Raw genomic sequence first — 66,958 nt, 5'->3', positions numbered from 1 at the left:
CAACGGTCTCATGAGTTTTATATCTTCTAACTTGATTGATCCAAATCATATGCCATTTTAACTAATAGATTGAGATTTAAAAAAAAAAAATTTATATACGAGTTGACCTCAACATAAATAGCTTGGATTGTAAATTATAAAAATTAAAACATCTTTTTTTTATTAGATTGTGACTAAATAAATCTTATCTAAGTGTTGATATTATAATATAATTATGCGATCGATCGATTATTAATATTATATTATAATATCAATTATCCAATAAATCATTAAGATCATAATACTTTTTTTCTATCAATTCACAACATTGATCGATACTTTGGTATGTTCTATACCATAGGAATATAATTCACCATATTTTCCTATTAAAAGTGAAAAATAATACCATGTATAATTTCCTTCCTCCTATAATATATTAAGTTTTTTCTTTATCCTATATAAACTTGACTGAATCGTCATTTGCTTCTCAACCATTCTCTTCTCTCTCTTCTTCTCCCCCCTTATAAACTTGACTTCAATCACCATTTGCTTCTCTCTCTCTTTCTCTCTCTCTCAAAATTCTCTTTGATATTCTTTGTTCTCAACTCAAAACAAAGAATGATCTTAACAAGAGACAAGTTTTTACGTAACTTTGATATTGGATCAATGATTTACCATAAGAGATCTTCCCATCGTATTGACATGGAAGAATTTCATTACAATAATGACGCAAACCATAAGGGTGCATCATTATTTTGAATTGGGTTGTTTATCATATTGTTGCTGATTTCTCTTGGCAATCTTGAAGTGTTTCCGTCATCATATATAAAGTAGAAGAGATCGAAGGTCACTGAGTCTGATGTAAACGATGGAGATGCAAATAGAGATATACATAGTGCATAGAAGAACCCCCAAACGCCAATTGAGATTGAATCATTTATTTCAAGTCCTTAATGTATAGTCTTAGTGAGGGAGAAATGAGAATATGATTATTTACTTTATTTATTTTTTGGGAGTGTGGATATTTTTCTAGTTTTTTTGGTTCAATATTTGCTTTTCTTCGTAATTCAACATAATTTTTGTAACAATCTCCCAATTTGATCACGTTAAGCTCTTTATTTTTTTGTTCACATCAGCACATGGAAGAAAATTTTCAGATTGAATAAAATTTCTTAGAATTTATATTCATATTTCCCATTGCAACATAATTTCTAACTATATATTTTCTCATTTCTTTATTGTATGATCCCAATAAAGTCCTAGGATTCCAGCATTGAAATGGATTAAAAATGGATTACTTTTTAAGTTAAAACATCAAAGAGTTTATGTTTATAAATTTGAGATTATTTCATTCTTTTTAATCAAATAATTCCAGCATTGAGATTATTTTTAACCTATAACAAATAATAAAAAAAACATTTTTCAACAAAATAAGTTATAAAAATTATAATATTTATTTATTTTTAATATAACTAAAATTTTAAAAAATTAAATGGGACTGGATGGGAATGTATGGCCCCATTTAAAATTTTTATTAGGGTATGAATGAAAATTAATTTATATTAATGGAACAAGATTAGGATGAGAATCAATTGGTGTGAAAATTAATCACTCCATTGTATTCTAAAGAAAAGGATAATTAATATTGAATTAAATTTATTAAATTGAAGCAAATGCAGGATTATTGTAAGATAATAGTGAAAAGTTTAAAGCAAATATGGATTAATCAATATAAAGGAAAAAATCTAAAATATTTGATATCCACCTTAATCTAGAAAAGAAATATAAATTATTTGGTATTAACATTAATTTTCATTTATAGTTATTGCCTACAAGGGTAATGATTCCCTGCAATGGTCTCATGAGTGGTATATCTTCTACCATAAGATTATTGTGAACACGTTTTTACACAAATTTGGTATTGGATCAGTGATTTACCATAAGATATCTTCCTAACATATTGACATGGAAGAATTTCATAATAATATGGTGCAAACCATGGGGAGACATCATCCTTTTGAATGGGGTTTCCGATCATATTATTGTTGATTTCTCTTATTGATCCGGAAGTATTCCTATCATCATAAAGCATAAGAGAGCAAAGATCATTGAGTCTCTAATCCAAAAGATGGAGATGTAAATAAAGATGTCTATAGTGCATGGAGAAACGAGAAAATTTTTAAATTGGATAAAATTTCTTAGAATTTACATTCTTATTTCCCATTCCAACTTGATTTTTAACTACACATTTTCTCTTTTCCTCGTTTTATGATCCCAATTATAAAGCCTTAGATTTCCATCACTGAATTTCATACTACAAAGGATAAATATGCACTCACCTCATATATCAGCAAAAAGGAATATCAATGTACTTCAATGAAAAATTAACACTTCTGTTGAAGTCATAACATATGGAGTTTACTGGTGATTGATGATTTGGAAAGTGATTGCCACTGTATGGTTCATACGATAATAAGGGTGAGGCTTTTCCGATATTCACATTGCTCAATCATCTCCTCAATGGAATTAGTTTGGAATTAAAATAAACAAGTTATAGGTGAGTTTGAGAATTTTTTATTTTTTATTTTGAACTCATAAGGAATTTGATTGAGTATTTTATATATATATATATATATATATTATAAGAGTACTATTTTCATTCAAAAGGGACAAAAAAAATTATTTGAATATTAAAGGACATTTATATAAAAATGAGTTATTTTTTGAATTCAAATATGAAAGGTGTTACTTTCACAAATTTGATATTATTTCATACATTTTAATCAAATATTCTATTAAAAAATAATTCAATTTACATTTTTATTTTCTCATTTTTAATATATATAAAATGCTGAAAATAAAAAATTATTTTTTTATCAAAATAAGTTATTGAAATCCAGAAACTGCTCATTGTAACAACATCTTTTTTACGTAAAAACATTTCCATCTTGATTCTAAATATGTATTTGGGTGGAGTGGGCTAGGATTTTCATACCTACTCCATTAAAAAATAAAAAAATTATTATTTTTTCAAAATTCTTAATTATACTAAAATAAATATAATTTGTAAATAAATAAATATTCATAATTTTTATTTATTTAAGAGTAGTTCCAATTCAGTAGGCTTAATTATGAAAATTTCACCAAAGACCTTTCCTTTAATTAGCTTGGTGCATTTCACCAATAGGCGTGCTTTTCATTTATGAATATGGATAAATTCCAAATTTAGTAGGTATAGGGTTGTAACCAAGCTCACCTCGATATAATGTAATTTTTCTATAATTCCTACCCTTATATTTATGATTACTTATGTCTACCATTATATATAATTAGTAGAAAATGAAGAGTAGAATCAAGTTTTATTCTCTTGCATATCCTCAACATAGTACTTCGAACAACTCAATAGATTGTCTCAACCTCATGTTGAGGCCATGGATCGATGCACCACCTTATTCTTCTATTGAAAGAACTTTCAAAACTTGTTCTTGAAAAGGTATGAGAGAGTTTGAAGCATGGGTGCACTATATGCTAATTATGAGCGTAATACAAAACTGTTTTAATCTTTATATCTATAGGAAAAATCCTAAGATTTTAGGTTGGAATGAAATTGTAAAGTATTATTTTACCAAAATGACTATTTAGATGAAGATAAAAATTAGTATATTAATTGAAGTCCATTCTAGGGGATATTTTAACTCCCCTCAAAGCATTTGAATTGCTATTGGAAGGGTGTTTGAATCATGGGGAGACGTTGAAATGTCCCATGCAAGGCATTTAAACATCCTTTCCTACTTTCAATTATTTTTTTTTTGTCACTTTTTCAATAATTTTATCTTGAGTTAAATACTATCATTACTCTATTGAACTTCATACATGGGTTCCATGCTTGAGTGGAACTTGGTCCGAACAAGTAGTCCCATGGATGGAAGTAAGCGAGATAAAACATACGCATAATTGAAATAAAGTTGTGTCAACCTAATCTAGCTAGCCTAGAACACTAATGTAAATTCATTGGGTCGTCATTCTCAACATTAGTCTTGATATTCATTTGACGAAAAACACAAATTAACTTCCTCGAAACTAGTTTTACCAACCTAAAACAATAATATTTGAGAATGCATGATACACCATAGCCTTCAGCCGTATCAAAATAGATACATGAAATGCATACAAAGCATGCATGAAAAGAAAATTTACAATAATTTAAGTTGCTTCTAACTAATTTTGTAAGGCCAGTCCAGTTGACTTGAAAGCTTTAAGAAAGGTTCTTCAAACTTATACTTTCCATTGGTGATTGTCAAACAAGCAAGAGCTCTTGCTCATACTTGGTCTTAAATTATTCAATAAATCAATTGTAATTTTATCATAAGGATAATATCTATTATATGAATCGATTGAATATGCAAATAAGTTCAATAGTTTTTCCAAAATAGAATGGTTGATTAATTGTAAGGCCTCATTTCTATTTTAGTTCAAGTTAGAAATTTTAGGGTGATCACAACATCTAACCTAATCATTGGAGAGAAGCAAATAAAGGAATGATGAAAAAAAACTCATTGGGGTAGAGACAAGGAGTAATAATCAAGGTTTGTTGAAGTAGAGGAGGGGAAATTTTAAAAACCTGAATTGAGGACGAGATTCCTATTTTCCACCTTGAACCCACCCCATCGATCCCTATGTTGGTTATATTATTATTATTATGAATTCTAAAAAATAATATTATATATAATATAAATATTTATTTTAATTATTTAAATATTAAATGTATTAGTTTATAAATTATTTTAGTTAATTTTTTTTAAAAAATTTAATGTAAAATTATGAAAGTAAAAAAAAAAAGAAAAAACAAAACAAAAAAAAAAAAACAAAAACAAAAACAAAAACTATGAGGATTCCCCATCAAGGATGGGGAAATTATTGCCCCTCAAGGGATTCCCCGTCTTCACCCTACTTAGTTTAAGATCACGAATATGGCAAAGATAAAAAATAAATTTGCAAATAAATACATAAATGAGAAATCTTTCTTGACTACACCCACCTTATTTACATTCCTAAGCAAATATAACATTATTTTAAGATAAAAAATTTAGAATATTAGATATTAACTTTAGTATTAAAAGGTCTAAATCAAATATAGAGAAGTTCATATAAAGTAAAACATCTAAAATATTTGGTATTAACTTTAAAACACATACAAAAATATCTAGAATATTTGGTATCAATTTTAAACTTCATAAACTTAATTACTTTCTATAGCACCAATGATTCCACACAACATTTTCATTATAGATGACCATATCATTTATTATGTCTAACTTGATGAATAAGACAAATATACAATCACAACAATTAATAAGGATTACAAATTTGTTAGGTGTCAATATCTTATCTTCTATATATTCCACCTAAATTATAAAAGGTAAAAAGAAAAAAGAAAAAAAATCCTCTCAAAAAATGGTTTTGATTAAATGTTGTCAAGTGCATATATATGATAATGCTAATAACTTGATCCATGGTTAAGATCATGATATTTGCTTTGTTCATTTGATCAAATAACAATCATAGGATGTTTACCTAGCACTTTGTAATGCTAGACCATAGGAACATGGCTCACCATTTTCCATCACAACTAGACAGTCTATTACTATATTTACTTTCTTTCCTTCTATAATGTAATAAGATTTTCTCTCTCTCTCTCATATATATATTTATATATATGTGTGTGTGAGTTCAATGGTCATTTCCTACTGGATTATCAGTCTCTCAAATATCTCTCTTGACTCTTATTTCATAACTTCTCATGATGATCTCCTTTGTTTTCAAACTCAAAAGAAAGGCCCAGGATATGGTGGCTTACCAAGGGCACTGGCTATCCTCATCAAGATTCAAGATTGTTAGTAAGAGAAACAAGTTTTTAACAACTTTTCTATTGGATTAGTGACTTACCATGAGAAATCTTCCTATCATGTTGATGTGAAAGAATTCCATTGCATCTATAAGGTGCAAAATATGAAGGATGTCTTCAATTTGGATTGGGTAGTGATCCTTCCCGTTGATGTCTACTCGGGTTATGGAGTCCTCCCGAGCCCGGCCCCAAGCACAATAACTTTTGTTGAAAAGTGTATTATTCCCTTTGGATTAGTTTCTAAGTGTTTGATATTTTTCTATTTAAGATAATTCTTGTAAAGGACTTTTACTATTCTTATAAAATAAATTAAGTATTTTCTATTTGGAATAATTCTTAGAAGATAGCTTTTACATTTTTATATATTTTGTTATATAAGATGTTTCTTACCATGTTGAAATACCCTTATGTAATAAAAAAAAAATAGAGGAAAAGAATTTGCAATTAGATATAAAATCACTCTAATGAAGTAATATATAACGTAAACTTAATAAAATAATAACCAAAAACCTCTAAAATAGTTTGAAGCAATTGTATTTGATAAAAAACTTGTCAAACAAATTATATACCAAGAACTAGACACCTTTTACCACAAATATCCATTGATGAACTAAAATTTCTTCTACAAAAATTATTTTTCCCAATGATATCTTAAATATTGTTGTCAATTTCAAATTTCACATTGTTTTTCTACACGAAATTGTAAATTTTGCATCCAAAATCCATGGCATGAAAATTTTAATGTCTTTTTAGTGTAAACAGTTTTACCAAGCAAGGTAAGTATTTGTCTAGAAAATGTTCATCACTAAGTAAACACTTCTTCAAGGAATTGAGAGATTGTTGGTAAAATTGAAATAAAACAAAATTTGTTTTTTAAAAATTATAATAATTCTTGACTTAGAAATTGATCAAATTGCCTAAAATTTTTGACATTTAATTAAGAAATGAATTTACTATAAATTGAAAAAAAAAATTGTAATTAGGAAGAATTGATCAATATAATTGAGAATATCAGTTTTTTTAACCATTTTCTCTTTAATTTCTATACACCGTTCTAATGCGATCTCCAACACCGACCATTTTAGGTGTTTCATCTTATAACATCCTTCACTCTTGATTAGTTTTCTTCTTATCCAAGCTTTCATTTATTCCTTATTATTATCTTAGGAATGAAGGAATTGGTAATTGTTTTCATTTTTTAGAAAATATGTTTTGGGCTTAAGATTTTTTTTTTTTTAGTTTTTGTTTCAGAAAATATATTTTTAAATTATTTAATTTTCATATAGAATAGTTAAAATAAGTAAAATAAGTTTGAAATTAATAACATGTAAAAATAATTTATTGACTTTAAATTTAAATTTTTATTTTTTTTCACTTTTTCTTTCATTCTATTTTTCCTTCTTATTTTCTTTTTCATACATTTTCCCCTAAATTTTCCATAAACCAAACATAACCATAATTTTTGGTATATACACTATATTCAATTACTTTATTACTATTAAATATTCAAGCTTTGTTTAAGTTTTCTTATAAACATAATTCATTAGATTTATAATCTTTTTATTATTTTTTTATAAGGGAAAATGAGACTACTTTAACCTTGTTCGATTCTTGAGAACATCTCTCTTAAATTAATAGGCCTGACATTTTTTTTTATAACTTTTTGAGACTTTTTTCCTTGTTGATTTTCTCAAGAAACAAACAAGGTTGAGTACAAAATTATTATTGTTTTTATTTACCCACCAACCTGATCTACCATGCCCCTAAGTCAAACAGGAATGTATAACCAATGTTTTTATGTATTCCATTATGGTTGATAATTATAACTTTTATACATGTTCATTTTGGACAGCTCCTGAATTATTTTTTTTATTTTAAAATAGACAATACAAGAGTCAAAGAAATCATCTTATATCCCCACCACTCCCATGGAGCCCTAGCTTCAAAAGTTAGAGATTAAGAATTAAGATATTTGAATTCTCAACGAGGGAAAGATGAAGGAAATTATAGTATCTCAAATTCATCTTAATATCATCCCTAATGTAGTTTAAAAATCCATTTTTTTTATTTAAATAAAGTTTAACCCACCTTAACTTTCTAGTTGGATCCCCTTAAAAGGATAATGGAAAAAAATGTGATATGATACAAGTTTAGGTCAGTTTATGACTATATAGAAAAATGTACTATCGCATCCACATATATATGGATGTGACACCATGACTATATAATATAATTTAAATAAACATGATATAATTAAGTTGGTATGTGAACTTATATTGTGAAATTGAAGCAAATATAGTATGATTTTAAAAGGTAGAAGATACGGGATACTTGATATTGACTTTGATATTCACAATTTTTTTTTAAAAAAAAAATTAGCTTAATTAATATAAAGTAAGAATATAAAATGTATCTTATGGATTTTAACATACCAAGAGAAAATCTAAACTATTTGGAAACAACTTTAATCTTCATAATTTTATTTCTTCAAAAGTTACATTTTCCACATCAATCTCTCTACTCATGAAACATGTATCCTCTAAGGCTACCATTCTCGCATCAATCTCATTACTCATGAAACAAGTGTAGTTGATCGTAACTTCTATATCATAATACTAATATACATTTATGACCACTTGATTGAGATTAGAAACTTGTTACAAATTATATTTAATTTTTGACATATGATATTGAAAAAAGTCATTAACTCGGTAACCGTTCAAATTATTTTTTATTGATTGGATATAGTATGAAATAGGATAAGACATTAGATAATCTATCTCATCTCATATTTTGGTTGGCAATGAAAAGATATTATATATGTATATATATATATATATATATATATATGAATATCAATAACAAATAAAAAAATTACCTACTAAATTTTAAATTTTAAAACAATTTCCAAATGATAATAAACGTAAAAGAAATTTCATTTTTTAATTTTTTTTTATAAATGAAATATAAGCACAAGATAACATATGTAATTGGTTCGAGAATAATATATCCTACTAAAATGATATTTTAGTATACATCAGCGAACCAAATATAACCAAAGATTATATATCAATCATTTCATCATAAATATTAGGTAACACTTTGGTGATGTTACAACATATGAGAAAGAGCTCAGAGATATGAAGAGAAGAAGAGGATATGCAGAGCATCTGTTTGAGAGAAAACCAGAGAGATGAAACTGAAAATGAGCTGCAACTAACAGCCCATTAATAAGTCCTCTGTTTCTTATATACAGAAATTCAAAAATCGGTTACAGATGACTAACAACTTTCTAATTAGTTACAAAAACACCAAACAGCCTGTTAATAGCCTGTTAACTACTAGGATGAACTCTACTTGACAATATGAACATAGCTCACCATTTTTTTCCCCATAAAAAATAGTCAATCTCATACCATATATATCACTTCTTTCCTACTATAATGAAGATTATTTTCTCTCTCAATCTCTTTATATATGCCTTTGAGTTGAATGGCCACTTCCTTCTCAAGAATCTCATCATGCTTCTATGCAAAAAAGAAACTGGTTTTTATAGCATTTGGATCAAATTGGATCAGTAATTTACCATAGCAAAGCTTCCTACCATGTTGACATGATCGAGCTTCATTACACCGCCCATGGTGCAAAACCATGCTGATAAGAATCAAAGTGAAGCTTTCCTAGTATCTACATTGCAGATGGGGCTTGAAGAAGTACTCCAGTCATCATCAACCTCAAGCAAAGACTGCTGAATTTTCCATCAATGCAAATGGAGACTACGATGGAACATGGAAGAGGAGGCCCCAGAAACCAGTGAAGACTAGACCGTTAGTATCATGTCTCTAATGGAAATTGTAGAGATGGAATGTGTATGAGAATTTGATTTTTTTTTTTTTTTTCGATGCGTGATATTTTCCTTGATTTTCTATCTCAAGTTTCTAATGTAGAGAGTGTAATGATCATGGAAAACGAATGAAAATATGATTTTCTAAAATTGAGGGTTCGTTTGGAGAACATGAGATGATTTTTTAACTTAAAAGATTGTTTGACAAATTTTTAAAGATTTTATTTTAAAATAAAATATGATAATTTTTAAGAACAAATTTAACGCATTTCTAAGTAACATTCGTAAGAAGTTCTAAAAAATTGTGGGGATATGGAAATCCCTTACCATATGACAAGGCTAGAAGGGTGGTGCCCCACGTCACAAACTATTTGGTCATGACATCATTATGGAACCCATCACAATGCAATACAATAAATATGATTAGACCATTACCATCATCTATCATCACTCCGTAGACAAGGGTCGATCCCATCTAAGAGATGACCCTATCAACAACCATCGCCTATAAAATTTGACCTCTTATAAAGGATATTGCTTAATCACAAAAAGGCCAAAGCCTTGAAAGCAGTCCCACATCAATTACATGATGGTCAATACCTTAAAAGTGATTTTTTTTAATCACCTAACAATCGCATAATGGTCGTAATTGAAATCATTCAAAGCAGCTGAATTCTCTGAAGTTGCTAATTGTAATCCCACTCATATTGTATATCTATGGAAGAAAAGTTCCAAACCCTACATCAATATGTATAATTTTTGTTAATATTTTCTAACAGGACTAAGTAAGAAAAACTGACTTTTCTTCTTCCAAGCAGGATTCCCAGCCAAGAAGACTAGGAGAGGTGGCCTCCTATCCCATCCCAGGTTCCGACAGCTTGGAAGATTCTACAAGAATAGGAAGTATGCCATCAGACGATGAAAGCACTCATATATGGAAGAAAAATTTCAAACCTTACATCAACATGTATAATTTTTGTTCATATTTTCCATCAGGACTAGGTAAGGAAAACTGACATCTCTTCTATTGTCCAAGGAGTCCCAGTCAAGCCCATAAAGATTCTGAATCATTCACCACACACATATATGTACAGAATTCACCACAAAAAACTATGTATAATTGTAGTATTATTGGAACAGAAATGCACATGTATACAGAGAAGTGTTGCCTTTTCTAGTTCTATGAGCATACAAAAAAATAAATAAATAAATAAATTAAAAAAAAAAAAACCCTCTATGGCTACAGTTTTCTTTTTCTTATACTGTTGTCACCTCCATGATGTTTTTTCTGTTTCCGTATGTTCAGACGTGATAGACCATGCCCACTTCAACCAGGGAGGTGTGTGGAATCCCAAGAGCAATGGCAGGTAGGCGGCAATTACGTCGGAGAAAGCCATAGACAACGTTGATGACAAACTTCTTCACTGGGGATGACACCTCATTAGCAATTATAGATGGATTTCCAATCATGTATGCCACACCAGATTCCCTTGCCTCCATGAGTTCCTTCACTTCCTCATTCAATTCCACACATTGGAACTGCACCTTTCTCCTCTTGCCAGAACCAACACCAGCCCCATTTCCCGTTGCCACTGCTTTCTCCATCGGCTGCTCCATGACTACCAGTTCTTCACCTTGCAAGAATGCTGCCACTTTCTCGATCAGCTTAGTCTCAAAGTCATAGCTGTCCCTCACATCCTTGTATCCGTATCTGAACACCAGGACAGAGTTAAGGTCAGGAGATTGAATACAGCAGTGAATTAGTATTAGATGATTCGAGACTTGAAAAAATGTACCTCACAACACAGCGATACAAGTAGAACTCTGATGAGCCAATCCGGCTAACAAGGAAACGCTCACTAGGTGGAACTTTTGGAAACATCAATGACTGGAGCGTCACAAAGATGAGGATCCGGTGGAAAGCAGGAAAGTTTGTGACAAAATGGGTAAACATGGGAGGGACCCCTGACTCTAGATTGGTATAAATTAGGCCTATTCCAGGAACTCTACTTATGCCTAGGCTTGGACCAAGGCTGAAGAGGCTCTTCAAGCATACCTTGTTCTCTAGCTCAAATTGGTGTTTCTTTGAAGTCCCATACTGCCAGATAGACATCAGAGACATGAAGACTAAAGAGAAGAGGATGGGAAGCCAGCCTCCTCTTTGCACTTTAGCAATGCATGCCGAGAAATATAGTAGCTCCACAGATCCAAATATGACTATAAACATGGATGCTGCCATAATGTTTTGCTTCCAAACCGTACTAATAATGAGAAACATCAAACAAGTTGTGACAAACATTACAGTGATCACAGCAAGACCTGCAGATCAAACAACAATGAAACCAAGAAACTGGAAGAGAAGCGCATACAATGAGAAGGGAGAGTAGTAAACACAAACCATATGCATGGCCAATCATGGAAATGTCTCTAAAACCGATAGCAACAGCAATACACAATCCCATCAAAATCCAGTTCACCTCTGGTATGTAAATTTGTCCGTGCACTTGGCTTGAAGTGTGAACTATTTTCACCCGTGGGAAGCATCTCAGTGCCCTACACTGGCTAATAATCGAGAAGGTAGCTGAAATTATTGCTTGGCTTCCCACAACAGTTGCAAGAGTTGCTATGATAAATACTGGCCAAAACATCAGCTCTGAGCAAAAAAGAAGAAAATGAGCAAAGAAAGGGAAATTATAATTTTTCCAAAAATAAAACAAACGTAAGTTAATTGCTTCATGGACCATTAAGCACACAAAATTACAGCATATTATAGTATGCAGCAATTAACCAAACAATAGCATATGGAATGAAAGTTGAAACAGACTGCTAATTAAAGTAGTGGAAGCATATCTACATGCAGGCTCAAAACAAGGTTTCAGTTATTGAAACAGGGTTCCAAAGAATCTACATTCCAGATATTTGAACAGGGTTCCCAAGAATCCAAATTCTTTGATATTCCACACAAATTGGCAGATCTGAAACTAAAAAATAATGTACTAGGGTTTGTTTCTCCTTGGGGTTGAGATTGTAGAAAGCTCTGGTGTCATCCTGAATCAATTAGCAATTGATGCCTTTCCTTTCTGCTAGCTTAAAGACAGAAGCCAGATACAATACCCTTTCAATGACAATTATTTCTATAGCATACAACATTACATGCCGTCAATAACCTGCCAATTATTTTGTAAGAAAACTTTTAAAAACACTAGATGATTGAACTACAAATGTCAAAGTGATGGAACCAACCAAATTGATGTATTTGATAATATAATCCTACACCAAACAAAATTGCTGTTACCATAAATCTTACTAGGGATAGCCTTGTGGAAGCTATGTTCAACATCCTTGTGGTTTTGGGACAAGTAAGCAGCTTCACCCATGTATGCCAGAATTAAGCAAGGATAAACAATGGCTGTAAATGCAATCTGCAATATACATGGACATGACAAAAACAATACCTTAAATGTATATTTCTTTAACATTCAAAAAATTTGCAATATTAGCAGCTAAAATAGGAGGGCCATTCATATTTGCCCTTTCCTGATGATTCCTTTTCTAATGGCTTCTAAAGAAGTGAAATGTTCAGGAAAATTACCCTGACTGAGAGTTTGGAGAAATGGCCTAGATCAGCAAACATAGCTTCAGCACCTGATTATAGAAAATAGTTTTCCATTGTTACCAAAGGGATTATTGTTTGCAATAGGTGGGACATTTCATGGGGTTTTCCTAATCAACTGACCTGTAATGCAAAGAACAATGGCACCAAGCGAACTCCACCCAACTTTTCCAGTTTCCCTAAAAAAGTTATAGATATAGTGTGGTGATATAGCACGGATAACATGAGGATTCCAGTGAATAATGTTGTAGATGCCTATGCCACTGATGCAGAGCAGCCAAGCTATCAGAATTGGAGCGAAAAGAAACCCAACTTTGTGTGTCCCAAAATGCTGAAGAGCAAAAAGTCCCACCAAGATCACGCAGGCAATAATGACAGCATGATCTGGCATATTAGAGTAATTTAGTTTCTACTCTTCGAAACAAACTAAACCATATCATTAGAAAGGAGTCCCAGGAAAATTCACACTATTTTTCCCTTAAGAAATGGTAGCTGCTAAATCATACTTACCCTCATGCAACTCCTTAACCTGCACTTTAATTCCAATAACTGCAGAGAGGACTAAACGAAAAGAATAAACAAAATATAAGTCATGAACCATTGCAGAAAAAGGAAGACAGTTTGGTTGATTTTATCATGATTAGAACTAAATACCCGACATTGTTGGGGTGAGGATTCCATCACCAATAACCATGCTTGTGCCAAGGAGAACGACTAGCAGCAGCACAATACGTGAACTTCGATGCTTCTGAAAAAATTCCTTTAGAAGTAAACTAGTTCTTGTCTCCTCTGTTGAAATTTGAGAGTCACAAGAAGAAATATTTTCTCGTGCAGCATAGGAAGCGTTCAGTAGGCCCATCTTTGAGTGTCGACATAGCAGTGAATATAATGCAAAGGTTCCACCTGCAAGGATGCCGCTCTGGTTGTTACATCCAACAAAAAATTACAGCAAAACTTATTTGTACCAATAATTTGGGAAGTTGTGAGCACCTTCACCATTGTCATCAGCTCCTAATACAAATATAACATATTTGAAGAGAGGGATAATAGTCAAAGTCCAGATAACCAAAGAGAGTACCCCGAGAATCTCATGGTTGTTTTCATAAAGTCTCATCCCCCCTGAGAATGTGGTCTGGTAGACGTATATTGGGGAAATGCTCAAGTCCCCATAAACAACCCCGAGGCTCTGATAGGCTAGACATAGAGTTGTCTTGTAGAATTTCTGCAGATGAAACAAAGAAAATTGAAAAGGTAGGAATAATTTTGACTATGAATATCCCTAAAAATATATGATGGCCTATTCTTTATATATGAAAATTCAAACAGAACATAACTAAGTAGATCTTTTTTGTATAATCGGGTCCTATTAGGACTTTAAACTGTATTTTCTTTTACTTTCCTATATTTTATCAGAAGCAAAACAGAACATAAATCCGAAAAATGATGTCTGAAGTGGAATACGAAAACCAAATATCAAAAAAGAGAACAAAGCTGAAGGCCAAACAAAATTTTAAGCCCTGTTTGGTAGTTTTCATCTTTTTTATTCCCTATTTCCATAATCATCTTTTCTTTTTGTTCTGCAAACTACTGATACTCCTTATGATAATTCGAAGGCGCAACCTCCTTTTCTGTTACCTTTCCTATCATTTCCCAACATTTTACAATAACCAAACACAGCCTCAAATGTGGTAGTTTGATTCTTTCTAGTTGATGGTAACATGTGATCACAATGTAAAGCTTGTATAATAGGAAAACCCGAAATAACTTAAGAATGTAAAATGAATCAAACTACTCTATAAGCTGAAGCACGAAAAGGAGTGTCTTTGAAATATAAACAAAAGAAGACCAAGCATCATAAAACCCTCGAGATTCAGTGGACATAACTCCTGAAATCTCAAAACTATCATCTCAAGGTTCTGTTTGGTAGCTAAAATATGGAGTAGATCAACCTTTTATTCAAAGTTCTTTATTTGCTAAATATAATTTTTTGTATTTTGGAAGACCAAAACAATAGAGTGTGCATACTTCAAAGATATTTTCCACAATTTTCTTGGATAACAAGGAGGAGTCCATAAGCCTCTGTTTGGTTGCTGAGAATTTGGAGTTGAAAAGGATAGAGAGAAAAAAAAATGAAATTAGGAGCCTTATATTCAAATTCTTTGCCGCTAAGTACTATTATTCCGTTTCTATCACTAAAGCCCCACAAAATGTATAAACTTCCAACTAATTTTCACATCATCTTCAGGAACCAAACAAATTTCTTTGTACTAAAACAATAGAATATGTGTGCACGTCAGAGCATGTTTTCCACAGCTTTCTCGGGAACCAAACAAAGCACAAATAAAGACCAAACCAGCACAAAGAACCTCAAAATTCAATGAAATAACTCACAAAGTTCCATAAGAATTTGTTTGGTTGCCCAAAAAAATAGAGTAAAAATGAAGAAAAAGAACTCTGAATCCACAAGTCTCATAGTCAAATTCTTTGGTCGCTAAGTACCATCTTTCTATTTCTTCCAAAAATACTAAAACAACAGAAAAGAAATGCATTTAACACATATTTTCCGCAGCTTTCTCAGGAACCAAACAGATACTTTGACTAGAGAAACTCCATACGTCTCTGTTTCGCTGCTGAAAATTGGAATAAAACAAGAAAAACGGCAAAACTACCGGCCACATATTCGAATTCTCTGGATGCAACTATCATGTTCTACTGCTTATAGAAAACAACAAACTTAAACAACAGAAAATTTACCACCTTCCGACATAAGTCCCACACTTTCTTGGGAACCAAACAGACTTCCTTTCACTAAAGCAGCACAAGAAGTATGCAATTGAAAAAAAAAAACGCTTTCCACAGATTTCTCAGGAACCAAACAGATAAAAAAAATATCAAACCAACAAAAAGAACTTTAAATTCAACTAAGGCCACATACCAATGAACTACAAACCACAACTTCACATTCTTTGGTTGTTCAGTACCCTCTTTCTATTTCCTTATTAAAAAAAAATCTAAAACAATGGAAAAACAGACGAACTGAAAACACATTTTCCACTCCTTTCTCAGGAGCCAAACAGAGAGTGAACCACTGACTCACCAGTCGAGACTCCTGGTTAACAGAACCCATTTCAGTATCCATTCTTTTCTCTAGCAAGAAACCAACAGCCTGAAGTGCAGTAACGGGGTTGCACTCTTAAGTACAAGGCCCTCCCGGCACTGACATTGATGGGAGGAAACTCCGAAACTGTATTTTTAGAGAGAGAAAGTAGAGAGAGAAAAAGGTCGTTGAGTGGACGTGGAGAAGGAGAAGCAAATCAGGGGCAGCAGTTATAGAAGAACTCTGTGAACTTTTCAGTTTACGAAACTACCCCCTGATTGACACGTGTTTATCATAGAGGGGTGTCTGTCACTCACCAGCCGTTGGTTTTGCAATGAGTTAGAAAGGACTCCTAATTAAAAAAAAAAAAAAAAATTATTTGGTGGCATTAACATTGTTTTAGATGTGGACTATTTTCTTTTATTTTCTTTTTACAATTTTTTTTCTTATTAATATGAAAAAAAATCTAATTTTTATTTTATTTTTGAGCTACATTTTATCATTTGATAGATTTATTTAACACTAAAATTATATATTTATATTTTAATTTACCTTCAAATTATGAATGATAAAATTCGACATATAATTTTCTTTCTCGTTATCTTTCAATGATGTTATTTATACTGAACACCAACGGTAAAAGCAACCATTTTTTCTTAGCATCATTTAAATTATTTTATTTATTTATAATTATAAATAAAATAAAACATAACTAACAATAATATCATTTTCTTATCACTTTCCTCATTTAAACGGGTTTATAAAAACTTTTCTATCTTTATAATAATTTTTTTAATTTATTATATTATGATATAAGTAGGTATATTTTGGGATCTTAGGTTAAAACTATAGTATATATACTTTAAAATATTTTGACAAGTGAGGTTTTGGAGGGTTTTTCCTATGGACGGGGAACTCTACATTGAAGGGAAAATGAAAGGGTGGATTCCAAGGAAGAAAACGAAAGGGGAGTTATTTTCGTGGAATTTGTTTTCATTCAAATATTCGATATTTTTGTTGATGTTTTGGCCTAGCTTTTGGTGTTACGGTGATTCTCATGCATGTTTATAGTGTCATTTAATAGTAAAAATTAAATTATAATTAATTTTTAGTCTAAATATGATTAAATAATAGACTTTAGTCCCACCCTCCCTTCCTGGTTATGGGGCATTGTGTATTTACATGCTATATGATATACAATAAGCAAGTGAATGAGATCATCTAACCATATTTTTCGTCTTTTTCTTTTTCTCTTTTTTAAAAGGTATGGCCTAGTCCACTTCCACAATCTTTAAAAAATAAGAAAAATGTATTTTGTATTAATTTTTTTAATAGATGGTTTGGGAATAAGGATGACAATAAGGTAGACTAGGTCACTCTCATTTCAATCCCATCATGTTTATTCAAAACGATTTTCATCTTTGTCTCATTAAAAAAAATTAAATGAGATGAGGCGAGGCAGGGTGGATATGCAAATTTCTCATACCCATCCAACCCTGCCTTGTTTAATTTTTTTTTTAAATTATTTTAATTTTTTTAAATTATATTAAAATAAATATATTTATAAATAATTAAAATATTATAATTTTTTATAACTTATTTTATTGAAATGTATTCTATTATTATTATTATTATTATTATTTATATATTAAAAATAGAAAAATAAAAATTAAATTAAATTATTTTTTAAAATTAATTTTATATATAATGGGGACGAGACGGGATAAGGCGAGACAAGACAATACTCAAACATACTTCGAACCCATTCCAGGTTTTAAAAAAAATCTTAAATCTGCCTTTAAATCGATTATTTAAATTTCAAATCCGTCTCATTAAGGATAGGACGGGGCATTTATCCCAAAAAACTTGTCCTATTGTCATCCCTACCTGGGAAATGGATTGAACAAATATAACTCAAGGTCAAAAATGTAACCATGAATTATGAAAATTTAAATTACTTCTTAACTTAAGGTAAAAAAAAATGTAAAATAATTAGTCAAGGAAATTTGTAAATTTTGCCGATCAAAGTACAAAATTTAAGAAATTGCAAATGAGGCATAAATAAACTCGACTTTCTCACAAATTCTTATTTAGTACCTTTGAAAAGAAAAAGTGGAAAGGGCAAAGAGAAGAAAGAAACAAAAAGGATAAGCATCTTTGGTAAGCTTGTATGCTAACTAAATTTGATTGTTAAAGAATGGAGTCATTATCATCATCATTATAATAATAAAAATATTATTATTATTATAAACTAGACCTAATATTAACTCACTTAGTCAAGCCATTCCATTTGATTGGATCCATGTTGAATAAACACAATTTGATGATAAACCAAATGCATGAAACAATTGCAAAATCAAATCCAAAATTTATAAAAATAAAATAAAATAATTATGCAACAGTATTTCCCCATAGAAAATCATTTTAGATGAATATTGTTAACTTGAATTGAAGTGGGTACACCCATCCCTTTCCATTGACATTTTGGGAAATGAAAGAGTTGCAAGATTCTCCACTCATCTCACCTTATACTAAATTATGAATGTTATTTTCATTCTTTGTTTTTTTTTTTTTTTTTTGAATCTTCAAATAGTACAATTGCAATAAATGAATGGGAATAATTTTCTATTGCCCAAGATATTTGTGGGCTTTGCTGAATTTGGAAACTCACATCAAAGAATGACTTCAACTTCACACAAATGTAGAGAAATTATATTTGGAATTGGGTTCTTTTTCCTTTTGGTCATGGCAACTACTATCATTAGAGTAAAGGAAATAATACTTGAACAAGAAAAAAAATATTGATAGATAAATTGGCCAAACTTTAGGTTTGGATTACTAAGAACAAATTGATAGGCAAATGAATGAACTTTGGTTATTTGCCAAACTTTGGCCAAAAATATGGCAATTTAGGGTTGAAGGGTTAGCCAAGCTTCTTTCTTTTTGTCATCACCCCAACTATAGAAACTACTTATACAACTACAAAAACAAGCATCTTAGTCTAACGATTATAACATGCATGTCCAGCATTATCACCCATAACTTCCCTTTTCTTTTTTTTCTTTTTCTATTTTCTCTTTTGTTTGTTGTAAAGCATTAAAATTTAACTTTTTCTCTGTCACTATTCTTTAATTTTGGATTTTTATGCTATAGTCAGCTTGAATGACTATGACCAAAATTCTTGATTTTTTTTCCTCTTATTAACTTTCATTCTCTCATAACCTCAATCCCAACTATGTAGAAACTACTTAATATTATAAAATCAAGCATCTTAGACTAAGGGTTATAATATGGCCACCATGACCTCCCATAAGAGCCATAACCACTTTTTTCTCTAACTCTATTATTCATTTTCTATATAGGCAGTAATGGATTATATAATGAAGTATATATGTGATATCTTATATCTAATAAGGGAAAATTTTATGTATACGCACACATACATTTTAATATCGTGAGGGTCATTAGGGTCAGAGAACAATATCTATACAGTTGGGAGTCAGTTGTTACAAATAGTATTAAAATCGATCTTTAACTTCATGTAAACATTCGTTTAGTTGGGTCTATAAGAGGTGTTTGACTGTTTTGCACTACAATCTCATGGGACACAATAAAGATGTTGTGTCTATATGAGGGGTGATTATGATATCTCACATCAAATAGGGGAAAAAGTTCTTGACATTTTATATGTATAAGTTCAACTTAATCTTGTAAACACGTTTTAAACTATAAGGATCCATTGGGTCAAAGCAAACAATGTCTAGGTTGAGAGCGGATCATTATAGTATATTCTTAATCTTACTTAGCTATGCAAATATTTAAGTTTTCAATTCATAAGATTATGGATAAAAATGAAAGAGACATTTTAATTTATAATAATGGAAGACAAAATTCTACAACGTTCTAGATTTATCTATGATTTGGTTTGAGAGCCTATGTTGATGGAGAAGAGAGAACTTAAATCAACAATGAAAAAACAATAAAAACTCACAACTATCATTCAACTCCATAAATTTTTTAATATAATCTATTTGTTGGAAGAGTGTGTGAGTGTGTATTTGAGTGGAAAGAAAAAACAAAACAAAAACTAAAGGTGTTAATCCCACATTGGAAATGATAATAATCTTTTTGGGTTTATATTGCTTCTAACTTCCTTAACCTCATGGGCTTGTGGAGAAGAAAGTGAGAACCTCATGCGCCCAAGAAGCCCAAGCCTAATTGAGTGGGATTTCAGGTGGCTCAGCCCAAAAAACCTTAACACATGTCATCCATTCCCCTGTGTATGTCTGGGATTCCAACAACTTTTACAAATTATTTTTATTTAATTTTTTTAACTCTAATCCTATTTTACTTGATCATTCTAAGTTGGGTTAAGTCTACTTGATTAGAGGAGAGATTGGGTCAAGGGAGGTTGGATGAGAAATTTAGAACATGCTTTTATTAAATCAAATTAATCAATTTATTTTATTTTATTCTATTGTGGTCGTTCAACCTTTATAGAAGAGTCTCATTGGACTCTGCCTATAAAAGGTCTTACATCCCTCAAATTTTATTAGGCAATCCTTGAGACATTTTGCTATCCTCCCTACATCCCTTATTTGTTGCACCCTGCATCCCTTCCAAGGTGCAAATAAGGTTGATTCAGTCAATTTTTATACATAAATTCAATCAAACTGACATAATTAGTTTACATGTAGTTAAAAACCAAAACCAACCATAATTTAATTGAAAAACCAAACCCCTTATGATTAGAGCTAAAATATGTGCTCCAATTGCACAACTATGACATAATTTATACAATATAAAAAGCTCAAATCATCCAACTTAACTCAATTTGATTCTAAGTCTCTAACTATGGATCTAATTTCTATTTTGAGTCTAATTTCAGGTTTAAGGGATGAAAATAATATTAAGTGCAAAAGTCATTCTCAACCAAGGAAGTAGAAAGGGTTAAGTATGCATTATGAGAGAAATATAGAAAAACAAAGGATAAAAATGAGCAAAGGAGTATTTCTTTTCTTTTTATTTTATTAAGTACAAGTTACAAGGATTTATACGAAAAGGGAGAACAACCTTAACAAACCAACATGTTATTCAACACCATGTGGCATAAAAATCCCTCTAGAAGTTTCAGAATGCTTTTTAACACTCCTCCACAAGCACGTAGAGAGAGAGATGACATTTAGCTTGTCATGAAGTTTGCAGAATGATGATGATGAGAAAGGCTTTGTGAAGATATTTGTTGTTTGATCATAGGTTGGAACATGTTAAATAGCCAAGGTTTTCTCCAAAACATTGTCATGAACAAAGTAAAGATCAACCTTAATGTGTTTCATCTAAGTGTTGAATTGGATTAGGACTTAATGATACTGTGTTGAGGTCAGCACACCAAAAGACTACTGTTTGAAATTATGGAACTTATAGTTCTTTCAACAATCCCTGCAGCCACACGATTTCAGTAGTAGTATTAGTTAGGCTTTGGTACTCTACTTCAATGCTATAATAAGAGATGGAGTGTTGTTTCTTGGAGCTCTAGGTGACTAATTTTGTCTAAGAAATATGTAATAGCTTGAAGTTGATTTCCTATTATCAGGATCAAATGCCCAATCTGCATTGGAAAAACCTTGAATAAGCAAATGTGAGGTTTGGAAGATAAAGACCATGATGAAGAGTGTCGTTAAGATATCGAAGTATTCATTTAACAACTTACCAATGAGAATCCAACAAATTATGCATAAATTGAGACACTTTATTTACACTATAAGGGATCTCAAGTCTAGTGATAGTAGCATATTGTAAACCCCCTACAATACTCCAATAAAGCTTGGGATCTAGAATAAGTTCACCTTGATGGGTTGAGAGCCTCAAACCACCAACAATAAGAGTTGGAAAAACCTTTGTTGTAACCATTTTAGCCTTTCTTAAAACATCAGTAAAATATTTTCTTATGAGAATAAGATTCCTCATTTTTCGGTATGTTGAACCTTAATTCCCAAAATATGATGAAGAATGCTAAGGTCCTTCAGTGAAAACTTCTTATTAAGTAGGGAGATTAGTGTGGAAATCGCAATTGAATCATTTCTAGTGATAATGATATCATCCATGTAGACCAAAAGATAAATACATGAAGTAGAAGTAAATCTAAGGAATAAAGATTGATAAGCTTAGAACTCACAAAACCAAGATGTAAGAGAGAATCCTCGAGTTTATCAAACCAAGCCCAATGAACTTCTCTTAATCCATGAAGGGCTTTGTGAAGCTTGTATACTAATGGAATATAAATTATAGATTTCTCAAAACCTAGGGGTTACTCCATTAGAATTGTTTCTTGAAGAATACCATTAAGAAATGCATTGTTCACATCTAGTTGGTGAATCTCCCCATTTTGAGAAAAACCTACTATTAAAACTACTCAAACAATGCTTGGTTTACTCACTAAGTTAAACATCTTTGTGAAGTCAAGACTAGGCCTTTGATGATACCCCTTTGCAACCAGTCGTGCCTTGTAACGAGTAATAGAACCATCTAGATATCTCTTAAGTTTGAAAATCCACTTGCAACCAACAATTTTCTTGTTTGAAGGTTAAGTAACTAGAAACCATGCGTCATTGACAATCAGAACATCATATTCTTCTTACATAGCAGCTTTCCATAGGGACCTTGAAGAGCTCCTTACATTGTAGTTGGCTTAACAAAGGGAAATTAGTTGTTTGCAACACTCTAGGTTTATAAATCCCTACTTTAGACCTAGTCCTCATTGAGTAGATATTCCTTAATGAAGTTATGGTAGGTTGTTGATTTTTCAATGGTTCAAACTAAACTAAGGTAAAATTGTTACTGGTTCCTAAACTTGTTTGTCTTTTGAGTTGTAGAGAGATCAAGTTCTTTCAATGAACAAGGAAAAATATGACTAGACTTAGTGTGAAGGGTATTAGGATGGACTTTAGGCTGAACTATGGTCAATAATGGGAGCCATGACTTGGTATTAACATGATTAGAGGTTGTAGAACATTTAGGAACATTTGTTAAAGCAAATGGAATCATGTTTTCATCAAAGGTAACATGCTTAAATATATAGATCCTACTTAGATCTAAACATTGTATCATTTGTACTTATAATTGTATCCAACAAACATACAAGTAACTAAACAAAATTGCATTTTATGAGAATTATATGGTCTCAAGTATGAAAAACATTTATAACCAAATACCTTTAAGAAGGACTAATTAGGTTTGGTGCGAAAAAGCCTCTCCAAGGGAGTCTGTCCATGAAGAACTGATATTGGTACCTTGTTGATGACAATATTTTCAAAAACATCATCCCCAAACTTCAAAGGTAAAGAAGATTGAGCTAAGAGGGTCAAACCAATCTCTACAGTTTGCCTATGTTTCCTTTCTATAATACCATGTTGTTCTGAAGTATAAGTGACTCCATATGATTGTAGAAATGAAGTTGGTGATCTAAATTTACCACCTCAATCAATTTGAAGGGTTTTGATCTTTTTATTCAAGAGAAGTTCAACTTGAGCCTTAAAATGTAGAATGGTTTAGCTAACTTTAGATTTGGATTTTAAGAAGTAGATCCAAGTGTACCTTGAATACACATCAACAAAGCAATATAATATCTAAATCCATTCCTAGATGTAAATGAAGCAACACCCCAAATATCAGATTCTATTGGTTGTAATGGATCATTATACATAGTCAAAGAATTTGAGAAAGCAATTTGTGACTTTTTCCAAATTGACAATCAGAACCAAAATGATCATTCTCATTCATTGAAAACCTTAAGTTACAATTTGACAAGGCTTGTTTGACAATAAAGAGAGTTGGGTGTCCTAATTTTCTATGCCACAAACTCAAAATAGTAGATGACTTAACATTATCATCACTTTAATTAGAAGTAGAAGAAATAGGAGAATTTGAACCACAACCTCCTATTCTACTAGATACAAGAGTTAAGACTTGGTGATCCTTGGGAATAATAGGGGAAAACTAATGTGAACTAGTTGATGAAGATGATTCAGCCTTGAACATGTTGAACTGATATAGCCCTTCATGTAGCTTCCCTTTAAGCAAAGGTGTTTTCGTTGCTAGATCTTTCATAATGCAAATAGATGGATGAAACTCAAAGAATGCATTATTTCTCTAGAAAATTGACTAGCACTAATGAGATTGCAAGTGATATGGGGAACATGTAGCATATTAAATAAAGAAAAAGCTCTAGGTGAATCAAAATAACAAAGGGAGGAAAAACTAGAATAAGCAATCAAATTTGCACCATTACCCATGTGGATCTTACTTCTATATTGATACCAAAACCAAAGTTCAAATTACTAAGGTTATTTGTAACATGATTTGCTGCTCTTAAATCTAGAAACCAATTATCATTATTGAGTAATTTTGGAGTAGTTAATATTGTAGTCATTGAACCTATATTTTTACTAACATTGTTGTTTGTAGAGGCTAACCCATTTGTGAACCTAGAGAAATTTGGGTTAAATCAATTGTAACTTTTTTGGACAATGTGTCCAAATTTTCCATAAAGCTAGCATTGTGGCTTAGAACTGCCATTCCATGAGTGACCTCCTCCATAACCCTATCCTCTATTATTTTGAAATTGTTGTGCTCCTTGGTAAGATTGAGAAGCACCCTAATTAAACCTTTGAGTTCCATTGTTGAATCGTTTTTGTTGGTTTGAAAAAAACAAGGTTCATAGTTGGTTGAGATCCATTAGAGTTCATCGAATGTTGCTTGATTCGACTTTCTTGGGTTAGCAACAATCCTTGTAGATCTTCTAAAGAATGAGATTCAACTCTAAAAGTGGCAACTGAAACCACAGAATCATATTCAATGCCAAGACCAGCATAAGCTAGTATTAAAGAAATAATAATCCAACATTATCCATGATCCATTCAACATACATAATTATAGAAATAAAAAAAATACACAAATTCCAATCTCCATCTCATAGCAACAAACGATGTATATAAACTTCATAGCAAGATCTTCTCCAATATCATCCCATAGCAAGTACTCTAATGAGCAAGGTCCAAACTGTCCATACTTCATCACCATAAAATAAATCAAATAAAAATATATTAAATTTAGAATAATAATAAATTAGAATAAAATTAACAATCACAAACCAATGTAATAAAATAATAACAATGAATTAAATTTAATATACAATAAATTAGAGTAAAATTAACAACCATGAAAATAACTTCAATAACCATAGGCTCCTCCAATGCACGTGACAAATCTAAACAAGAAAAAGTATACATATAAATAAAAACACATAAATTATATAATAATTAAGAAAATTTCACAAAAATGGATATGGGTCTTAAATTTAGAATACCTTGCTTAATATTTTCAATTTCTTCCATTGTTTCACACAAGTTAATGGGTATTAGTAAAAATCAAAGCTAATTTTGTTCACAAATAAGCATCTCAACCTTCTTTTTTGGAGACAATAAACTATGATATGGATGAGGTATTCAACCGGCCATACAAAATGCAAACTCAGAACTAGAAGTGGAGAAAGGAATTGTCAAAACATTCCTAGGAATTTGGGTAAGGACCTTAAGTTTAGAACAACTGACCTTCCACCAATGCAAAATATCAAAATCATCATCAACTCTCTCGTTACTTTCTCGTAAATATTGATCCAACTCCATCTTATTTTCTACATTGTCTTCCTCATTACACATATCTTTGACAACCTCTTTATCATTGATTAAAACTAATTTGTACATAGAACATCAATGAGCAACCGAAGGTACAAAAATTAAGATCAATGACTTTGATATGGAGCTCTAGTTTTGATAAGATTAGGTTGCAATTTCGAATTCCTCATAGTGGATTTGTACGCATCCCTATATCCTGTGGTTTTTTACCTCTCTGATCGACGAACACCATAAATTCCTATTTATCATCCATATTGCTATAAATCTTTGAGCAAGTTTATTAGTTATAGCATAACCCTCAATCAACCATATTTATGCTAGCCTCAGTGAAGGTTGGTTTCATGCTAGCTTTTAGAGTTTTCAGTCTTGTTTTACAATTATTTATCATTAAGCTCCGTAGTTGAATGGTCATGGATGATAATCACTGGAGCTTGGAGGCAAGATCTTAGAAGCGTGGAGGAAACAATAGGAGAGCACTGGAGGAAGTTGAGAAGCATCTGAGAAGGAAGATTGTCATACTTCCTCACTCGATTGAGCTCTGATTTGGCCAGACTTTGCAATGATTTTGAGATGTCTTTAGTATATATGGATTTTGGGTCTCTTTAGAATGCTTTTAAGAGGGGATTCTGACTCCACTTTATAAGGAATCAACAACTGATAGTTTTTGGGGAACTTCTCCTAGAAGAAGCAGGAGCACATCCAACAGAGGAGAGACTTCTTTGTTCTCTACTGGCTAGTTCTTTTTCCATGGTTGTAGTTTAGGTTTTTAGTTTTTTTCAGCTTAAGTTAATAAATTCAAATTCGACTTTTTGGCATTTCTTTGCTACGATTGCTGCTGAATCTCCAGCTAGGGAGAGATTACTTCCTGCAGACCAAAACATAGGGTTCCTATTCTGTCCCAAGTATGAGATAATAACATATATATGAAGTTCTGATCTTGAATACCTTCCTTTGCATGTAAAAATCCTATCTTTCTCACACATAGAGAGCTGGTTTATTGGATGCATGTTGCTATCTCTAATGCTTTGCATCCCATGCTTAGATTTGTGATGATGGATCAATGAGGTCTCGGTATGGATGTTTTTAAGTCTCTCATCATCATAGAAAAATATATTGTACGTTTGTTCAGAAAGCCAGATTGGTTAACCTAATTCACAATTTGCAGCATCTCTTACAAGCAAGTGTGTTTGGTGGGAGTCATGTGTGTGCTGTACCTATGTTGTAAAGACCCATAATTTAATTTTCTAAAAAGTTGTGTAGTAGGTAGTAAGGATCATTGAGGTCTAAGAAAGTAGTGTAGGGTGGTTGAGAAAGTGCTTATTATGATCAGTGGAATCATTTGAGTCTCATAAGAAAGTGAGAAAAACCCTTTAGAGAAGTCCAAGTTTCACAAGCATTCTAAACTTGAAAAAGGAAGATATAAATGACCTTTAAAATGAGATAAGATGCCACTTTTTTCAAATTTATCATTTCAATTCATATCTTTATTTAGTGAAAATAAAGAAGAGAGGAGAAGGGCCAATCCAAGCACTTCATACTACAAGATCTATAAAGGGGATTTTTACACTCATATTTAACCTGAACATATTTATAGATAATTTCAAATACATTTACAATAATCTTGTTTAAAGAAACATCTTTAACCATAATAGCCCAAAAAAGGCTTCCAAAAGCTTATTTGGCAATTGTTTTTGAAAATAATTTTCTACTCTCTAAAATAAAAAAATAAGGAAAATATATTTGATAATTAAAAACCGTTTTCTGTTTTTCATTCTTAAGAATAGAAAACATGGTATTTCTAGAAAACATCTTTTAATTGTTTTTACTTTTTTTCTAATGACTATTTTAATAAATAATTATACAAATATGTAAAATGATTAAAAATAAAGAACTAAAAATAAAATTTATTTTTAAAAGTATTAAAAACATGTTAAATACATTTCAAGTTTTCAAATAGATTTTTGTTCTACAAACATTATAGAATAATTTTTAAAAATTATTTTCAAAAATTATTTTTAAAAACTGTTTTTGCAAATAGTTACCAAACAAGCCCTAAGCCTTTATCTCTTGTACTTTGTTAAGTATTTTAGTAAGGAACTAGTTATTTTTATTTTTATTTTTATTTTTTGAGTTAAAACAAATCTTTTCCCATAATATCTATCTTTTGCAAAAAATCTAAATCATGACATATAAAAAGAGGTCCTACTAATTCAATGAACCATCTTGATAATTACTATGGAAAAAAAAAACTTTCTTGAACTAGAAAGTCATGCCAAAATGGAACTTAGGAAGATTGAGGATAACATATCTTGAACTTATTTTGTTCCTTTTACCATTTTTCTTGCATTTAATGACAATGGGATAAGCAAAAATACTGAGGATGACAACTGGGTAGTGAAGTGCAGAAGAAACCTAATAATTTTGACGATATCGTAATTAGTTGATCGATCGAGTTATTAATTAGGATGATTGATTCTAGAATTTTACACAAATAGTTTACTTGAAGCAACCTTTGGGCTATGTGTGGTTCTCAAAAAGTGCAAAGGAGAAAAATGTTAATAAAAATAGTTTTCTCATGATTGGTTTCACCATGAGAAATACGAAAGAAAATAAATATAATTAAAATTAGTTAAAAATTTATGTATTTTAAAATTATTTAATCTTTATATAATAAAGAAAAATAAGTTTAAAGAAACATATAAAAATAATTTATCAACTTTGAATCATTTTTTTTCTTTCCACTTTTCCTTCTATTTTCTTTTCCTTACATTTTCCTTCAAATTTCTCGAAAACCAAACATAACCTTCTCAATCAATAAAATAAAGATCTCATTTATCGGTTCATAATCAAGACTTACAGATTCAGCCCTTAAATTAAATCTGACTGAGCTAATTAAAAATACCTAGAATTAATCATTTCTTATTATTATAATTATTATTATTAATGTCTTCTCCTTATCACAGAACTAACAAATACAAGAGTAAAGGAAGTCAATTGTAGAAGATACGTAATAAATAACAATTGCATTTATCATATAGCAAATTCTATTCTGTAACTGCACCAAAGCAATTAATAATGAGAGATTTCATCTTGTATATAAGTGCTAAGAGAATGCTAAACAACTACACCAACACTTCAGCTATCATCCATGGCTTCTGTAATTCTTCTTTTTCTTCTCACTCTTTCATCCCCTCTCTTCTTTGGCCAAACACTCAAGCCCGTAGAGGCAGGAGACAAACTAATTGAAAGTGCATGCCACACTGCTGAGGTACCAGTAGTATGCATGCAGTGTGTAAAATCTGACGAGCGTTCGGGGAAAGCCGATGCGGTAGGGATTGCCAACATCATCATCGACTGTTTGATGAGCCACTCTAGCTACTTGGCAAGCAACATGTCGAATTTAGCTTCTAATCCTGAACACAATGCCACAAAATCAGCCTATGAACATTGCTTCCTGCACTGTTCTGATGCAAAGACGGCGCTCAATTCAGCAGCTTTGGAGCTAAAGAATGGCAGCTATGATAGCGCTGAACTGTCCTTGCGCGAAGCAGCGCTATATCAAGGCACATGCCGATATGAGTTTGTGAGTTCAAACGAGACTTATGTGCCGCCTAATGTTTACTATGATCTGAAGGTCTTTGATATACTAACTGTGGCTGCCTTCAGAATTATAGAGAAACTCTGATTAAGAGTTTTGGAGGGTTTTCACCTAAGTGCTCATCATCCATGAAAAATAAAGTTTCATGTTGACTAGTAGACATGTAACATGAAATATTGAGACATAACATAGACCTCCTTATCATCTATAATGGGCTTGAAACATATTTCCTTCAACTATTTTCACATATATATATATAGATAGAGAGAGAGAGGTGGAATTTATTTTTTGGCTGAATAGAAAAAGTTAAAATTTTATGCTAAAAAGTAATTTATTGATGTCAATCAATATAATTAAATTAAATTTATTGATAATAAGTTAGTTTTAATTATTTTGGTTAATATTATTACTTTAATTTAATAGAAAAAGTAAATTTCTATTCAATCTAAAAACAAATATCATTGTAATCTACAGCTTGATGGCTTCTAGGGGATAGGAAAATCCTTGTCCATTAGCTTATATGAATTTGCTTCATGGTACTGCTTCATGCTATGGGAGGGACTTGCAATGAAGCCATATACAGAACAGAAACACTTGCCTTTCCTTATATATTTGATTCCATTTTTTGTTCATTACTTAATTCTTCTTATAGTGGTTTTTCAGTTGAAATTTTCTTGTGAGTTTTAGATTTCATGGTTTCCTAATTGTTGATGGTAATTTCACTTTACAAAAGCAAAAAATAATAATGACTCAAAAGTATCAATATTATCCTAACTAGTTTATGTAATTTAGTTCATTTGTGGTCCTATGGCCCCATGTATCTAGATTAATCTTGTCTATACATAGTAATATTCCACTTGATCTATAATAGTAGAATTCTAAAGGATTGATTTGCCATATGATGAAAGGGAAGGTGGAAAGAATTTGTAGAAAATGACTCCAAAAAAAAAAAAATTCCTATTAAGAAAAACTTGTGATTCCTCATCATGGTCACTTTCCTCATGTGTGACTCTATACTCAGCAAGTGAAGAGACACCTTAGAATTGCAAATTGGGAGAGAGAGATGCCAAAGAATTGAAAGTACAAGCTCATACTCGCAAGTGGAAATAAATAAGGGAAACAAACATGCAAATTATGGTAAGATGGCTCAAACTCATGACTTCTCACCAAACTAAGTTCTAATATCATGTTGAACAACCAATTTTTCTAAAAGTTTAAGTTTATAGTATTTTGATTCAATATACATATTATGTTTCTTTAACACTCTCGATACTTATATGTTTTGTATGCATTATTTTTATTGTTTCTGGCATCAGTTCATAGATGATGCTTATAAATTTCTTGTATGATCTTTGAATAACAACTTTGATTTTGAAGATTCATGTTACTATTCAATGACTTTATCTTTTGTTTTTGGCCATAAAGTCTTCATTTGGACCATCACTAAATCTGAGTATAATACTAGCCTTAAGCAACCACAACTTAATTATAGGAGATTTAAAAAAAAAGTTACTATTAAGTTTAGGAGTCGCTGGAAACATATAAGATTAATAAAAAATTATAACATCACTTGTAAACATTATCAAGGAGCATGATCTGTATATTAAGTCCAAATTCTATAAATTTATACTTTTAAAAAAATTAGTAGTTCAATATGATATAAAACTTGATTTAATAGGAAATCATCAATTCAATTTAGTTTCTTACATATTAATTTAAAAACAAAATCATAAATATTTATAAATTAAAAAATAATTTGTTTCATATTCTTAAATACATTTAAATCTAAATAGATCTTAAAATAATAGTCAATGTATTGAAAATGACAAATTTAATAATTAAAAAATTGTTTTAAAAAATTATATAAACAGAACCAATTTTAAAACCATTGAAAATATGGTAACCCAATTTTTGCAGATTTCGGATCAAGGGTCCAATAACAAAAATAAACCCACCAAGCAAACTGAAAACAATTATCCTTGGATATTTCCGTTTTAGCCCTTTGATGAACTCAACACCACCTCCTTGGCAGCATCACCGAAGCCACCTTTCCCGACGTCGTTCGCTGGCTCAATGGATGATGCTGGCCTCGTAAGATCGCAGCCTCTGTCCCGCCTCCATCCACGGGGTTGAAGTCACCATGCATGGGTTCCCCCATTGCTGGTTTTCAGGGTCGTTTCCGGAGTTTGTCACCAGTTTTGAAGACTCACAGTGCTTGATGATCTTGGGAACAATTTGATTTCTGGGTAGATTTTGGAGAGTTTCGCCAGGTTGAATCTTGAGAAAAATTGGTCATTTTCGCATTGGAATATTCATTAGATCGCACTAGAAAACTCCCAATTTCTGCAACCCATCTGCCACAGCACCGAAAGAGGTGTCGATTTCTATAATTTGGGTGGTTTTGATTTCTGGGTTCGATTTTGATTTTGATTTTGATTTCTATAACTTGAGAAGTTGAACCTTTCGTGAAATAATTTTCTTCTGGAGTGTTGCCAGGCTTTGGTGAATCCAAGAATGAAGCGGAGGTTTCGGAAAGGAACAACGTTGAATTTTGTGGGTCTCCTCCCAGGAGTTGCAAGACCAGCTCAGGATTGAGCTCCGGTGCTCCGGTCTCATGACTGGAGCGGTAGTCTCTGCTTCATTATCAACTGGGATTCGAGAAGAAGACACCCACGCTAGGGAGGGATTGTCTTTTAGTTTGGGCTATTGGGCTCAGAATGTTAAGAAAATGGGCCTCTAAACTTTGAATAATATCAAAATGGGCCGAAAGACATGACTTTATCTCAATTTTTCTAATAAAACTACTTCGTATAACTTAAGTCAGTGTTTTGAAACTCGAATCGGCCGACCCGACCAGACTGTCTACCGATGGCCTTTTCGGTCAAGTTCCCCCTTTTGAATTGTCTATCTAACGGACCGGTTTCAAATCGTTTGAACCGACGATCGGACCTATCATAATATCATTCTTTTTTAGAGTTTTTCTTAACACTTTAATAAATTTTGATCAACTTTTATCTCACCGAAACCATTTATTCAATATTCTCATAAAATTCAATCAATTTCTGTCTCACTAATATTTTTCCAAATTTTTATCTAATATAATTGAACATTTTGTAAAATTTAACCATCAATATACATATCTACTTCATTTCTATTAATTTGATTGTAGATATATTAACAAAATCGATAATTGAATAATAATAATAATAAAAAGACTATAATTGTTTTTAAAAATTATTTTTAGAAACAATTTTAACATGTTTTCCCGAGTAAAAATCAGTTTGAAAATTTGTAATGCTTTTAACCTTTTTCGTATTTTTAATTTTTTTTAAAAATAACTTTTATCTATGATACATTATTTTCGGTTTTTTTTAAATAATTTCTAAAAAACAAGTAAAATATATTTCCAAAATAATTCTTGAAAACCTATTTAATAACTAATTGATAATAAATGCATTTTCATGTTTTTTTATTTTAAAAAAGCAAAAACACAACATAAAAATTTTGTTTTGGATTATATAAATAAACAAATTTATTATTTAATATTAATAAGGGACATACTTGTTATTTTTGTTTTTAAATTTAAAAACTTCTATAAAAATATAGTTTTATTATATATCTTTAAAAATTATTTTTAAAACTTTTTAAATTTGATGAAGTAAAATTTTTATAAATAATTTTTAAAATCATTAATTTTTCAATGTAAATCATTATTATTATTTTAAAATTTTAAAAATAAAAAATAAAAAGTTTATGCAAATGTAAATTAAATTTAATAATTTAAATAAAAATTAAATTCTTTTATTAACCAAGCTTTAAAAAATTAATAAATTTTAATTCAATATACATTAGGATCATTAAAAAAAAAAAAAAATCTATAGAAAGCCAATAAAAGATATTCTAGCGAGCATTGATGGACTCTTTCTAATAACGTTTTGTCATAAAAGGAAAAGGAGAAGAGAGAAGAGAAAAGAATATCCCAGCCGCCAAACATATCGAACTCCATGTGCATGCTCCGTTGCTCCTTCAGCAGTTGAAAATATCTTCCTCTTTTTGCCAGAGCATCATAGCTGAGGTGAGAAGCCTCTGTCCCTTGAGCGGTAGAATTCATTCAGAAGATTGAAAGGTAAAAATTCCTCTCTTTTTTTCTTTTCCATCTGTTTGGTGGCTGAAAAACCTGAGAAAAATAAAAGAAAATGGAACATTTCCTGATTTTCTCATACTTCATGCTGAGAAGGAAAAAAAGAAAAGAAAAGAAAAGAAAAGAAAAGAAAAAACCCACATGAATGCTCAGTTCAATGGAGGTTTTTTTTTTTTTTTTTTTGAGGGGGTACTTTTTTCCTGCGTTTTCTCAGCATCCAAATGGGGTTAAATTAAAGTTTTCATTGAGTTGATTTTCTTGCATTATGGTTAGCTGAGAGGTTGCTTTCGTTTTTATCAGGATTCAGGCAGTGAAATAGCAAGACTGCAAATTTAGTTTATTTTGGTTTTCCTGCATTTTCTCGGCAACCAAACACTGTTCTGCAGCTGATTTTAACATTAATTTGTATTTGAAAACTAAAAATATGTGCAAAAGTAAGGTTTCCTTTGATGGGTCAGAGTTACAATGAGAATCTCTAAGCTTAATTAGGTGAATTAAAGAAAATAATTGTCTATTTGGTTGCTCAGAGAGAGGAAAAAGAAAAGAAAATAATACATGTTATATGATTTTATGTTTCAAGCTATTTTCATTTCCAACGCATAACCAATTAAAATAAAAAGGACATTTTCACCACTAAATTGAACAGCTGTATTTGGGCTCAGTTCAATGGAGCTTTTTTATGGGCTTTATTTTCCTGCATATCCTCAGCAACCAGCGGAGTTAAAATGAACTTTGCATTGGGTCATTTGTCTTGGATAGTGTTAAAGAACATGATATACATTGTGAACCCAAATCCTGCAAGCTTAAACTTTTAAGAAAATTGGTAATTGAACATGGTATTAGAGCTTGGTTTGGCAGGAGGTCATGTGTTCCAGCCGCTCTCCATGTGTGAGAAAGAATGTCTGAACTGTGTTTAATTTCTTTTTCCTGCATATCCTCAGCAGCCAGCGGAGTTAAAATGAACTTTGCATTGGGTCATTTGTCTTGGATAGTGTTAAAGAACATGATATACATTGTGAACCCAAATCCTACAAGCTTAAACTTTTAAGAAAATTGGTAATTGAACATGGTATTAGAGCTTGGTTTGGCAGGAGGTCATGTGTTCCAGCCGCTCTCCATGTGTGAGAAAGAATGTCTGAACTGTGTTTAATTTCTTTTCTTACATTATGTTTAAGTGATAAAAAACATAAGACTCCAAATCTTAGTTTAGCTTCCTTTTCCAATTGTTTTTCTTACATTGTGTTCAGTGATAAACAACATGAGACTCCAAATCTTAGTTTAGCTTCCTTTTCCAATTGTTTTTCTTGCTTTTCTTACATTGTGTTCAGTGATAAACAACATGAGACTCCAAATCTTAGTTTACTTTCCTTTTCCTGTATTTTCTCATTAAAGAAAATGGTTCTGCGGCTTTTTTAATGTGAATTTCTAATTGTAAACTAAAAATCTATGCAAAATGAGTGCTTGGTGAATCAGAGAGAAAATGAGAAATGGATTGTTAATTGTATGTTTTTGCTCTTTGTTTTACAGAAAATGAAATACATAGGCCGGGTTGGTGTAGGTTTTGCATTTTTTGGATCCCAATAAATTCAAGATCTTAATATATCTCCTTTTCCTTCATTTTTTGGCAGGAAAGCAGAGTGAAAGGGAAAATCTCAAAGATTGCAAAATAGGATGAGCTGCATGCATGTCTTTCCCAACAGTTCAGTTTCTCAAGCAAACACTGTTCATCGGGTGTTCAAGCTAGAGGGAGGACGAACATTAGTTCAGGTCAATGGTCAGAGAGTCGTCTCTGCATGCCTTAATGTGGAGGTTAAAGCGCCAAAGTCTGCAAATTTAGGGAAATTAGGGTTTGGGGAGAGCAAGGATGTCATGGAGACGGAAGGGAGAGTTATTGTGGGAACATATGCAAGAACTCCAATTGTACTTGTGAGTGGCAAAGGATGCAAATTGTATGATGCTGAAGGACGAGAGTATTTGGATATGAGTTCAGGGATTGCAGTGAATTCACTTGGACATGGTGACCCAACTTGGTTGAAAGCCGTCATTGAACAGGCAAACACGCTGACCCACGTCAGCAATATCTACTACTCAATCCCTCAGGTTAATGCTTCTCTTGATTTTTGTTGTTGATATGTTTCCTTAATACTTTGTTTGGTTGCTTGGAAAATTGAGGAAAAGAAAAGAAAATGGGTTCTTTGAGTTTTTTAATCTTATGTTTTGGTTTCTGGAAAATGAAGAACTACTTTGACAGACCCAAATGATTCTATTACAGTTGTGAGTCAGGAGGTTTTCCTTTCCTAGACCTCAAATAATAGGTAATTTGAGATCCAAAAATGACTTTTTACTTTGTTTTTCTACATTTTCTCAGGTTTAAGGGCATTTGTGCCTTATTTGGAAATGAAAACATTTTTTTTTGTTTCTTCATGTAGCATTTGACACAAAATATTTTGTTTCTAGTTACATTTTCAAATTCCCCCTTTTTTTTTTTTTCCTTGTGTTTCTAATGATGTATAGAATCGTTTTTTTTTTAGGATTTTCAGAAAAGAAGCTACTTAGATTTTCCTTTCATCGTGTTTTTTGTTTCTGGATACTCTCATTTGTAACAATGGACTTGTGCCTTCATATATTTTTTCCAGCAAAATAGGCATTGTGTAATTTCCTTGGATCATCTAAACTTCCTGAGAGAAAATCACATTTGTAGGTTTATCATGTACATCTTCTGCATCAACTATTACTATACGAGTGCACTGTGATTTATTTGTGTATTTTGTACATATGCGTGTAGAGAATTGAGAAATGCCTCTTATTCCAACTTTGTATAGGGATTACTGCCAAAGAGTAGAGAATTACCAGGGCTAGAAAAAATGAATTATTGAACTTCACCAATGTTACATATATGGAACATCATGCACTAGTTATCATAAAAGCTTTATAATTCAAATCTCTCCACACCCTGTGTGCATTTTGGGATGTAACTCCAGATTCTCGTAATGTTTATTAATAGATGGTATTTTATGCTTGTTATGATAGCTAAATCAAATATCAGGCAGGTCTTCCTCAGTAATAAAACATACAGTCTACTTCTTGATGTTTCTTTGACTGATGAAGTGGCAATGAGCATACGTATACCTCATCTATTTATCATCACTTGTAGGCTATGCTTGTGTTTGGGAAGAGACATTGGTTTTAGGGAGTTGATGTGCTATTTAGATAATTCCTCCCTAGTATGTTCTTCCCTTGCCAAACTAGAGTACCCATTCAGTTGTCAATATTATTATTAAACCAGTGATGTAGCACTAAAATTCTCTTCTCCTCTTCCCACACACACATTGCATGGTAGGAAAGAGTCTAGACAAGAGAGGTAAAAAGCCTGTTTGATATAGAAGGACTGCTGTAATAACACCATGGAAAAGGCCATGAAAAAATGTGAATCAAAATGGGAAAGCTTGAGCTGATGTTTTTTTAATTTAGGGTTGGGCCTGGTTCAAAAAAATTATCAGAACACTATGGAAAAGGAACCCCAATTGTTGTACCCTTTTTAGTGGCATACCTACAGAAAGAAGGTAGAAGAGAAAAAAAACTGGGTCCTGCTGCCAAGGACACTGGGAAGTCAGGGAACAACATACCAGAGCAGCCTGGCAAGTCTGGAAGTAATCAGCTATATATGGATTGTCCTTTCTAGTTTCTATGGAAAGAGCTTGAGCTAGGTTGATGTTTGGTTCAGGCTTCTCACAGAAAGCATTGTGATTTCCAGAAAAAGAAAATGCATAAATTTGAACTGCCATACACTTCCACAGCACACACTAACAACCTGCAGAATTTGACTGATTCAGAGTGGCTCGAGTTTTAGTTGCTAAAACTGTCCCACAATAGAAATCCCTGTGTAAGAGTAATTGTCTGGGTGATTCTAATGATGAGCACATAGATGAGCGAATTGATGTGGAAAACTAGTGATGGGTGATTGCAAGAGATTTAGGTTCCTTATGTTCATAATTTGGCGTCCTAGAGTGCTCAAGGACATAAGTGCGTTCCATGAAAAAGTGTTGTCCAGTCCTGATTATGTTCAGTACTTTGCCCTGTAAAGTTTGCTAAGATAGGGGTGCATAAGTCATCCTAATCATAATTATATAAACAAAAGAACAACTTGTGATCATTTATTTTGTCAATGCCTGGTAAAGTGCACTATTGTGATGCATTGATTTTCTTTATTTGTTTATTTAAAAATTCTAACTGAATACCCAAAATACTGGCAACACCATCGAGTTATTATTAGCCGAAATAGTGGGGCTTTATTAACTAATTCAATCAGATCCAAGGTATTTGAGACCCTCCCCATGAAGAAATTTGGCTTACTACAGTCAATTAGGTGGCAAAGCCTATGTTAATAGCAGAAGGAGAGAACTTTATTTTATACAAATTTCCTTCCCTTTATCATGTCACTCTAGATCCAAAAGCCATTGGAATATTTCTAAAAGTGTTTGCCTTGTGCAGTTCAAAATAACTTGTCTTGTTTCATCATATTGAAAAGTCAAAACTTATAATAGCAAAAATGGTTCGTTACTGAAACTATAGCAGGAAACATATTCGTTGCAAGTAACAGCTATATCAACGATAAAACCTTTCCTCTGTAACATAATATTCAACTCCTCTTTTTTCATTTGCTGTGAGGCCTTTTTCTTAATTTGGTGCACGAAACCTTTCCTCTGTTTGTTAAGCAGTTATGATTTTGCTGCAGGTGGAGCTTGCCAAGTGTCTAGTGGCTTGTTCTTTTCTGATCGTGTGTTTTTCTCAAATTCTGGAACAGAAGCAAATGAAGCTGCCATAAAATTTGCAAGGAAGTTCAGCGGCACTCACATCCGGATGCAAAGGAGCCTCCCACGGATTTCATAGCTTTTACAAATAGCTTCCATGGGAGGACCATGGGTGCTCTTGCTCTGACCAGCAAGGAGCATTATCGATCACCTTTTGAACCTGTTATGCCTGGAGTCACTTTTGTAGAGTATGGAAATATAGAAGCTACAAAAGAGCTGATCAGAAAGGCAAACCGCAGCAGTGTTTGTGGAACCCATCCAGGGAGAAGGGGTATATACAGTGCAACAAAGGAATTTTTACAATTTCTGCGAAGTGCTTGTGATGATGCTGGGTTCTCCTTGTTTTCGATGAGGTAATAAACATTCAGTGATGAAATATAGTTGCTCAAACTGATCCTATATGTTCAATCATGTTACCTATATTGCTTGATTGGAAACAGCCAAATTGCAGATAATTTTTTCAGTACATGCATGCAAGGATTTTATTTTATGGTCAGATTTTCCTAAAACTTACTGTATTATATCAGAAAACAATATCTGTGAAAGTCATTTTTCAATCCCCTTAGATTTGATTTCATAGATTTTACGTTTGGTGCGCATATTGGGTATTTGCCTCAATCTGGTGTCTCTTGGTTTACCTTCTTTAGATGTCCACTTAACTGCTAGGCCTCAACTCATTTCAGATAGAAACTTTCTGCTTCACTACTTGGTTAATGAATAATGTTTTCCAGAAGATATTGGATGATGTGTAGACTAGGAAGAATTGTTTGCACTCCCAACCCCATAAGAAATTAAAAAGGAAAAAAGAAAAATTAAAATACTTGCTGCATGAAAAGATACAAAAAAGATAGGAATTCTATAGATGGATCCCTAAATCGCCATTATTGCTTTTATGTTTAAATGAGTGAGGTGAAGGTGTTTTCTTCTTCCAAACTCCAATTCCCAAACCAATATGAATTGAAATAAAAAACAAGCTGTTGTCAGAATCCAGTTTCCATTTATCATGCAGTTAGGGAATTAATACATAAAAGCACACTACATTGTTTGCTGAATCCCAACTAGAATGAAAAATGGTAAGAGGATTCCGTCTTTGAAAAGCAGAAGTGTCCAAAGGTGATGAGACTGCATTTGAGATTTATTCTGTGTGAATAATCTGTTTCATTTTGTTTGTAGCTCCAACAGCCTTCTGTTTTAAACCAAATTCCTACTTTTTGTCCTTAATTATTTGTTCAATTTTCCTATCTTGATCATGTTCTATAGGTTCAATGTGGTCTAGGCCGAACTGGGCACCTCTGGGCTCATGAGTCCTATGGTGTATTCCCTGACATAATGACACTTGCCAAGCCTCTTGCTGGAGGCCTACCTATCGGTGCTGTACTGGTCACCGAACGAGTTGCTTCTGCCATAAACTTTGGTGACCATGGAAGCACTTTGCTGGCAGCCCCCTTGTCTGCAACGCTGCTCTTGCTGTCCTTGAAAAAATCTCAGAACCCAGCTTCTTGGCCAGCGTCGCCAAGAAGGGCCAATACCTGAAGCAAATTTTAACCCAGAAGTTGGGACATAACCCACATGTGAAAGAAGTACGTGGGCTTGGGCTCATTGTTGGGATTGAGCTTGACGTCCAGGCCTCGCCGCTGGTGGTTGCCTGTCAAGAAGCTGGCCTCCTGGTGCTCACCTCTGGAAAGGGGAATGTTGTGAGGCTGGTGCCTCCATTGATCATAACAGAAGAGGAGTTGGAGTTGGCAGCTGAGGTTCTTTCCGGGTCTCTTCCAGCACTTGATGGGAGCAATTCAAAGTAGATGGGAGCAATTCAAAGTAGAAGAAAGAGCATTGCTGCCTTCAGTCCAAGGTTAGGCTTAGTTTTTCTTAGTTTTGGGACAGGCACAGGGTCTTGTAGTTCCAATACTGATTGACCTTTTTGTTTTTTTTTTTTGGGAATTTTATGTTGAATTTACTTCTGGACAATTTAGTGGCATGCTCGTAATATTATGAAAAATGAAGGATGTTTATTAGAAATTTCCATATCCTTCTAATACCCTTGTTGGATCGTCAATTCAGCTATTCATTTCCACAAAATTGATAAGTCATATTCAATTAATTTTTTTAATAATTTTTATATGTGGATGAAGTAACTAGTGAAGCTCATATGTTATCCACCCACCATATGCAAATTTTGCTTTCACAATATTGGATCATAATTAGGCAAATTTGGAAAACAAAAAAATTATGACTATTTTTTAGTTTGGAAAAAATTGAGAGAAAATATCAAAAAAAAAAAAAAAAAGTAAAGAGGTAGAAAAAATAGAAGGAAAGAAAAAGTGAATGAAAATAAAAAATAAATTTAAAGTCAATAAATTATTTTTTATATGTTATTTTAAATTGGTTTTATTTATTTTAAATTTGTTTATATAAAATTAAATAATTTTAAAATATATTAGTTTCTTATTAATTTAATTATATTTGATTTTTTTTTCAATTTACAACCAATCATAAAGAAATTATTTTTCTTAATATTTTTTCTTTTTTAATACATTTCTAACCCACATATAGAAAGTAATATTTGTTTTTTTTATTAAATAGAAAAAGTTAAAATATTTGATTTTTTTTCATTAATAGTAATCTGTTGATATAGATTGAACTTATGAATAAGAAGTTCGTTTTAATTATATTAATTGATATCAATAAATTATTTTAACTAAATAAAAGAAATAAAATATTTTAACTTTTCTTATTTAATAAAAAAACAAACACCATTGAAGTTTCTTGTAATTAATGTAAATATATTACTATATATCCATTGATTTACGATTTTGATACACTGTTGCTTTTGGATCTTGAAAGACGTAAAAAAAAAAAAAAAAGGATAAGAAATAAAGAAAAGGGAAAAAAAAATTAAGCATAATACATGAAACATAAGTTTGAGTTTAAATGTATTTTATCCCCTATTAAATGTATTTTATCCCTAGTAAAAATTAAAAGTAAATGAATGAATTTTTTATACTAACATGATATCATAATATATAATCACCATCCAACCTATAGAAAGATGTATGGTTCGGGGAAAGTATATTCCGTATAACTAGAAAAGTAGGAAAAATACTTTATGAAATGGGCGGAGTAGTAGAAAATATAACTAGAAAAATTATTTCAATTACGGATCAAATAAGAAAAAAAATGATACAATCATCCATTATGATATCCTATGATTAAAAACGACAAAAGAGAATTTTACAATCAAACGGATATGAACAAACTTTGTTTGCAAGTGTATGAGATTAAACTCTTTTTTATAAAATTATAAATCAAAAGTCTTATTAAAAAAATCAATTTTGCTATGATACCATGTGAAATTCAAACGATTTAAAGAGAAAAGAGAAAACTTAGGGTTCCTATTATGAACAATTTAAAAAAAAAAAATACAATACCATTAAAATTTAAATAAATATAATAAAAGGAAAAAAATACAACCACAATGTATCATAAGTGGTGAGTCTTTTATTAATATTTACACAGTCTGTACATAGAGGACAATGACATTATTTATTGGTATTATCTACAGATTATGAATTTTTATAGCATTCAACGTAGGCTCCAACCACAATCTCCGGCCGGCACTGATTTTTCAGTCTTTTACTTGGAAAAGAGAGGTGATACTCCACTATTACTTTTCTCCTTCCTCATCTTCTCTCCACCTCTCCAACTCCAATCCATCACCTGTTTTCTCCATGGATTGTGTAAGCCCCATCCTGGATGTCGCCACTCGCTTGTGGGATTGCACTGCTAAGCGTGCTGTTTACATCCGTCATCTCCCACAAAATCTCAACTCTTTGAGAACTGAAATGGAGGCTCTCAAGAACCTGTACGAAGATGTGAAGGGAAGGGTGGAACGTGAAGAGAATTGTCAGAAGAAGCGTACTCATGTAGTTGATGGCTGGCTCCGCGGAGTAGAAGCCATGGAAGACCAAGTGAAGGAAATATTGGCGAAAGGTGATGAAGAAATCCAGAAGAAATGTCTCGGAACCTGTTGTCCTAAAAACTGTGGCGCTAGCTACAAGCTTGGCAAGATGGTACTTGAAAAGATGGATGCTGTTACGGTAAAGAAGACGGAGGGCTCAAATTTCAGTGTAGTTGCTGAACCTTTGCCTATTCCTTCCGTGATCGAGAGGCAGCTGGACAAGACTGTGGGCCAAGATTTGTTGTTTGGGAAGGTCTGGAAATGGCTCCAAGATGATGGAGAGCAGGTAAGCAGTATCGGATTATATGGAATGGGGGGGGGTGGGCAAAACCACCCTCTTGACCAGGATCAACAATGAGCTCCTCAAAACCAGGCTTGAATTTGATGCAGTGATTTGGGTGACGGTGTCCAGACCAGCCAATGTGGAAACGGTTCAGCAAGTTCTTTTCAATAGATTGGAGATTCCCAAAGATAAATGGAAAGGTAGGAGTGAGGATGAAAGGGCAGATGAAATATTCAAAGTCCTGAAGACAAAGAAATTTGTGCTCTTGTTAGATAACATATGGGAGCGGCTGGATCTATCGAAAGTTGGTATTCCTCTGAATCATCAAGATAAGTTGAAGATGGTACTTACAACGCGATCTAAAGATGTGTGCCAAGATATGGAAGTTACAGAGAGCATTGAAGTGAATTGTCTCCCATGGGAGGATGCTTTGCTCTGTTTCAGACCAAGGTGAGAGCAGACACCATAAATTTCATCCAATATACCAAAGCTGGCAGAGATGGTTGCAAAGAGTGTGCGGCTTACCACTTGCCCTCATCACCATAGGGGCATGCGGAACAAAAACACCCGAGAATGGGAGAAAAAAATAAAATGTTGAAGAATTATCCGGCAAAGTTTCCAGTATGGAGAATCGTCTGTTTTCACACTTGGCATTCAGTTATGATAGCCTACCCGATGAACCATCAAATGTGTTTCCTATATTGCTCTTTATTTCCGGAGGATTATGAAATCTCTCATCGAAATCTTATACAACTTTGGATCGGGGAGGGTTTTCTATATGAATATGACAACATACAAGAAGCAAGAAATCAAGGAGAAGAAGTTATTAAAAGTTTACAGCTTGCATGTCTATTGGAGAATGGCAGATCTCCATTAGATGAAAAAGACAAATATTTGAAGATGCATGATGTTATTCGTGATATGGCTTTGTGGTTGGCTCGTGAAAATGGGAAGAAGAAGAACAAATTTGTGGTAAAAGATGGAGCTGAACTGATTAGAGCTCAGGAAGTTGAAAAATGGAAAGAGACACAGAGGATATCATTGTGGGATACCGACATTGAAGAACTTAGGGAACCACCATATTTCCCTAATATGGACACCTTTTTGGCATCACATAAGTTTATTTGGTCATTTCCAAATAGATTCTTTACAAACATGCCTATTATAAGAGTTTTGGACTTGTCAAACAATTTTAAACTTACAAAGTTACCTGCGGAGATTGGAAACTTAGTTACTTTGCAATATCTTAATTTGTCGGGTCTAAGTATAAAATACTTACCTGCGGAGCTCAAGAATTTGAAAAAATTAAGGTGCTTGATATTGAATGATATGTATTCGCTCAAGTCACTTCCATCTCAAATGGTATCAAGTCTTTCCTCTTTGCAATTGTTCAGCATGTATAGAACGATTGTAGAGTCAGACTTTACGGGAGATGATGAAGGAAGGTTATTAGAAGAGTTAGAGCAGTTGGAACACATTGATGATATATCTATCCACCTTACAAGTGTATCATCCATCCAAACATTACTTAACTCCCACAAGTTGCAAAGATCCACAAGATGGGTGCAATTAGGTTGTGAGCGTATGAACCTGGTCCTACTATCGCTTTATATAGAGACACTCCGTATTAGAAATTGTTTTGAATTGCAAGATGTGAAAATCAATTTTGAAAAGGAAGTGGTGGTCTACTCAAAATTCCCAAGGCACCAATGCTTGAACAACCTTTGTGATGTCGACATATCCGGATGTGGTGAATTGTTGAATTTGACATGGCTTATTTGTGCTCCAAGCCTTCAATTTCTAAGTGTTTCAGCATGTAAATCAATGGAAAAAGTGATAGATGAAAGGAGTGAAGTTTTAGAAATTGAAGTAGATCATGTGGGTGTATTCTCGAGACTCATATCTCTCACTTTAATAGGGCTACCAAAGCTAAGAAGTATATATGGACATGCCCTACCTTTTCCATCTTTAAGACACATCCATGTGTCTGGATGTCCAAGTTTGAGGAAGCTGCCATTTCATTCCAATACTGGAGTGAGCAAGAAATTCGAGAAAATCAAGGGAGACCAAGAATGGTGGGATGAATTGAAGTGGGAGGATCAAACCATTATGCACAACCTCACTCCATATTTTCAATCCGAGTGATGAACACCTATTGCATTCGTCTCATTACAAGTAATTCCTTCTTTCTTCCTTATATATATATATAATTGTATTTAAAAATTTTCATTTATAAATATGGCCAGTTCCAAATGTTGATTGTGATTGTTTGAGTCGCCCTCAAGATATTATTTTATTTTCTATTTGGAATATTATTTTAACTTTTCATGTATTTTAATTATATTTAGTTTCTCTTTGGTTTCTCACTCTACATACTTCATTAGATTGTTTGGGACTTGGGAGTAAAATTCTTGTAGAAAAATGCAAAAATAGATGTTATTTGTAAAGATTGTTTAGCAACATCATCATTTATTTTTCTCCCACCTCCTTCTCCAGGAAACAATCCCTTAATCTCCACGAAATTCAAAAACCAAAATGCAGAAGCTCAAAGGAAGACACGACAATCCCCACAAGCCTCGATTAGTGCATTGCTGAATCATCACTAGGCATTTTCATTGTTTCAACTGCACATGAGCTTCCATGTCTACAAACTTGAGCTCCAAGCTCTAATTATCTTGTCAAAGCTCCTGTTTTACTTTCATTAGTCTATTGTCATCCTGTGCCTTAAAAATAGAAGATTATAAATATAGATTCAACACTTTCGTATTGAAAGGAAGCTTGAATTAGTAGTTTTTCCCTTTTTCCCTTTCTTTTTTTGTGGTTTTGTAGGTGCTCTGTTTGAGATTTTGGTTGATTTCATAAAATTAAAAGATAATAAACTACTTATTTGTTGAGAAAAATAATGTAAAGAAAAAGAAAATGAATTGGAATTTTAAATCTTAGAACTATGAAATTGATACCCAAAATCAAATCTTGGGAGGTTGCCTACTGTAAATCCAAGGGAGCATTGGGGGAAAGAAGGTGAAAATTCAGAGATTTTAGAGTGCAGCTGAAAGAAAGAGTTTAAGGAGCTAAAACAGGGAAAACGAAGCATCAACTGAAAATCAAGAGAATGCCTTTGCTTCATTCATTGGGATAATCCTATTTTCACTTCATAATATCTCTTTATTTTATTTTTCATAAGCATTATCTGTCAGGCTGTTGGGATGTGTTTCTTTAATGCAAAATCACAAAACAAAGGAGAATAATTGGAATCAACTTCTTCCTTCTACATTTCCTTCTGCAGTTGATGCAGCAGTTGAAGATGGAGAATGATTTCACATATTTCCCTGATACACAGAGCTCATGAAGTTGAAGAATGGAAAGAGACGCAGAGGATGCCATTGTGGGATACCAACATTGAAGAAACTTAAGGAACCACCATATTTCCCTCATACTAAGACCTTTCTGGCATCGAGTGAATGTAGTGAGTCATATTTCGAAATGGATCCTTCACAAACAATCATAAGAGGTTTAGACATGTCAAACAATGATCAACTTATGAATTTACCTGTGGAGATTGGCAACTTAGTTACCTTGCAATATCTTACTTTGTGGATAGAAGGATAAAATACTTACCAGTGGAGCTCAAGAACTTGAAAAAATTGAGGTGCTTGATATTTGACAGTATGTAATCACTTGACACACTTCCATCTGAAATGGTTTCAAATGCTTTCATCTTTGCAATTTTTCAATATGTTTTGAGTCAGAGTATAAGGGAAATGATGAAAAAAAAACTATTGATGATACAACCATCGACCTTACATTTGTGTTGTCCATCCAAACATTATTAAACCCCCAGAGATTGTAAAGGTCTATAAGACGGTTAGGAATCATTAACAGCAAAGTGTATGAAATTGCTCCAACTAAGCCCTTACATAGAAGAGCTTTGTATAACATATGGTAATGAATTGGAAGATGTGGAAATGAATTTTGAAAAGGAAGACATGACACTTCAACTATTATTCTTCTTTCTCCCATCTATCACTTCAACTATACAATCTTAAGCTCCCAGGCCTTATTTCCACTGATCTCCTTCTCCAAGAAACAATCCCTTAATCTCCAAAGAATTCAAAAACCAAAATGCAGAAGCTCAGAGAAAGACATGGCAATCTTCTCCAATTCCCAAAAGCATCAAATAGCGCATATCTTCTCCACCACACATTTGCTTATATCTCTAATACACTTTACCTTCAATTTGCTTCAATTTTCATGGCATATGAGCTCCAATTTTCACCACAAATCTGTTCAAAATTTCGGCATAAACCAGCTTTGATTTCACATCACAAGCTCAGATGCACACTGCACACTGCACACTGAGATTCAGTTCTCAGAGGTAAAACAAGAAATTTAATCAATTTGATTGCTTCTGTTTTACTTTCACTATTCTTATAAAACTTTAAAATGATGCTTTTGTGTTCAAAGGAAGCTTTAAATAATACATTTGTCAAAATCAAATAAAGGTGGTAAGAAATGTTTACCTAACAATGTCAGTTGGAAAATTATTAAAATTTATAGGAGAAAAAAAATGGTGAAAAGCAAAAAAAAATGTTAGGATGCATGAAAATCAAAATTTTTCTTCCTTTTATTCTGAATTGAGTAATATTGTGAATTTTCCCAATTCTAAAGTGATAAGGAAAATCCTAAGATCCCCTCCAGAAAGATTTAGGCCTAAAGTCATTGCTTTAGAAGAGAGCAAGGACATTGATTTGATGAGAATTGATAAACTTGTTGACTTCATTCAAACATATGAGATGACCATTCCCAATTCTTAAAGGCCTAAAGATTATACTTTCAAGGCTTCTAAGAATGCGGAAGAAGACATTAAAATGTCAAATAACATAACTAGGGATGAACTAACTCATATGGCTAAAAGGATTAAAAAGGTCATGAAATTCACTAGAAAATTTAATAAAAATCAAGAATATGGAAAAGGAAAAAAGAACTAATGATAAATCCTCTAAAGAAAAGGATAAAAATATCTCCAAAGGTAAAAGATAGAATATTTTTACTATGGTGGTCTAGGACACTTTGCTACTTATTGTCCTATTTCCAAGGATATTAAAAAGCCTATGCAGGCTACTTGGAGTGACATGGATTTTGAAGAGCACAACTTCTGAAGATGCAAGGTAGGATCAAAATAACTTTTTAACTTTTGTTGCATCTACTGATTTTGTGCATGATAGTGATTGTGAGTACACTAATAAACAAAATGCTACTTGAATAATCTTATTGTTGACCATGAGAATTTTATTAAAACAATTTTGAGGAATCATGATATTCTAGATGCTCATAGAGCTAAGATTGATTTGCTTAATAAAAAAAGGACAAATTTCCTTCAAAAAATTGAATTTTTTTAGTTTGGACATCATTCCCTTCTTGAGAGAAACAATGTTCTCACTCAAGATATTAAAAAAGTTAAGTTCTTTTCTTCTGTTAATGAGATATTTCACCCTGAAACTAAAATGTTAAATTAAGTTCTTGATAAATGCAAATCCTATGGTGATAAAAGAGGGTTGGGTATATTAGCAGAATTGAAACTCCTATTAGTGAAGACACAATTTTTGTTAAAGGTAAGGAAGAAACCCTTAGCCAAGTAACACCTTCACTCCTTCACTTTGCACACGTTGTAAGAAGTCTAGACACACTCAACATAGGTGCCACATTAGATTTCTTGAGAGGTATGAATCTCAACTAAATAGGCTTGTAAATGATTTTAATTCTCTAAAAAACAATTTTCTGAACATTGAAAAAGAAAGAAAAACAAATAGTAAGCCTAAGTATAAAAAAACACCGCCTAACATACCTCTTAGAATGAAGAAAACTTGGATAAAGAAATAAGACCTCATTTTTCTCTAGAATAAGGGCTTAATTATGTTTGAAGATATTCCTTTATATTCTCTTAGGAATCCAGATCCTAGAAAATCTTTATGAGTCTCTATCTCTACTTAACTCATTGTTCCATAGCCTAGGACCTTCTTTTATTGCTTTATCTTTTGTCCTAGAGCTTTGTTCTGTTTAGAAGTCATTTCTTCTCTTAAGAATTCTTTGTAGTATTTTTTGTAAAGATGAAAGTAGGTTTCTTGTTTAGGGGGAGTGTTCATCATAGGGAGAGTTCTTTTTTGCTTAAAAGTCAATGTGTGTAGGCTTAAGGTTCCATGCTTGTTTTACTCTTTTTTTTTTTCTACTCCTTTGGCCTTCTTTATATCTTTCTTGGGCATATGATTATTGTTTGTTTACTTTCCTTATTGGCATGATTTGTAATATCTCGAGTTTGTTACCCATAAAAATATATTAAATCTATGATATTTGATGTCGATTTTCCTAAGATATTTGTTAATCACTTTTAAGGTACATGATTCTTGATAATTAAATATCTTTGTATAGTGGAAAATCAACAATATTTATACTTTGTGATTAAACAAAAGGGAAACTTCTTAAGTTTAACTAATAAAGTGGATTTTGATTTATTTGGAAGGATCTATTGTCATGCCTAAATCTCATTATCCATTTACCTTGTTCAACTAAGATCATTAATATTGTTCCCAAAGTGAGTCAATGCAAAATTTGAATCTTTGGCTAAGATCAACTCTCATATACTTTCCAAGATTCTTTCTTTAAATATATATATATATATATATATATATATATATATATATATGTTGCTTACTTGTAATATTTGGAAACACCCCCAAAAGTGGATACAAAGGCAACCATAAATAAAAATAAAGAAAAATCAAATGAGATAATGGTGTAGAATGCCTCCACTTTTTTTTTTTAAACAAAAAAAAAAAGACTAAAAAGATGATATCTAATTAAGGGGAAGTTAAGTTGTGTTGTATGTAGATCAACGATGTCATGTTAAAATAGAAATCCGACAATTTTAGAACAAATTGATTGGATGTGTTCTTAATGTGACCAAATGTATGACTAGGATTTCTTCTAAGAAATCAATTTCAAAATATAAAACTAGACAGTAAGTCATCTTCCGTTAAACATCAATACTTATATTTCTATAGCGGTCTTCTTATATACTCATAGTTATGCATTGAGTTTCGAAATTGAAATTGGGATTAACTTTGTTCTATGGAGCCGAAACTTCATTCTTGTTTGATTACTTATACTATCTGGGAATTCTACTTGTTTTATTATTTTTCAATCTAATTTTGCGAGTTTCTACATTATAAATTTGTCCTAGAATGTTTGGTTATTTTGTTCCCTAGTGTCGTCTTGGCTTTATCTTACTTTGGCTTTCATAATTGTTTCCAACTTCCTATTTTAAGGTTTTTGTTTCAACCTAGGGCTTTATGTTCTGCATCGAGGCCCAAGCTCTTCTTCCAACACTTAAGCGTTATCTTTCCATGCTCTTAGTGATTAGTTCATTTTTTTCCCTGTTTATTGCTAGTCTTTGTTAGGTTTGGATGTTTGTTCACTATTGCATAACTCTCGATATATCTAGAACCTTTACTTATATATTATCTATATACCTTTCTTTTTGTGTCTCTTGTACTTATCTTGCTTTACCATTTTTGTGACAAAAAGAGGGAGAATAAAAATTTTGTTAAGAGGAGGAGAATTCTTTTAATTTTACGAAATTCTAAGAGAAATTAATTAAGGCATTGGAGGAAACTAAACTTGAGATATTGGAGGAAACCATATTATTTATTGATTACATGTTTTAGAAGTGTAAGAGAGATATCTGACAAGGAAGTTTCCAACAAAATATTTCTTATTGATCTGTCTGACTCTCTTAAACTATTTTCTATCATTGAAGCTTCTTCACATGGTCCTTTTTGTGTATATTCTGATTGGTGAAAACCTCATGTGCTTTACTGTTGATCAATTGTGGCTTATAAAGCTTCTCTAAGACTTAGTTCAATTTCTTGTAATCTTATGTGTGTCCATTTGGACTCTGCACGTTGGTTCCTTGCAGTATTGTGTTTCTTCTTTAATCTTTTGTAATTCCTCAAGAAAAACCTCTCACTATCTTGTTTTTCTTCCTTGACTTTATTTTATCCCACATATTACTTTACCCTAGGTATAGTTTTTTTTTTGTGCAGGTTACAAGATTGAGAGATAAGTACTACAAGATGATGTAATGTTTTCCCTATAATTCTTTTTAGTTGAGCATACTTTAGTGTTATGTAAACTCCTCTGTGAGAGTTTTTTTTTTTTTTTTTTTTGGGGGGGGGGGGGGGGGGGGGGGGGGGGGGGGGGGGGGGGGAGGGGAGGGGAGGGGAGGGGTTTATGTAACAATGTTTTCTCACAAAATTGCCAAAGGGGGAGATTGTTAGGACAATAAGTATTTATTATGTGTTAACAATTTTATTCTAATTTATTTTCTAGTTTAGGAATCTTTTTAGATACTGACTTACTCTTCATTGAAGATTTGAGGTTGTTAATTTACAAAAAGATTCAAAGATCGAATCTTAGGTTGTTTGAAGATTTGCATCCCTTCAGCGAGGTTAAGGAGTATTCAATGGAGCATTGGAGATTACTACATCGTGGACATGGATCAAGTTGTAGCTACTGGAGAGTAAACCTTTGAGATAAGCGGTCAAGTAAATTTGTGTAACTTGATCTTATATAGTATATTTAGATTTGAGGTCTTACACCCGTGGTTTTTATCTCCACAATTAATGTAGGGGTTTTCCATGTAAAAATTTTTGTGTTCATTACATATCTATTAGGTTATCTTGAATATTTTGGATATTCTACTAATGTCTATGATCTAGTAGGGTATATTAGGGTATTAATCCTTAATCCTTATATTATAATTTTTTTAAAATACACCCATTCACCCCCACCCCCCTTTAGATGTTACCTTACTAGACCTCAGTTTTTCACCAAACAAAAGGAAATCATTTTCCTTAATTGGTCTATGCTTAGTAGAACAAGGTTGTTTTTCAATTTTGAAACATGTGAGAAAATTAAAAGAAGAGATAAAGAAAAAATTAAGCATAATATATAAAGCATAATTTTTTAGTTTGAACCATTTTTTCATCTTTATAAAAATAAATAAATAAATTTTACAGATATCATAATATCATAATAAATACGAGGCAGTGGTAGCTATCTAATTAACTTACTGATAGCTAGAAATTGTATTTTTCTTTTTTGATTGCTGAAGGTTGGCAAGTCAGTTACTTGTTCATAATTTATTTCAAAAAAAGGCTTAGAGAGGATTCCCCTTCCCACGATCTTCTATGGTCACCCCTCATAATTGAAGTCAAATAATGTAGTTGTAATTTAATTTAATATACATGTATACTCTATATTATAAGCACATGAGGGTCTATATGTGAATTTCACATAAATAAAAAATTCATAAAATAATTAATTCTCCTACACCCCTAGTTGATAAACCATTTTCAATTAATAACTTTGTCTATTCAATTATTGATATGATTTTAAAAACATTGATTTAAAGTAAAAAAAAATATTTATATATGTTACTTCAAACTTATTTGACTTATTTTAAATATTTTATATACAAATTAAATAAATAAATATATATATATATATATATATATATATAGTTATTTTTCAATGTAAAACCAAACGTAAGGAATGTCCATGCTTAATAAAAGGCTATTTTTGGATGTGGAAAGAAGTGGGAAAATTAAAAGTATGAGGAAAAAAGAAAAAAAAAATCATAATATATAAAACATGAGTTTTATTTTAAACCATTTTTCCCTCCTAATATAGATAAATAAATAAATAAATAAAATTTATATATAACAAGATATCATAATAAATGCTAGGTAGTGATAGCTATCCAATTAACTTGTTGGCAGCTTGAGCTTTTATTGCTTGAGGTTGACAAGCCAGTTATTTGTTCATAATTTATTTAAGAGAAGGGTATGAAGAGAGGACTCTCCTTCTTCTATCTTCTATAATCTATGGTCATCGATCATAATTGAAGTTATCTAGCATTATTGACAACATTATTGATACCATATATCATATCATTGTTGTCGAAGAAAAGCTTGACAAGCCTTAATAAAATTAATGAATCTTGACCTACCAAAAGGAAAGATAATGAAGTACATTTTATTCGAATATTTATTCCATAAGGGAGGGCTTATTCGGTCCAATCGAGGGTGTTAGAAGTGAGTTATTTCAGCTTCACGCTTTCTTTCCTTTCAATTTGAAAAATATCAAATAAAGCCTTAAGTTCAGTTATTTTATTTGTCAAAGAAGCAGTTATTTTATCATAATTAAAATAGAATTTTGGGTCAAAATAGGCCAAAATAAACCCTTACATGCTAAAATTAGTCTTTTTGCCAAATATGAGCCACATAAGTTATTGGAGCTACATATGGTTTTTTTAGGCTGAAATCATATTTTAAAAGTATACATGATTTTATGTTTTATATTCAAGCAACATTTAATTTCAAAAAAACAATTTCATATTTTACATTGAAACACATTTTAAAATTGCAGTTTTATTTTTGAATTAAAAATATATTTTTGAAATTCGCATTGAAGTCTTATTTTGGAAATATGCCTTCAATTTTAAAATGAAATGCATTATAAAAATATGGTTTGGCTTAAACAATAAAAAATAAAAAATAAAAGTTAGCATGGACAAAAGGGATCTATATTGAAGTTTCAAATGAAGTTTACAATTGATGTTCTTTAGCTAAATAAAATGCTAATTTTGGCTCAAAATTAACATGTTATTTCAAACATAGTAAATTAGGTGACAAATATTGAATCTTAGGTTGTTTGAAGATTTGCATCCCTTCAGCGAGGCTGAGGAGTATTCAATGGAGCATTGGAGATTACTGTATCGTGGACATGGATCAAGTTGTAGATACTAGAAACTAAACCTTTGAGATAAGTAGCCAAGTAAATTTGTGTAACTTGATCTCATATAGTAGATTTAGATTAGAGATCTTAAACTCGTGCTTGATATTGAATAATATGTTTTCACTTGAGTCACTTCCATCTCAAATGGTATCGAGTCTTTCCTCTTTGCAATTGTTCAGTATGTATAACACAGAAGGGTCAGCCTTTAAGGGAGATGATGAAAGAAGGTTATTAGAAGAGTTATAGCAGTTGGAACACATTGATGATATATCCATCCACCTTATACAAGTGTACCATCCATCCAAACATTACTTAACTCCCACAAGTTGCAAAGATCCACAAGATGGCTACAATTAGTTTGTGAGTGTATGAACCTGGTCTAACCATCCCTTTATATAGAGACACTCCATATTACAAATTGTTTTGAATTGCAAGATGTGAAAATCAATATTGAAAATGAAGTGGTGGTCTACTCAAAATTCCCAAGGCACCAATGCTTGAACAACCTTTGTGATGTCAACATATTTGGATGTGGTGAATTGTTGAATTTGACATGGCTTATTTATGCTCCAAGTCTTCAATTTCTAAGTGTTAAATTCTGTTAATCAATGGAAAAAGTGATAGATGATGAAAGGAGTGAAGTTTTAGAAATTGAAGTAGACTATTTGGGTGTATTCTTGAGACTCATATCTCTCACCTTAAGATGACTACCAAAGCTAAGAAGTATATATGGACGGGCTCTACCTTTTCCATCTTTAAGACACATTGAGGTGTTTAATTGTCTAAATTTGTGGAAGCTACCATTTAATTCCAACATTGGAATGAGCTAGAAATTATTAGAGAAAATCAATGGAGAAAAAGAATGGTAGGATGAATTGTAGTGGGAGGACCAAACCATTATGCACAACCTCACTCCATATTTTCAATCCACACAATTCAAGATGGGATTTGAGCACCCATGGCATTCATCTCATTATAGGTAAAATCCTTTTTTTCTTCCTTTTATATATAATTCTATTTAAATTTTTTCATATTATAAATATGGCTAAGTCCAAATGTGCATTGTGATTGTTTGAGTCGGCCTCTCAAGATATTATTTTATTTTCTATTTGAAATATTATCTTAATATTTCATGTATTTTGATTATATTTAATTTCTCTCTAGTTTCTCACTCTACACACTTCATTAGATTGTTTAGGACTTGGGAGTCGTGGAGCTATTAGATTATGCACAACCACCAAGTAAAATTCTTGTAGAAAAATGCAAAAATAGATGTTAGTTGTAAAGATTGCTTGGCAACATCATCAACTCTTTTTCTCCAACCTCCTTTTCTAGGAAACTATCCCTTAATGTCCGCGAAATTCAAAAACCAAAATGCAGAAGCTCAAAGAAAGACACGACAAGCTTCTCCAATCCCCACAAGCCTCGATTAGTGTATTGTTGGATCTTCACCAGCCATTTTCATCTTTTCCATTGCACATGAGCTTCCATGTCTACAAACTTGCGCTCTAGGCTCTGGTTATCTTGTCAAAGCTTCTGTCTTAAGCACCATACCCAGTGATACCATTAAAGATATATGAAAGTTTCGATCCAAAATCCTAAGCCCAACCTTCAAAATTGTCAACTTCTTAGCAAGATTTCCAACCTCTATACAGGAAGATTTGAACCCGTGTTTGGTCCTAACATAAAGAAACCAAAAAAAAAAAAAAAAAAGTGCTCCCATGGGTACGTCCCTAGAAGGAGTTTAGACTGTTTTTTTCTTTAGCTATAAATAGATTTTGGCATGTAATAATACAATCTCATGCAGGTTGAAGATGGAATGGGTTTCACATTCCATTACTATGATCATATACCTTCATAAGAAGAGATTAAGCTTTCATATGCTATTCATATAATTACTTTTTTACTTTTTTATTTTTATTTTTATCATTTCATGTCACGAGTAATGAAAAAAACTTTCTTCGTAAATTAATTATTTACACAAGTACATAATTAACAAAGATTGAGAGATAAGAAAGCAAAGACGATATTCAAAATAAAGTCTTTTTCCAAGGTTGACGAATGAAAATAGAGAAAGATAGAGTAAGAAAGAAATGGGATAGCTTAAAAACAATTAGCATTTTCCAACTCTTTTGCTTAATATATATTTTTTCATCACCTTTATTCTTAATATTTTTATTTCTTTTTTTTTTAGTTCTTTTCAAGAACTAAATATGATCTTAATTATCATAATTTTATATTTAAAAGGTCTATGCATTTTTGGTATAGTGTCATGTATGCAAAACCCTAGTTGTATTACAAAAAGGATTTGTATGCATTAATATCACAACAAGAAAAGTGAGATATGGTCACATAACTTTTTTAAGAGGGGTCAACAAAATTCACAATGAAAGACTATATATAACCTCACTACTATTTGAGCCACAATAGTAGGAATTCTCCCACCAAGCTTATAGTTTCGGGATTAATCAGGTACAACCATAAAAACTCCTATTGTTGAGGGTTAAAATTGATCGCTATCATATATGGCCCAATGAATGCAAGTTGGTCGCTACAATAAAACCAATATATAAATTGCCTACCATTTCTCTTTTACTCACCCTTGATTGTTGAACTCATTTCTTCTTTCATTATTGTTAGTCCAATGTGAGATTAATCTTTAATCATGAACTTTTTTTTTCTCAGTGATCACTCATTGTGGTACGTAGCTTGATGTTTTTTTATTCACACATTGCCCTCTCATTATTGTTAATTTATTTTATTTTATTATGATTTCACTCTCTCATTTTCTATTGTTTAATTTTCTTGGGTTTTAAATTGCTAGGTTTCGAGTTATCACAGGATTTGAAGCCTTTTCAAGGATGAATTCTCCATATTTTTCTCTCTTTTCTAAGGTTTTCTACTTGATTTCTCATTTTTCCATTTTTTTGGTTTTATTTCTCTTCATGTTTTGTGATTTTCTAGCTTTCTAGATTTTTTTTTTTTTTTTTTATATTAAGTGTGAGAGGTGATTGATGCATAGGGAGATCTAGATTTCATAAAATTGTGGAAAAGTGTATATCTCTGTTTCCCAAACAAAAACTCCTTTGTTTGCCAAAAAGATGAGGTGAAAGTTGAAGTAGATAAGAAGAACATGGAAGGGAGGGGAAGAGGAAGGGGCCATCAACCATGTATAGAATGAGAAAACTTCAGAAGAGTGGGTTGTGTATTTGAGGGGTGAGGGGTTAGTATTCTCTATACTTACTTTGGCCATATGTTTTTTCTTTGTCCTATTTGGTTCTAGATAGTTTTTGTTTTTTAACTATGAATTCCTTCTAACATAGTAAAAATATTCCTACCTAGCTTAACTAGTTGTGTTGAATTCAAACATTACAATGACTATGAGAATGTGGAGTGATAGGTAAGATAAGTAGCTATTATAACAACAAATGAACCTAAGGTGCACTTGAAGTGTAGTAGACTTATCAGCTCAAATGATGTAATTCATCAAAAAAGGAAAACACTAGAAAAAAAAACACATAAAAAACTTGATAATTTTGAAAAGGCTACAAATGACTAATTAGTTCAAAATTGAGAAACTCATTATTTTTGGAGAGGTACAATTGAAACAAATAGCTACTAAAGATGTACAAATTGGATAAATAACCCTTGAAAGACACATATAGAAATAGCCCCTAAAGAGATATAATTTGAACAAAAAGCCCTTTACTTCACTAGGGTTTTTCTTAATGGGTGTTTTGTAGTTCCGAGATATATTTTTATGATCATCCAAAATGGTGTGTTAATAAAATATGAGAATATGGAAACTTATGAATGATCATCTATATTGATGTAAATCTCTTTCATAACTCTCTATAAAAAGGAAGACCTAATATTGAAAGGATATTTAATTCTCTAAGAGCATTTCAGTTTTTTCTTCTTGTAATTCTTCTATTATATAACAAAACTTATTTTTTTTTGTATATTAAGTCTAATTTTCTTTTTTATTTATTTATTCCTTAACCTTTAATTTTCCCACATATCTTAAAATAGCCTTGCATCAAGCATAAATCAGCTAAATAGAAAAATAATAGGTATAATATATTTATATCACTATGGTATAAACTTATGTTTGATTCCATTCATTCTCCTTTTATTTTGTGATTTTCCATTAAAGAAACTCATCCCAAATAATGCTTATGAAAAAATTAAATTAAATTAAAGGCATGATGAAGTGAAAAGAGGAACATACCAATGAATGAAGCAAAGAGCAAAGTTCTTGTCTTGATTTCCAATTGATGATTTTTCCCTGTTTTAGCTCCTTAAACTCTTTTCCTTTCAACTCCACAACAAAATCCTCTGAATTTTCACCTTCTCTCCCCCAATGCTCTCTTGGATTTATGAAACTACTCCCATTAGTTTCCTAAGAGTCCAGCCTTTTCGCCATTTTTTTTTCTCCCATGGATTTTAATAATTTTCCAACCTATACTTTTAGTGAAATAATTAAAAGAAAAAATAAATCTTGAATTTAAAATAATAAAAAGGCTATAAATTCATTAAATGTATTTCAAAAATATTTTTAATTTAAATTTAACTACTTTTTACCTTCAAAGTTTTAATGAGAAAGTGTTAAATGGTTGTCCTCATCATTTTTCTTATATAAAGGTGAGTAAAGTGTATTTCTAAATTATTTTATTTTATTTCCTTCAATTTTTTTTAATGGACATCAAAATAGAGAATATTTTTATAAAAAAAATTTCTTTATAATTTTCTCACTATTTTCTTTCCTTAAAAAAAAAATCATGAACCAAATATAACATTGAGAAAATAATTATAAATGTACAAACAAATACATAAGAGAAGACTTCTTAGCTAGAGAATTCTCTATCATAAAAATATAAAAATATATCCAAGTTTCAAATAAACCTATATACAAATATACAAATGAACTTTCATTCTTCTTGGACTTTCATTGTTTGTAGAGTTAATTACTATTAACATAACAATACATTGTAAAAAAGAAATATGATTTTAACTAAAAATAAAAAATTATTTTAAACTGTGTACAAATATTATTGTCTGCTTATTTCTTTTTTATTCTCATTTTTTATTATTACTTAACATTAAAATATAAACAAATAATCATTCCAACCTTACCTTTTTAAATGCATCCTATCATGGTTGAAGTCATCCCATCTCGTTTAGAAAACAAAGGGGAGAGCTTCCTTATGCAATAAAAGGAGGCTTCCACCCCTTGTTCATCCCAAAAAATGGCTTTCTTCATTTTGTAAGATTTTATATTCTCTCATCCTAATTAAAAAAGATTCTCTCATCCTAATTAAAAAAGAGGTCGCAGTTTATATTTATATTAGTCTTTTTTTTTAATAATTAGATATTTGGTTATAATCAACAATTTGAATATCGTCGTTTTTCAAATAAATAAAAATCAAATTTTCAATAAATAAAAATTACTTCTCCAAAAATAAATAAACAAAATTTTGTTTACATATATCATAAAAAAATTTAAAAACCAATTAATTATCCTCCGCTCATGTACCCATGGTTGATAATCCAAAAATTTTTAGAATGGGATTACAGAAAAATCCCTAAATTCCTAATAAATTCATGTTCGGAACGAAGAAAGAAACCTAATAAATTACTAATAAAATGGATCTCAAGCTATCAAGAAAAAAGAATTATATTTCTAAAACAGTAGAACAGATGAAGAATTATATGGACTACCACTTACGGTTTTAAAATTACAAGCGTACATACCCACTTTATATGTAAATGAATTCATATTTATGTTGGAAGGAAAAAGATTCCCATTAAAGGAAAAGAGAAAACCAGAAAAGCCGTGGCCCCTTTACTAAGCTTGATTGATGGAAACACTGAGGAAGAAAATAATGGAAAAATATCATATCAGAAGTGGTGGGGCGGCCTTATATTCATCTTTACAGAGCTTGACATCTGTATGGAAGACAATGCCATTATTGCTTTACTCTCCATTCATTATCATCTTTTCTGGGTTTTGAACGCAAAAACATAAATATTCTTTTCTGGGAAAATATTCTTCTCTTCACCTCTCCAACTCCTATCCATCTGTTTCACTAATTTGAGTTGCTAAGAAGATCCAAATACCCTCCTAAAAAAATTATAAAATAAAGATTTAAGTACAAATGATCATCTAAATATTCTTTTGTAAAATATTATTAATAATTGTTATTTAGAATATTATATTTTACAAAAAAAGAAAAAAAGAAAAACCGCTCTTTATATAGGTCATGAGTCATGAATGATGCCCCATATTTAACAATGATATGATTAAAAGACACTAATGATATATGATGTCAATCAATGTCTAGAACAATGTTGCCTGAGATTCCACACTTTTGGTTCTTCTTTTCTTCCTTTATGAACCACCAAACTTTGTAAAGGGATGTCTTTGCTCATTTTTTTTAGAATTTCTTTTTCTTCCATAACCCAAATGTGAACTCATTTTGTATTTTGAATATGTAATTTGAGTATATCTCTACTTTTTTTCTTCCTTTATGAACCATCAAACTTTGTAAAGGGTCCACAGTTTCTTTGCTCATTTTTTTTTAGAATTTTTTTCCTACATAACCCAAATGTGAACTCATTTTGAATTTTGGATATGTAATTTGGGTATATATATATTTGTTATATTAAAAAAAAAATTCAATATCAAGTATTGGTGTAATAACATACAAACAAAAATAAATGTGAATATAAAAAAAGCACGTCGTGGACCCCGCATTTCGGCTCATGCGTTTTCCACTCGAATTGCGAGCTCGATTTTTATTTGAAAAATGATTTTATTTATTAAGAAAATGATTTGGAGTCACCACTTATTTTTGTTTTATTTTTAAAAGGATAAAAAAAATAAGAAAGAAAACCCTAAGTGTAACTCTTTATTTTAGAAAATGTAGTATGTGAAAAACTAAATCGGGCTCGGGAGTCAGGTTACTTATCAGGAAGGTACGGTAAAGACCATAGCACCCCTCTAAGTCCCTAAAGTCAGGTCTCTACTAATAAAATGAAGTTGACGTGACAATCAATAAGAAAATCAATGGATACTCAAATCGATCATGCACATATAGGAATCAAAACATGCATAAAGAACAACTAGAATGGGAGTGGATGCGTACCTGGGCAACGAGCCACAATGTACTATCTAGGGAAAGGATTAATGCACAATTAATGAATACAAAACAAAGCTCAAGTGCCACTAAATCAAAAAATAAATCATAAAATGCCACATTTCATTTCACTCAAATTTATTTTTAAATCTCTGATGTTGGGCCCCCACCAAAGACCATTTTATTTTCGCGTGAACCAAATCTGTAAATTCCATCACTAGGAATTACAAAATTTGGTTCTCACTTATTTTAAAACATTTAAAAAAATGGAATTTATGAAAATTGTTTGCCATAAGAGAAAATGGTAGCAAATATTTTATTGAAAATGAGATTGTGAATTATCCTAAAAATTCTAAAGACGAAAATTTGAAAAGACAAAATTATTTGATAAAAGTGGAGTTTCAAAAATTTAGAAAAAAAAACTAAACCCGAGAAATCATATGGAAAATGGGAGAGTGGAGAATCATTTCAAAATTCCAGAAAGGAAGAAATAATGATAAAGAAAAAGAAAAGAGAAAAGAAGAAAAAAAAAACACGTAATCTGAAGTTGCATGCCAAAGGTGGCCATGCATAGGTTCCCCTCCACATGCCTTATTTTCATTCTCAAAGCTTGCCCTGCAACAATGGTTGGAATAGCAGCCCCCAACAGGGACCACCATACTTCCACCATCTACAGAGATTAGGTTCTTTCCTTTTATCCTCTCTCTTCTTCTGGAAGTCTGGAACTGGATGACTTGGTTCTTCTCTCATTTGATGCCCATGGTACAAGCGACCTTTATACTCACAACCGTAAGTGGACCCATTAATGAACAAATGCCCAAGTAAACCAGTATATTGGTCTGTCCATATCGAGGTTCAAAATATAAGATCAAACCCAATACTGCAGATAATGTAGCTGCTACATATATTAGGAATACTGGTTGAGTTGCCAGAGCCCAGATTTCTTGTACCGAATTTGGAGTGTGCTCTTGAGGTGCATGGATCATAATCACCACTGACCCCACAATGCAGGAAACACATCCAAGAACACCAATTTTCTGTAGCCGTTCTTTCAACATGAAATGTGCCAAAATGACACTAATAATTATACTCAATGCACCAAGAGGGGTCACCAGAACTGCTGGAGCATAAACGTAGGCTACAAAGTTCGCAACCTCTCCAACAATCATCAAAACCATTCCTGCCCACCAAAGAGGCTTAAGCAAGTAAGTGTAACCTCCAACTCTTGCGTGTGTACCGGAATCAGCAGCGCGCTTGAGACCCTTCTTCTTCATCATGTGTGCTACATATGTCTTATGTATCGGTACTGCACTCTGAAACTCACCAACTATGTCTGAATTTCCTTCCATGAGTTCTGCCACAAGACCGACACAGACCAAGGAAAGATTTCTTCTTTGGTGAGCAAGCATTGATTTCATGCTCATTTGTAGTAGAGGCTTGAAGCTTTTCTTCCTGAACAGTCCTCAGTGATGAAGAAGTAGCAATATCTTTTATGGCAGACGTAGGCATCACGGTTACGGGGCACCATTATTGTCCAAACTGCTAAGAAGCTTCACACCATTCCCAACTTTAGGTGAAAACAAAGCAGCCTCCATATCCAAATCAACGACAAGTTTACCATTTGATAGAAGAAACCCATTTTTCAGACGATATAGTGAGAGAAACAAACATAATGGGTATTAAAAAAATGGGTTTGCATGGAAGGAAGGTTGACGTGGGTATGGAAGTGAAGTTAGCTGTTGTACATGGGTGTGATGAAAGGATGAGGAAACGTAATGAGGAGTGTGTTGAACGGGCTTGGAAAAATGAGAGGACGTGGTGAGATGGGTATCGGTTATGAACAGTGGGTTTGGGAAGAATGAAGGTTGGGTAATGAGGGTAATGATATGTGGGGGGGTATGTTGAGTAAAGGTATCCATGTGCATGAGATTAATGGTATTGGGTGGTATAAATTGGTAAGAAAATCAGTGTGCATGAAAGGTATGTATGGTAGAGAGAGAAAGGTGGTGGGATGAAGTGGGCATTGAGAAATGGGTATGAGATTAGTGGAATAAAGGGTGGGTGAAAGGATAGGTTTAATGAATATTGAGAGGGGAAGCTATGGGTATGAAGGGTGGAAGAGGATGCAAGCATGGGTTTAGTGGTATGAAGAGAGAGAAAAGGTGGTGACGGGCATTTGGGCTTGGAAAGGTGCTTAGACTGTATCAGATTTCTTGGCCATCCTGGATGTAGCTGGAATGGGAGTCAAAGGCCACTGCCTATGTCGTGCTTCTTCTACCTCGTTCTCAAACTTTCTATGGGTTGGATAGAACATCTCGTCTAAGAGACTGAGAGAATGTTCCGACATATAATACACATCTTGTTCTTTAGGATTTTGAAGCATTGTATTGCTGAAAGTTGACCAAACATTCGAAGTGAAGTCAAGTGGTGACAAGTATGCTTTACTGTCAAGCTAGGATTTCACACCGCCCAAATCCATTGGCTACTTGACTATTTTATGATAATCATGAAGCCTTAATCCAACCACATTAACCAGCTTGTTGAACACCCACCCAAACTTGTGCGTTATCAGCTTCGTCAAGATCTGATCACACATTTTCATCATACTTGAGATAAGTTTGTCCATCAATGACTCAGGCTCAAGCATAGGACGCTTTGAATCTCTACCCGAAACAACCTGTAAGCTATGTTTGCTTACTCCATAGGTAGATTTTAAATCACTATCACATAACAGATTAGATACCTTCCCTGTAGATGAAATGAGTTGAGTATAATTAATGGGGTATGCGGCTTAGAGTTAGTGCATGTGGTTGAGATTCTCTGCTCTTCCTCCTTTGTCTTTACTGAGCACAATGCAAAGCCAAATTTGTATAGTCCTGCAGAGGCAAACCAGATTAGAGCTTAGGTGGTCATGCAAATTGCAATTACGCATATGGGCCCGGGATTGCAAGTGGGACTGTGTTGTTGTATCTCATGTTGAACCTTCATCTGCGTTCCACCTTCCTCTATGATCAATTTCTGCATCAAAGCCTAAATAAACCCAGATGATATTTCCTGCCAATTTTTGGGTGCCTTCCCTGCGTCCTAACCCTTTAAACCAGAACCATAAATACTCACTTGAGGAAGAACCAGCAGTAAGTTGAGAGTTGCGTCCTTCATGTATTCCACTAAAAGCACCTTATTCTTCTACAATACCAAGAGAAACCTTTGGTAACATGACTATGCTTTCTTCATTTCCTGAACTTCTCTCAAACTCATCACTTGGCATTCTAACTTCAGCACCCTCAATACCCAATATCTCAAAGAACCCAAAAGTTGATTCAAGTGGGAACAAACCCAGTCATCCGATGTCAAACTCAACAATACCCCATAACATCATAAAATCTTCTCCAGAAAAAGAGAAGTCCATCTCCCGTTGCAAGCCAGAAACAGGGGAAAATAAAAAGGAGGGGAAAACAAAAACTAAAACAAATTTAATTAAAAAAACATAGTCCAAGCTTCATCTCATGGACAATCAATGAGCTCGAAAAAAAATGTGTGGGTTAGACAAGAGATATAATTCAAATATGAGTGGGTAACGTTGCAAACATCGAGGAAGAACAGAGTCAAACCAGTTCCCAACAAAACCAAATGAAGAATGAACACATTAGAGCACTATCAAAGCAATTTAGAGATCAGTAAAAAAAACATGTGATTCTCTATGCTTTCTCCTAATCAACATAATGCTGAAAACAATCAATGACAAACTGAGGAAAACAAAGAATAATGAGAAATGAGAGGATTGAAGTGTGCGTACCTGGTTTCCTCAAGTGAAGATGGTTAAATTCCAGTCCGCTCCGTGAATTTCTCCCTCAAAAGGCTCCTCAAGAAAAATGTTCTCTCACCCCAAGAAATCTTTCTCAAATAGCAGCAAAAACACTATGACTCCCCCTCTTTGAAAATATCTCACCAAAGAAAACCAACCGTGAAGACACCTCCCTCTCTGCTTGAAAATATCCTCTCCAGGAAAACCAGTCTGTGAGAATCTCACCCTAAAAATGTCTCCCCTCTCCCCAGCTAAAAAAAAAAAAAAAATCCTCCCAAAAACCCAATCCCTCTCATCCCCGACCAATCTTCCATCTTTCAAGCTAAACTCACTTCCAAAAAATCTCTCTCTCTCTCTCTCTCTCTCTCTCTCTCTCTCTCTCTCTCTCTCTCTCTCTCTCTCTCTCTCTCTCCCCCCCCCCCCAGCAACGAAGACCTCCCCTCAAAACACCCTCTACTCTCTCTCCAAAAAATATCTCACCCAAAACGGCAAAAAAGGCACCCCCTGTCAAAAGGCACCCCCTGTCTGCAGTTGGCTACCCCTCCCCTCAAAACACCCTAACGCCCAAAATATTCTCTCCACAGGTGTCAAGCTTCCATTAGCTCTCAAAAAGCACATCTGATTATTCAACAGCCATACCTGAAGTGACATGTGGCTCCTTGAGAGCCCTCCACCTGGTAAGAAAACCCTATAGAAAAGTGAAAAAGCAATGAGCCCCTAAAATGGGGGTCTACAAATATGCCCCATCTTCGATAGAGTTCACGAGTGTAAAGGACATGAACACTGAAGTGAAACGAAAGTATGAATAGTAAGTGGAATGAAGTGAACCCTACCGAAGAACCAATGAGACCCCCATAGGGACACTAGCAAAACACGAACTCACTAAGACCAAGAGACGAACATGAAGGCTCTAATCCTAAGAGAAAACGATGTCTCAAAATGCCTCTAAAGCCACATTGAGGACCTAGGCTCCCTCTAAGACGTCTCCAAAAGTGACTCGAAAGATCATATCAAATATGAGTAACAGTCGAACCACTCTGAAGTACGGAAAAGACTACACCCAAATGAGGCTGCTCTATGTGAACTATATGAGAATGTCGAGTGCATGGTGCCCAACAACATGACCAAAATATGTGTCATGAACTCAAAGGACTGTGTCATGAGCAGTGAAAAGAGAAAACCGGAAGAACAATGATGAATAGACGATAATCATGGGATAACAAGGTGAGGAAAATGAGAGTGAAATGCAAACCTATTAGGGCAAGATATGCAATGTCAATGAATATGAACGCCAGGGACTGTGACTTTGAATGATACAGACGAGAAGAAAATGACTCTGAACGTTAAAAACACGGAAAGATGATGACTCAAGGTGCCTGAATGGATATATACAATCGCTCTGAACGCCAAACTAAAGAAAGATGATGGCTCCAAATGCATGAATGGGTATGAAAAATGGCTTTGAACGCCAAAATATGGGGGAAAATGGTGATAAAACTGGATGTCGAAAAAAAAATAAACATGAGGACTCTGAGTGTCGAACTGAAAACATGGCTCCGAATGCCAAATATAAAACGTCAACTCTGAACATCAAACTAAAAGAGTGGCTCTGGATGCTGAACTGAGGATGAACAATGGCTCTAAACGTCAAACGAAAAATGTGACGATGGCTCTCAACGCCAAAATGAGACTATGGCTCTGAATGCCAAATGGGAAATGAATGATGGCTCTGAACGCCAAAACGAAAATGTCACTTTGAATGCCAAATTGAAACAGTGGCTCTAAACGTCAAATGGAAAATGAACGGTGACTCTGAACACCAAAATGAGACTACGGCTCTGAACGCCAAATGGAAAATGAACGATGGCTCTAAACGCCGAGTTGAATACAAGTAATGGCTCTTAACGCTAAATTGAAGATACGACTTTGAACGCCGAACCGAGGATGAATAACGGCTCTGAACATCAAAATGCAAATGCGGCTCTGAACGCTAAATGGAAAATGAACGATGGCTCTGAACGCTAAACGGAGAATGGATCTAGATGTTGAACTAAAGGCAAACAATGGATCTGAACGCCAAAATGAAAACGTGGCTCTGAACGCCAAAAGAAAATGAATGGCTCTGAATGCCAAAATGAGACTACGGCTCTGAACACCAATTGGAAAATGAACGATGGCTCTGAACGCAGAGCTGAAGACAAGTAATGGCTCTGAACGCTAAATTGAAGATACGGATCTGAAC

The 66,958-nt window shown here is 32.5% G+C and overlaps 3 protein-coding genes and 2 pseudogenes across 5 annotated transcripts; 3 read left to right on the top strand and 2 right to left on the bottom strand.

The window, feature by feature from the left end:
- Positions 1–10,824: 10,824 nt before the first annotated feature.
- On the bottom strand, positions 10,825–16,623 carry LOC117908730 (probable potassium transporter 13). Of its 3 annotated transcripts, none has more exons than XM_034822420.1 (10): positions 16,439–16,623; positions 14,332–14,563; positions 13,996–14,244; positions 13,852–13,902; positions 13,465–13,725; positions 13,321–13,373; positions 13,024–13,150; positions 12,127–12,381; positions 11,525–12,047; positions 10,825–11,439 (listed from the first exon to the last, which is right to left on the bottom strand). In XM_034822420.1, the coding sequence occupies exons 1-10, from the start codon at positions 16,478–16,480 to the stop codon at positions 11,031–11,033; spliced, it is 2,202 nt and encodes a 733-aa protein (XP_034678311.1). In that variant the 5' UTR covers positions 16,481–16,623; the 3' UTR covers positions 10,825–11,030. The 3 variants fall into 3 exon arrangements, with proteins under 3 accessions (XP_034678311.1, XP_034678312.1, XP_034678313.1); XM_034822421.1 differs by having other exon boundaries at positions 13,036–13,150; XM_034822422.1 differs by lacking the exon at positions 16,439–16,623 and having other exon boundaries at positions 14,420–14,507.
- Positions 16,624–29,278: 12,655 nt separating this feature from the next.
- Positions 29,279–29,815, top strand: LOC117908355. The gene has a single exon (XM_034821941.1). It carries the CDS (start codon positions 29,279–29,281, stop codon positions 29,813–29,815), a length of 537 nt encoding a protein of 178 aa, XP_034677832.1.
- Positions 29,816–33,696: 3,881 nt separating this feature from the next.
- Positions 33,697–40,713, top strand: LOC117908653 (annotated as a pseudogene).
- Positions 40,714–42,388: 1,675 nt separating this feature from the next.
- On the top strand, positions 42,389–45,087 carry LOC117909487 (annotated as a pseudogene).
- A 16,570-nt stretch (positions 45,088–61,657) lies between these two features.
- On the bottom strand, positions 61,658–62,260 carry LOC117908354 (probable magnesium transporter NIPA6). The gene has a single exon (XM_034821940.1). The coding sequence runs from the start codon at positions 62,258–62,260 to the stop codon at positions 61,658–61,660; it is 603 nt and encodes a 200-aa protein (XP_034677831.1).
- Between the last annotated feature and the right edge of the window lie 4,698 nt (positions 62,261–66,958).

The sequence above is a fragment of the Vitis riparia genome, chromosome 19 (genome assembly GCF_004353265.1).
Source record: "Vitis riparia cultivar Riparia Gloire de Montpellier isolate 1030 chromosome 19, EGFV_Vit.rip_1.0, whole genome shotgun sequence".
NCBI classification, from domain to species: domain Eukaryota; kingdom Viridiplantae; phylum Streptophyta; class Magnoliopsida; order Vitales; family Vitaceae; genus Vitis; species Vitis riparia.
The sequence above is the reverse complement of the archived record's forward strand: the minus strand, read 5'-3'. Positions and strand labels throughout refer to the sequence as shown.

Bases quoted from the DNA above. Each gene is read 5' to 3' on its own strand.
- LOC117908730 (XM_034822420.1), bottom strand. From the start codon at position 16,480: ATGGATACTGAAATGGGTTCTGTTAACCAGGAGTCTCGACTG. The intron at 14,564-16,438 runs GTGAGTCAGTGG...TTTCATCTGCAG, and splicing joins TTAACCAGGAGTCTCGACTG to AAATTCTACAAGACAACTCT. The intron at 13,374-13,464 runs GTCAGTTGATTA...TTCTATAATCAG, and splicing joins CATTGTTCTTTGCATTACAG to GTGCTGAAGCTATGTTTGCT.
- LOC117908355 (XM_034821941.1), top strand. From the start codon at position 29,279: ATGGCTTCTGTAATTCTTCTTTTTCTTCTCACTCTTTCATCCCCTCTC.
- LOC117908354 (XM_034821940.1), bottom strand. From the start codon at position 62,260: ATGGAAGGAAATTCAGACATAGTTGGTGAGTTTCAGAGTGCAGTACCG.